Genomic DNA, 66,650 nt, shown 5'->3' on the forward strand with positions numbered 1-66,650 from the left:
GTGGCCGTCCTCCAGTTCACTCTCCATGCTGCAGTCAGTGGGGGACACTTTATCTGGCATTTGCCTACCAGCCAGCCTTAGCTTTTGCCGTAACTTGCCTTGTTCTCTATCCTCTGGCCAAATCGAACTGCTCTTACTTCCTCAAACCACCGTGTTCTCAGGCCCCAAGCTTTGGCTGACGGTGCCCTCTGCATGGAACAATCTTCCTTACCGCCTTCCTTTGTCCCTTGCTCATTCCAAACATCTCAGTTTAGGGGACCAACTCCAGGAAACCTTCCCTAGCCCTCCTCATTCAGGTTAGTGATCCTCATAAGTAATTTTTAGTACTAATCCCATTATAATGTAAATACTTAAATATTTTTCTTTTTCCTCACCCTGTTTGGGATTTCGATTGGGGTGGCTCTGCCCACAGTAATGTCCCATTTTCCGGGAGGAGGCCTGTGTGCGGGGTGGTGGTAGGTGATGGTAGTAGCAATGCCAGTGGTATGGGGCTAGTCCCCAGTGGGACCTTATGACCTATGTGTTGGTAAAAAACACGACATGAATGAATGATAGGATGAATTTAGATCAACACACAACTTCTCCCAGGATTGCATTTTAGTCCCTAATCTCCTCCCCCACACAAACAGGCTAGAAATTCCATTTTATACAGTTTAATAATAAATTTATATCAAAACTTTTAATGAATGCTTTTCATAGTTGAGGTGCTATGCTTGGAACCCAAGGGGCACATAAGGATGAATAATACACAGTCTTAGTCCTTAAGAAAGTTAAAAATCTATCACACTTAAGGTTAGAAATACCCTTTTTAAAAATAAACACACACATATGTCTTTACGAGGTTGAAAAGGTTAAAATGTTTTTTAAAATTTTGACTTAATCTTGTTTTTGAAAGCTGATGAATGTGGAGAGGAAACACCCTTAGCTTTTTAGCACCTACTATGTGCCAAGGACCATGTTTTATCATTTAATATCCAACATCTGACCCCTTCTTATTGTGAAATGAAAGCATCTGTCTCTTACTAAAGATATCTTGGAACCATTGTGTACCATGTTTCCCTGAAAATAAGACCCAACCCATAAAATAAGCCCTAGCAGGATTTCTAAGCATTTGTACAATATAAGCCCTACCCAGAAAATAAGACCTAGTGATGGGTGTGGCTACACAGCATAACTGCACAACCCATGCATTTCGTTGCAGAGCAGTAAAGAAGACGAGCAGCCCTTTTCATCTGCCCCATCATGACAGCTACTATCCCAGAGGTGACCTGAAAGGTGTGGGCAGCCCCACCAACAAGGTCAGCTCTTCCTGTCAGGTCCCGGCCATCCTGTGCATGCTGCAAGCTGAGGCTTTCAGGGGAAAATAACACATCCCCTGAAAATAAGCCTTAGGGTGTCTTCTTGAGGAAAAATAAATATAAGACCCTGTCTTATTTTCGGGGAAACACGGTAGCTGCAGGAAGTTGAAGTTTTTCCCCTGTACTTGAAACAATATCAGGTACTTTATTTCTTGACTTATCCACATACAAATAAATAACCTCAAATGAAAAACATTTGAATAAAGAATTACTCACTAGTTCAGTTGTAAACAGATACAAGACAACAGGTATTTATTAGGAACCTCTTACGTGGCCAGGACAATGCTAGGTACTACAACTTAGGGAACAAATGGAACTGTACAAATCACAGTGCACTTATATTTATGGGACTGTGATGTTGCCCACTTCCCAAGCCAAAAGAAAACACAATGACAAGTAGGGGTGATGGAGTAGGAGGGGGGCCACAGTGTTTTTCTGTGGTGTTTGGATAGAGTGGTTATTGTTTAAAAGTTTTCTGTCTTGATCACCCTTTCTTGGTCTTTTGTCTAGGAAAAGCAGGCTTTTGCTGGAGCTTTCTTTTTTGTTTGTGAGCATTGATGTTTCTGGGTCGCCAGCACCCAGTATGGGATACCCGGAGGCAAAAAGAAAAGCAGGGAATTCACTGCTGTGTCATTCTTGGGGTTGAGAGATCCATAAATGCTCTCTCATCTTCTCTCCACCTTTCAGAGTCCTCTTATTTATATATATAAATATATATAATACCCATATATATAATATCCATATATATATAATATCCATATATATATGTGTGTGTATATATATATATATATGATATCCAGAATTTTAGCTGTTCTTAGGAAGAATAGGAAAAAGTGTGTTTACTCCATGTCGTCTCTGCATCTCCTAATATTTGAAGCACCTAAGACAATAATATAGACTATTTAAGATGCTGCCACTTAAACTTTATAAAATGAGACAAATTAGAAAAGAAGAAAAGGACAGTTATTGTGGGAACAAAGCTGGTTGGTTTTCTCCAGGTCATAGCCTTAAGTTCAGATTATTGTTCTTTCTCTCTGTCTTCTTCAAATTTAAATTAAGGTTGGAGAAATAACTGGAGACAATGAACATTATCCTTGCTAATATTTCATGTTCATGTATGATTATACACATTATGATTAAAGAAATGAAAATGGAATCATTTGTTAGCTAGGAAATTAGCGAATCCTTATCAAGCCCCTATGAGAATGTTGAAAAAGTAGTGATGAGGAAAATTGTGTTTGAAGTCACATACTTTCCATGTGTTAATTATAATCAGTAACTTTCATATGTACACAATGTTTACATCTTTTGAATGTTAAAATATTTTGAAATAGGCAGTGATGTATGTGCTTACTAACAGTGTCCCACTGTGTGACAAGGTCACCAGTTGGCCGTAGCATTGTGCTGTATGGTCACTTTAACTGAAATCCTGTTGGGCTAGGGGGAAGGACTCATCACGGTAGAATAGAATCTGATGTTCGAATACAGTAGGTTAATTTTGGAGTTGTATTAGAAAATAGAATATGTTACAAAAGTGCAGATTATAAAATACATCAGAACTGCCAACATTGTAACTGTTTCAAAGTTACAGGGTGAGGCAGAGATTATCTGACTTTTCATTTCCTGGAAGATGTATAAAAGACGAAACAGAGGCAGAGAAACACAATGCTGGTGGGTTTAGTGCATTGGTTGCAAAATGTTTGGAAACTAATTATGAATATTTGCTGCGTCAAGCCATATGCTCAAAGACTAACTTGTATTTTTCATTACCAATAAATATATTATTTAGAGTCTATTATTGAAGTACCCTGTATTTGACTATAATGTTTAATAGGTAAAAGATGATAGGCTGTCTCTAAAATATTTTTTCTTTACATTTTTATCTAACAAAAGGACTTCATAAATACAGCCTTTTCTCACACAATAAGCAAAGTGAAATTGTTTCTTTACTTTTGGAATAATATGAGTAAAACCTCCAGGTAAAAGTAATTAGAACATATAGAATGCAAGGAAATTAATCTGATTATTAATATTTGCTTAATGTTACAAAAAATTGGTGTTGATTACCAATGATATATTAAATATATATTATAGTCCCTAAACAAAGCAGGAGAAAATGAAAATCTGATGGTCTAAACTGTGATGGGCAGTTGGGGAAGAGCTTTGGAACAGGTGTAATTTAAAAGAAATAAATACTCAAAGAAGGACAAAGGCTCAGCATTCCTTTTTTATTTTCTATTTGCTAACATAAAAAAATAATCACTGTTAAATTGCCTCACTGAGGCTTTGGGGTCTTGAAATTTCAACTGTAGCATCAAAAGTGCACTGTGTATGTAACACATTTCCCCTCTGAGTTTGAATAACTGACAAAAGAAATGTGAGCATTACATGACTTTAACAGATTGCTTGTTTCATGATAATCCTTGGTCAAAGCTATCACATTTCAGTTCATAAATATTCCTTTACACACTTTTCAAATGCTCTTGTGGCTGATGAAGGTATTCAAGAGATTACAATGAGGGAAAACCAAGTCTCTTTTAGTCACAGTCCAATCAGAGAATGGGTCCTGTGTTAGTTATCTCATGCTGTGTAACAAGTTACCCCAAAACTTAACTGCTTAAAATTACAAATATTTATTATCTCACACAGTTTTTGAAGATCCGGAATCATGATGATGCAGTCAAACTGTCGATCAGGGCTGCAATCAACTGATAGTTAAACCGGGGAAGGATCTATTTCCAAGCTTACTCATGTGATTGCTTGCAGGTTTTTAATACTTGCTGACTATGGACTTGAATCTCAGTTCCTTGCCACATGGACCTCTGCTCAGGCTACCTGAGTATCCTCATGACATGATGGTTGGCTTCACCAAAAGTGAGTGACCTGAGGGAAAGAGAGAGCCCAAGAAAGAATCTACAGCTATTTATAACCTAATCTCAGAAGTGATATGCCATCACTTCTGCTTTATTTTACTGGTAAACCAGACAAACCATGGTACAATATAGGAGGGGACAACACCACATTGTGAATACGTGGGGACCAACTTGGAAGCTGTATGCCACAGTTCTATAGCAAATGTGCAACGTGGATTTACTTAGAACTTGTCTTAAGGCATACCTCCTCTAATGGTCACGGTCTATTATTGGGAAGAAATTACTAGTGACTATTCACACAGATTGCAGGAGTCAAATGAAGAGTTGCTGACACTTTTCTCCCAATGTTGTACAACCTTTCCATAACCTGAGTATACTAAGTGTAGTAAGCAATAACAATTCAACTCTTAGTTACACTTTTTATGGGCACCAAGGTCCAAATTTAATTTAAAAAATATGCAGATCTACAGTATAGCCCTGAGACTGTATTATATATAATAAGGTAAAATAAAACAGTATGCTGTCACAGCAAGTTAGGTGATTACAAATCCTATGCATTTAGGAGTAAAGACTTAAAACCTGACTATGAAAAAGATGAGAAACAAGAGACCTTTACGCTTTCTTATTTCCCAGCTTGAATAATTTAATTGGATTTTATAATATCAATAGAAATCAATGACTTCTTTTAGCTTCTCTACTTTGGGTGAAAGATAAGTCACTTGGAATATTTCTGGTAGTAAATTGCCAGGTAGATAGATATAACCATTACAAATTACCATATAAACTTCTCAGATTTTTGTAAAAGAAATTTCTAATAGTTTTCAACTTAGGAAAGTTTTCTAAAGGGTGTCATATAAATCAGCTTCCTGAAACTCACAAACCATAAGGTACCAGACCCAGGCAAATCAAATACAGAGTGGTAGGGCATAAATAGCTCTACTGCACTTAGATGCACACATAAATAAATAAATTCACAGCCATTTGTAAACCTAATAGGATTTTTAATCATCAAATAACTTAACCATCTGGTTAGGTCAAAGACCTACTGCAAGCTAGAAAGGCTGTTTAAAAGGCAGAGTTGTGGCAATAGATGACTTCTTCCCTTTTCTAACCTCCAGGTAATCTGTGCTTACATCTACCCTCAGCCTTAGCTAGGTGAGGTATGCCCAAGATGCCCTATCCTTCAGGGAAGGGACGGAATTATTGCAGGCAAAGAGATGGTGATTTCTGCCTGAAGAGGAAAAGGAGCCTGGCTGGTATTGGCATGCTGACTTGACTTTAGCAGTAGTTTTTCCATCTTGGCTGCGTATTAGAATCATTCTCTGGAAGGGGATTTAGGCACCAAACTGTTTTGAAGCTCCCCAGGTGATTTTAATGTGCATCCAAAGCTGAGAATCCTTGTTTTAGGACAGCAGGTCTCATTTTAGCGCCCATCGGAATCACCTGGAGAGCATGTGAAAGTTACAAATGCTGGGACCCCTACTCCAGCTTCTGATTCTGGGGTGAGACCCAACATTTGCATGCTTAACAAGTTCCCAGATGACACTGATGCTGCCGTGCCACTCTTGGAGAACCAGTCTTAGAAGAGTCTCGCTCTTGTTGTATTTTTAGATAACAAAAAATGTAGCTCAGCTGTAAGTAAGGGGAGGAATGAAAATTGGTAAAGGGAGAAGACAGATACCTCTAGTCTACCTTCTTTCGTCTCCTCACCCCCTTCAGAGCTTAAGTGGGACTGGGAGCTACCACAGCATCGCCCCTCCCCTGCCTTCTCAGTCTTTATTTCACAGACTGAGGAAGTACAGGCCGGTCAAGGGACATGGGACCGGCCCAAAGCGGGTCTCTGTGCTCACGCAGGCCACCCCCTTCTCCGCCCTGGCACAGAGTCTTCCGTTAATCCCGCTCCATTCAGTAATCGTCCTCACCTGCCCTGACACGCCTCTGGCGCCCTCCGTGGCGGCGCGTGCAACGTGCATCGCCGTTCAAAACGCGCCCCACGCGTCCCCGCAGCGAGCGCCCCGCGAGCCGTGCGGGCGGAGGCCGGCGCTGGGAGCTGCTGTCATGGCCTGCGTGAACCCGGTGGTAAGGAGGACCGCAGGCTTTCCGTGGTGGGGGCGCTCTGGGACTCCACTTCGTGGCAGCGGAACCCTGGACACCCCTTGGTTCCCCCTGAGGCTTAAGGGACTTTCATAAAAACTGGGGCTCTTTCTCGCCTTTGTGTAGGAGAAAACCGAAAGGGGCCAGTAGTTCAGCCGGAAGTTGGGCCTGGCCCCACCGGAAGAAGAGGCGTCCTTTCTCCTCTACCTTGGGGTGTTTAGAGGCAGAGCCCACCCTTGGCACTGATAGTTTCCTGTGTGTTTAGAAAATTCTCGAGTTCACTTGTATTATTTAGTATGGGAATTGGTGATTGTAAGCTTTTTTTACTAACCTGAAATAACAAGTAACATATTTCATGTTGCCACACCACATATTTTTAGTGTCTTCTCCTACCCTTCCATTTCTTCATCCTTTAGCATCTTAATGCTTAAGTGTACAACCCACATACATTATCCTCATACTCCGAATGGGTTCCCGAACCTCACAGTGAGAATTTACAGGCTACATTGCACTTATGATCCCATCAATCTTAAAACTCGAATTAAAGAAAAATAATCAAGGATTTTTCTTATTATCAATTCATCTCAACAGACTTCACGTTTTGTGAAAGGCAGTGTGTTTGTCCAGATCTGTGTAATTTTATGGGTTCCATATGCAGCATAAAAAGGTCAATTTTTAGAGGCATACTACTGAAATGTATATCCATTTTATGATAATGTGTTAAGATATGTAAAATATGTATACTGTATTTGAATTTACATTTACCAGGTATACTGATTTACCTGATTGTAAATTCCAAGAAGGGGGTATATTTTCTCTTAAATGAGTTAAGATGAATTTCTGGACTATATATAGTTTTAATAAAGATACTAGAGGGCCGGGTGCTCACGCCTGTAATCCTAGCACTCTCGGAGGCAAGGCGGGTAGATTGATCAAGGTCCAGAGTTTGAAACTAGTCTGAGCAAGAGTGACACCCGTCTCTATTAAAAATTAATTGGCCAACTAAAAATACATAGAAAAAAAAAATTAGCCAGGCATGGTGGTGCATGCCTATAGTCCTAGCTACTCAGGAGGCTGAGGCAGGAGGATCGCTTGAGCCCAGGAGTTTGAGGTTGCTGTGAGCTAGGCTGACACCATGGCACTCTAGCCCAGGCAACAAAGCCAGACTGTCTCAAAAATAAATAAATAAATAAATAAAATAGAGAAAGCAGTATAAGGCCTGACTATAGTCCTAGAAGAGAAACTATGTTCAATACCTATTTTTATTTTGAAAAATTGTGCTTTAATGGGTTCTTTTTGACTACTGCTGTTTTATACTCTGAGGGCAGATCTTAAAGATGTTTTTAGCCCTAGGAGTTTTTTCCTCTAGCTTTAAGTGTGATCACACTAGCTGAGACTAACACTGAAGCATCAATTTAGTATTCCTTTATCAGGGTAAACTGAGAAGAAGCAACTAATTTAGGTGCACTTAGTTTTAATGCAGGTGCTTGTGAGTAACATTTAAATGTTACTGATTGGCCTATTCATAGGCATACTCTGGATCTTTACAAGGATTAGTTTAAAATGTAGCTACTCTTGGCAAGAGCAGGGGTATTTACTGGGTAGTGTGAAGAAGCAATTCTATAATAGAATGCCACAATTTTCATTCTGGCCTGATTAAACAATTTGAAATAAGAGGAACTCAACTAAATTCCTGTTTTGCCATTTCTTATTAGTGGAACTTCCACTAGGTCAGTATTGTCAGCACACTTAGGATTGCCATTTTGGACTGGGAGCTGGTGTGAAGCACAATTTACATAGATTCGAAGGACCGTGTGTGTGTGTGTGTGTATGACATGTTCATTGTTTTGTTGATATAGCCAATGTTTAATCTGGTAGAAATCTTAATTTTGTTATTATGACATGTTTTTACTAGGAAGCATTTTATTTTATTTTATTTATTTTATTTTTTTATTAGATTGGCTACATCTGTGGAATAGGAAGCATTTTAGAATGTTGTTTAGTCTCTGCAATGTGCACATTGTGGAAGGGAAAGGTTTGTTAGTGTCCTTCTTAGTTTCTGTAAGGAAATCCATTTTGCTACAGTTATACTTTTACTTGACAATGGTTCAGAATATTTTTCTGAACTTTGTGTATTTTGGAAGTGGATGGACTTTGGTTACTCTATTATAAGTGCTTACCCCAGTCTTATGGCTTGGAGTTTATTTACGTTTGTGGAAATAATATGGTGAACCCTAAAGGCTCTCTTGGCCACTTTGAGAAAAAGGTAAATTGAAAACAGCAGGTCTATTTCCAGCTGCCTTAAATTAATTTCCCTTTTAAAAAGGAGTAGAGAGGCTAAATACTGATACAAAAGCCAAGTAACATAACAATAGCCATACATCTTTATGAGATTGTTAGCTCACATGTTATTGTAGTTTTGTAATTCAGCCTTATAGATAGGCTGAGACTGTGGGTCTGAAGCTAACACAATTTATAGAAAGCTCAGACTATACTGGGAGTAGGATATACTTAGTAAAAATTTTATGGTGGTTTTCTTTAAACTACAAGATTATAATGTGTAAACCACGTATCTTCAAAGGCTAAATACATTCAAACTTGAGAAATTAAAACTTTAACAATTGTTTTATGTAGCCTAAACTCTATAGATCTGTAATTGAAGATGTAATCGAAGGAGTGCGAGACCTATTTGCTGAAGAAGGTATAGAGGAACAAGTTTTAAAAGACTTGAAGCAGGTTCGTAGACAATACAAGTTTCTCTTTCTGTCTTTTGTTGTTTTTTCATCATAAACTGATATAGTTCTAACCCCTCAATTATAGCTTAGTATTTACCCATTTATTGTGACATTAGCTGCCAATTTTTAAAAATTTTAAAAATTAGTAATAAATATCTTAACTTTTTTTTTTTTCTGTACAGCTCTGGGAGACCAAGGTTTTGCAGTCTAAAGCAACAGAAGACTTCTTTAGAAATAGTGTCCATCCACCTCTGTTCACCCTTCAGCTGCCACACAGCTTGCACCAAACATTGCAATCATCAACAGGTTGGATACAGTTAGAAAATTAGTAGTGATATTTGTATCTTCAGAACAAATTCTCATTTGGTGGTGTTTTTAAATTAGAACAGTGCTGTTAAGGTTGAGAAGGCTTGGACATCAAAATCATTTCCTTTAAATGAACACAGTAGAAATCATCACCATGTAATTATTGATTAAAAAAACTCAAGTTATTCAAACCAGTTTTTATGTTAAAGATTAAATTCCATAAAGGTGACAAAGCCTTACGTTAGAGGAACAAGTTATATAGTTTGAGGGATACTGGGAGCACCCATTGGTGGTTTCAGTGAATTTGATTGGGTTTAGTCAAGGATTAATCCAGCTGCCATTGCTGAAATTGTAGACAGAAAGGTGAGTGAGTGCTTGCATGTTCGTGCATTCTCTCTCTTACTTTCTGTGTATATTCTAAATCTGTTATTGTATTGGAAGCAAAATGGAGAGTTAACAAGAATATGGAGAATTATTCATGCTACCTCAGTGTTTTGGATATATAAAATGATGGCTAGAAATTGACTGTATGCATTTTATCTTTATTCTTAGATTTATTGAATCTAGACTTCTGCTTTTAAGGGAAATATTTGTCCATATTATGTGTTTCAATCTAAACTGGAAAGGACTAGCTTATAAAAGATAAAAATGATACTATTCTATATTTCAAGCCTCTGTTTCTCCTTTTCTCTGATTCTTACCTTTATGCTACTTATATATGTATATATGTGTGTACATGTATACACACAAGTAAGTTTTATGAGGTTTAGCTGAAATTCAATAGCATAGTGTCTGCCAGAAGTGAGGGTAGATTTTGGCTTAGATTGTCAATAATAACTAGATGGTTCTTTGCATGCTTGGGAAAATTCACATGAAAATTACATGGGCAGAGGTAAAGAGGAAATAGAAAGGATGCTTAGTACCTTTTCTATTACAAAATGGGAGAATTTGTATGGCAGCAATCATAACTTATAAAAATGAAATAAATTAACACTATTGAATTACCAAACAAGTTTTATTTGATACTGTGCTGCTGTGCTTATCTTACTTCATAAGACTTAGTCATGGCAGTTTTTATTGTTGACACATTAAAACATTTGTCATCAGTTATTGGGTTTTGGGCTATGCTTTAATTTTTAATTTTACTATTTATCAGATCATCCCTTTCTCTGTTTAAAGTTCTATTGGATTTATTTTATTTAAGACTGTTAAAAATTTTTTTCTTTTTTAACTTAGGGTTGGTGTGAGAGTGTGGTGGGTATGTGGGAAGAAAAGCATAATTAACACTTCTTAGGTTCTTTGTCATTCAAAATTGCAATACTTGATTTTGCCGCAAGATGGTATTATTACCAGTGATTTAAATCACAAAATAGTCTTGCAACTAATATATCTAGCTGGTTTTTACTTAGCACCTTATTCTTAGCCTGTGTCTTAGAAGTTAGAATAATAGAAATAATTATATTTAAGACAGTTTTTCTTCTTATTCTCTTCTGTGTCATTTATAATGAAGAGGATTAAGAAGTACATGTATCCTTTAAAAGTGCATTATAGACCTGTGCCTCTCTCCCTTCATTTCTAGGTACTGCACGATAAGATTCTTGAAATAAATAGCCTCATAAAATTGAAGTACTTCTTAATTATATCTTTTCATGGTATGCTTTTAAAAGCCTGATTAAAATAAACTTGTTTCTTCAACCTTTTTTAATCTTTTTTGATAACAAGTTCAAATTAAATCCACAATTGAATAAGTCATTTGCTTTTGTCTATTCCAACTTAAAACTTGTTTGCTCTACCATATTTTCTTTGTATTGTCCATTTGTTTAGTAAAATCAGTATCTTCAGTTCTCAACGTTTTTTGGTCTCAGGACCTCTTTATACTCTTAAAAATTAAGAACTCCAGCCTGTAGTCCCAGCTACTCGGGAGGCTGAGGCAGCAGGATCGCTTGAGCCCAGGAGTTTGAGGTTGCTGTGAGCTAGGCTGACGCCATGGCACTCACTCTAGCCTGGGCAACAAAATGAGACTCTGTCTCAAAAAATTAAGAATTCCAAAAAATTTTTTAAAAAAATGTAGGTTGTGAGTACTTACATTAGAAATTAAAACTGAGAAATTTTTACAAATGTTATTTTATTAATTTAAAATTTCAATTATACATTATTACCATTATGACATATTTATGGGAAATACCTGTTTTCTAGAACAAAAGATATTTAGTGAGAGGAGTGGCATCATTTTACTTTTTTGCAAATCTGTAGATTACTTTGGGCAGTATGGTCATTTGCTTAGGTATATTGCTAGATATTGTATTTCGTTTGCAGCTATTGTATATGGTACCCGGTTCTTGATTTGATTTTCAGCTTGGCTATTGTTGGTGTTTAGAGATGCTAATAAGTTGTATATGTTAATTTTGTAACCTGAGATTTTTCTGAATTTATTTATCAATTCTAGGAGTCTTTTAGAGGAGTCTTTAGGGTTTTCTAGATATAAGATATCATCAGAAAACAGGCATAGTTTGATCTCTTTTCCGATTTGGATGCCCTTTCTTTCTTTCTCTTACCTGATTGCTCTGACTAGGACTTCAAGTACAGTACATCAGGAAGTAGTGAAAGTGGGCATCCTTGTCTTGTTACAGTTTTTAGGGGGAATGCTTTCAACTTTTCCCTATTCAGTATGATGTTGGCTGTGGGTTTGTCACATAAGCATTCATTATTTTGAGTATGTTCCTTCTATGCCTGTTCATTGAGGATTTTTATCATGAAGGAATGCTGGATTTTGTCAAATGCTTTTTCTGTCTCTACTGAGGTGATCATATGGTTTTTGTTTTTAATTATGTTTATATGGTGACTTACATTTATTGATCTGTGTATGTTGAACCATCTTTGTGTCCCAGGGATGAAACCTACTTGATCATGGTGAATTGTTTTCTTTATGTGCTATTGGATTAGATTAGCTAATAGCTGTTCTTTTGTTGAGGATTTTTGCATGTATGTTCATGAGGGATATTAGTCTTTTTTTTTTTTTTTTTTTTTTTTTTTTTGAGACAGAGTCTCGCTTTGTTGCCCAGGCTAGAGTGAGTGCAGGGATATTAGTCTTTAGTTTTGTTTTTTTTGTTGTGTTCTTTCCTGGCTTTGGTATCAGGATGATACTGGCTTTGTAGAATGAGTTAAGGAGGATTCCCTCTTTCTCAGTGCTATGGAACAGTTTCAGTAGTAGGGTAGGTACCAGTTCTTTTTTGTAGGTCTGGTAGAATTTGGCTGTGAACTCATCTGGTCTAGAGCTTTTTTTTGTTGTTGTTGGGAGATTTTTTTATTACTGTTCAATCTTACTATTTGTTATTAGTCTGTTTAGAATTTCTACTTATTCCCAATTCAAGCTTGGGAGATTATGTGTTCCAAAAATGTATCCATTTCCTCTAGGTTTTCTAGTTTGTTGTGCATAGAGGTTTTCCTAGTAGTCTCAGATGATCTTTTGTATTTCTGTGGTATTAGTTGTAATGTCTCCTTTTAAATTTCTGATAGAACTTATTTGAATTCTCTCTTCTTTGACAATCTTGTTAGTGATCTATTGATTTTGTTTATCTTTTTAAAGAACCAACTTTTCCTTTCATTGAGGCTTTTTTTGTTTCTTTCTTTCAATTTCATTTAGTTCTGCCCTGGTTGTTGTTATTTCTTGTCTTCTGCTTGCTTTAAGTTTGTTCTTGTTTTTTGGGGAAAGATTTTATTTCTCCATCTATGAAACTTGGTTTTGCAGGGTAAAAAATTCTTGGCTGACAGTTATTCTGGTTAAGAATACTGATAAATGGGGCCCTAATCCCTTCTGGCTTGTAAGATTCCTGCTGGGAAGTCTGCAATTAGTCTGATAGGGCTGCTTTTGTAAGTTACTTGATGCTTTCATCTCACATCAGGTAAGATGGAAGATTTTTCCTTTACTTTGACTTTGGCCAGAGTGATGACTTTGTGCCTTGGTGATATCCTATTTGCAGTGAATCTTGCAGGAGTTTGATGATCTTGTATCTGGATGTTTAAATCTTTAGCAAGACCAGGGAAGTTTTCCTCTATTATTCCCACAAATAGGTTTTCTATGCTTTTTGCTTTTGCTTTTTCTCCCTCAGGAATACCTATGATTCTTATATTTGGCTGTTTTATATAATACCATATTTCTGAGAGACTTTGTTCATTCTGATTATGATTTATTTTCTTCATTTTTGACAGACTGGGTTAATTTGAAAGCCTTGTCTTCATGCTTTGAAATTCTTTCTTCTGCTTGGTGTAGTCTGTTGTTAAAACTTTCCACTGGGTTTTGAGACATTTTAAACCATCAGATTAGTTCTTGACAAGGTTAAATTATACTCTTTGCAGTCCGGGTTCCAGTTTCTCTGGGGCCAAGTTCAAATGCCAGCTCTGTAAGCAGAACAATTCTAAGCTGGTTGTACCTGGCGGTGGTGCTGGAGAACCACCATTTTGTGCTTGACAAAGTATTCCCAGGGCTTTAGAAAACAGCTTCAGGAAGCTGCAAGTGTAGGAGTCAAGAGAGTATGAACATTTAACAAAGATGTTTCTGTTAAGTGCTAGTGTAATTTTACTGTATTTGAGATTATGCTTTGTAGCTTTCAATAAAGGTCCTTAGTTAAAGCATAAAAAATAAACAAACAAAAAAACCAAAAAAACTTTCCACTGTATGTTGAAATTCCCTCAATGAATCTTTCATTTCCAGGAGTTCTGTTATGTTTTTATTTAAATATGTATTTCTTTAGTGAATTTTTCATTCAAGTCCTGAATTATTTTTTGGTTTCTTTGTGTTGGTTTTCAACTGTCTTATTGATCCCATTGAGTTTACTTGTAATCCATATTTTGAATTCCATATGTGGCATCTCAAGAATTTCCTTTTGGGTAGAGTTCATGTCTGGAGAGTTAGTTTGATTCTTTGAGAGTGTCAAAACAGCCTGCTTTTTCATATTGCCAGGGTTCTTATGCTGGCTCCTTCTCATCTCGAACCTCTTCTCTCAGCTCAAAACAGATAGCTTTGCAGTCCACTTGTTCCCCTCTGCTGGGAACTCTGCTTCTCACAGTAGAAAGGGAGAGGCACACTGCCTTCCAGTTTGTGTGCGTAGGTACCCACTGTGGTGCTGCTGGCAGTTTGGGTCAGTTGGACCTCAGACCCCTGGGAGAGTGGTCAGATACCAGCAGTGGTGGACTAAGTTAGGTGATCCTCAGTTCCCAGGACCCTGGATGGCGTGCTTGAATCCTAGGGGAATGAGACAAAGACTAGGCTGGCAAACTTGCCCTCAAGCCTCCTTGAGTTCAGACACTGACTGTGATAGTGAAGGCTGTGGTGATCTCCTGCTCCAGTAGATGTTTCAAGCAAGAGAAGAGCGAATGCACTGTTAGCTTGTGACTGACTGGAGGGGTGGGCTCCTCTTGACAGGATTAGCAGAGGCAGGCAGCTGTGGGTTGCACAAGCTGCTCATACCTCCTCCTCCTGGCAGTGACAGTGGTCTCTGTCCTTTGGGAACACAAAAGCGCCCAGATTCCCAGCTCCCACCCTGTCCAACCTGCAGCAGAGGTGGTGAAGGCAGCTCAACTCAGTGTGTGCAGGCTACCAGATTGGCTGTGGGCTGTGGCTGAATTGCTCCACTGGGGGAGGTGTTTGTGCCAAGGACTTGCTTCCAGGATGGGTGGGCTTCTCCCGGAAGGGATGGGTGGCTTGGGGAGAGAACTGCTAGCCCTGCCCTCCCTCAGTGGAGGCAGTAACTTCTGTCCTTGTGTTACTCAAAAGTGCCTCCTGCAGCTTTTTAGAGAGAAAGGATTGAACCCCAAGCTCTGGAGCCTGGGTGTAATAGACACTCTATCAGAGGCAGATCCCTGAATGTTGGGGAGCTGGTGCTCTGTCCCCTTTGTCCTAAGAGGTCTTTTGGCATGCTGCACTCTCCTATCAGCTAGAAGCAGCCCACTGTGAATGCTTAAGCTCTGAGAGATCCATAGTTCCCCTGGGATCCACTGGTTCCCTAAGGCTGCTGTGGTCTGAATAGGTGTTAGGGGGTGTTGGCTGTACATCCAGTGATGTAGAGACCAGGAGCTGAGACTCCCAGGTTGGGACAGCTACAAAAACACTGGCTGTGTGTGATGGGAGGAAAATGTGCTGCAGAACCTGGGCCTGGTGAGCAAAGTGCTGTTGGAGGGTGTACCCCCCTCTGCAGGCTTAGAACTGGCTGACCCACAGCTCACCCACACCAAAAGCTCGTGCTTGAGAGCAGAAGCCGCTGTGTCTGCAGCATTGGGTGATTGGAGGAGGGGAGGTTCTTGTCTCCATGTCCCTTCCCGGACTCTGCTGCTGCTTTTGCTCTGGGCTGGGAATACTCTCCTACCCTGTGGACTCTTCTCTGCACTACTCTCAGTGGAGACGCAACTTTGAGTCATAAGCCTGGGGCTTTCTGCTGCAGGACAGTGCACATTCTGCCTTCCTCTGTCCTAAAATCATTTGTTGCACTTCCCAGTCCCTTAGAGCAGCCTGCCCTGTGGGTCAGAACTTTGGGAATACTGCTGCTCTCCTGTGTCCCTGTGTTCCTTTGTGGTTTTCACAGTCACAGCCACAGGTCGTGGGGAATATTCATGTGGGATTCGGTGACAGGAAGACTGAGGGGCCATAATTTCCCCAGCAGGATAGAGGCACCCTGTGTGTATGCAGGCAATATGGCGTCCACCCTCTCAGCTCGGGTCTGTGGTGGGCGAAAGCAGCCCTTCCTGGGCCTGCAGCCTGTGCTGTGTGCCTCAGTTTGCCGATGGCAGCAGCACCTGGATTCGTCAGGGCAGAAAGGCTCTCCGACATCTTGGGAGCTGGCAGACTGCCACAGGTGTATAGAGAGGAAAAGTAAACACTTTCACCTATCCTTGCTACCAGGCTCCAAGTTCCTTGAGGATCTGTCCAAAATCTTGCTCCTCATTGTTCTGCTCTGCCACTTCTTTCCATGGAATCTCTTGTAAGGGTAGGTTTTAGCACCTTTCCCCCAGTATTTCACCTTAGCTGTGCTTTTTCATATGAAACCTTTTCTTTTATTTGGGACAGTCTGGAAATTGATATCTCTAGTTGGCCATCTTGCCCACTCCCCCTACAGCTTTGTACTATAATTTTAAATCAGAAAGTATGATTCCTCTTACTGTTTTTCTTTCTCAGAGTTGCTTTGGCTATTTGGTGTCTTTTGTGGTTCTATACAAATTCTAGAATTGTTTTTTCTATTTCTGTGAAGAATGCTATTGGAATTTTGATAGAGATTATGCCGAATCTTTATTTTGCCTTTGGTACTATGGACATTTTAACAATATTCATTCTTCCAATCCATGAATAGGGGATATATTTCCATTTATTAGTGTCTTCTTCAGTTTCTTTCAGCAGTGTTTTATAGTTTGCAGTGTATATATCTTTCATCTTCTAGGTTAAATTTATTAAGTATTTTATTTATTTTGCATGCTATTGTAAATGGGATTATATTCTAGATTTTTTTTTTCTGGATAGGTAGTTATTTGTGTACAGAAATGCCACTGATTTTTGTATTTTGCTTTTGTACCTGAAACTTTACTAAATTCATTTTTTTTTTTTAAATTTTGGAATGTTACTGGGGTACAGATGTTTTGGTTACATGGGTTGCTTTTGTCCTGCTTGAGACAAAGTTATAAGTGTGCCCATCACCCAGATAATATACCTTGTACCCATTAGGCATGATTTTCCCCATCCTCTCTTCCCCCCCTCCCACCTGCTTGATTTCCATTGAATTTTACTTCCATCTGCTCATGTGAGTGCTATTTGGTTAGTTCCAATTTAATAATGGCTACATGTGGTGTTTGTTTTTCCATTCTTGCCAAACTTCACTGAGGAGAATGGTCTCTAGTTTCATCCAGATTGTTACAAAAGGAATTAATTTATTTTTTATGGTCTCTAGTTTCATCCAGATTGTTACAAAAGGAATTAATTTAGTACTGAGTAGTACTCCATGGTAGGCATATACCACATTTTATTAATCTACTCATGAATTGATGGGACTTGGGTTGATTCCACATCTTTGTGATTGTGAATTGTGCTGCAATAAACATTTGAGTGCAAGTGTCTTTTTGATAAAATTACTTTTTTTTTTTTAGTAAATACCTAGTAGTGAGATTGCTAGGTCAAATGGTAGTTCCACTTTTAGTTCTTTGAGGAATCTCCATACTATTTTCCATAGAGGTTGTACTAGTTTGGAGTCCCACCAACAGTTTGTAAGTGTTCCTTTCTCTCTGTATCCATGCCAGCATCTATTGTTTTGGGAGTTTTTGATAACAGCCATTCTCGTTGGGGTTAGGTGATACCTCAATGTGGTTTTGATTTGCATTTCTCTGATGATTAGTGACACTGACCATTTTTTCATATGCTTATTGGCCATTAGTCTGTCTTCTTTTGAAAAGCTTCTCTTCATGTCTTTTGTAATGAGTGCGGGGATAGGCCGCAACACCTGGTCAGCTGGACACCTGAATGCCAGGTGCTTGTTTGCCATGGAACCCAGGGCAAGGCTATTCCTGTCTGAATGCCACACCCTTATCCAATATGGTGGTCCTGCAGTGGTGGGGATGGGCATATTCCCAGATCTCCATTCCTCAGCACTCCAGTACAGTCTCCTGTCAGGTATATCCACGTGGGCTTCCTTGCCACCTGAGTCCAGCTCCCAGACTTCTCCCCTGAGTTCCCCTGCTCCCCTTTCATGTCTGGGGTGCACTGGGACCAGCTTGCTTATCTGAGCTGCCATCATATCACCCCATGAAATGCTGGTGGGTTGGAAGTTCCCAAATTGTACAGCCATGTTCCACCACAAGTCTGTGAGGGGAGGAGGTATGAGTCCCATTCTGTGAGGAGACCTCAGCCTGGGATGCATGCCTGCTGGAGAGAAGCAGCCTTTTGTGAACTTTTCAGCTCAAACTACACTTGCAGTTGTAATGGGTACAGCTCCTGGTCAGCCTGAGTTCAAACTGCTTTCTCAGTTGCAGTACATGGGGAGGTGCTGAGGAGGAAGTGACTAGATGGGAGACAGCCAGCACTCCGGCCTCTCACGGCACTCTCCCAGGGGGTGCCCCTCACAGACCGTCTGAACTCCTGGGACTTGCTGGCTCACTCCACTAATCCTGTATTTGCCTTCATGTCTGGGGTTGCGGAAGGTGGAAAAGCCTTCAGTAAACTTACTGTCCTACGGTTCACCAAGGGCACTTATGAAAGGAAGGAGAATCTCCCTTTACCTTTTCGCTGAGCTCAGAGCCTCTCTTGGTTAGATCCTTGCCAATATCTTATTCTCTTTATCTTCTTTCTTCTGGGCTTCACAATTCTCTGTGAGGTCTCTAGCTGTCTCTGACTTCTCTGTGGTCCACACCTGAGTTGTGACTCTTCTCCCCTCTCCTCTCTCTGATATCCTACCTTCCGCCAGGACAGTTCAGTAAGTGATGTCTTCAGTTGGACATCTTCCACAACTTTTTTTTAGCAAATGAAAAGATGCTCAATTTCATGAGAAATGCCTTTTCAAATATTAATTTAAAAAATTTCAAGACAATTGAGCACAGTCTTGGTGAACATAAAGGAAGAATTCCATACATACACTGCTACTAGGAATGCAGTGTGTACCAAGCCTAGCCCAATGCTCATCAAACTGAAATATCTGAATTTATTTGTTTTAATTTTTTTTTTTTTGGTGGAGTCTTTGGTATTTTCTACATGTAGGATGATATCATCTGCAAATAGAGATAATTTTACTTCATCCTTTCCCATTTGTATGCCTTTTGTTTTTCTTGTCTGAATGCTCTTGCTAGTACTTTTAGTTTTATGTTGAACAGAAATGATTGAGAGGTGGGCATCCTTATCTTGTGCTGGATCTTAGAGGAAAAGATTTCAGTTCCTCCATTGATTATGATGTTAACTGTGGGCTTTTCATAGATGTCCTTTATTATTTTGAGAAAATTTCCTTCTGTTCCTAAACTTTTGAGGATTTTTAATCAAGAAAGGATATTGAACTTTGTCAAATGCTTTTTCTGCATCAATTGAGATTGATCATGTGGTTTTTATCTTTCATTCTTTTAATGTAATGTATCACATTGATTGATTTGCATATATTTAACCAGCCTCACATGCCAGGGATAATTCCCACTTGGTTATGATGTGTAATCTTTTTGATGTGTTTGTAGTTTGATAATATTTTGAGGGTTTTTTTTGCGATCAGTATTCAACATAAAAATTATCCTATAGTTTTTTTGTGATGTCCTTGTCTGACTCTGGTATCAAGGTGATGCTGGCTTTATCAAATGTGTTTAAAAGTATTCTTTTTAGTTTTCTTCTTTGGACAAGTTTAAGAAGAATTGGTATTATTCCTTCTTTGAAATTTGTTAGAATTCAGCCATGGAGCTATCTGGTTCTGGGCTTTTCTTTGTTGGGAGGTTTTTAATTACTACAATCCCTTTATTTCTTATATCTATTTCTAAATTCAATCTGTTGTGATGTGTTATTTTTGTTAAAGTATATGAAAAAATCTAACCTTTCATAGATTATATAATTGGAAAAAAGGGAAGTATCTTAATAATCTCAGATAAGTTGATACTATACTAAAACTCAACAAGTGATGGTTTCTGAGAGGTTAGCTACAAGGTAGGATCTGGAACCACAACAAGGAACTTTTCAGAATGTTACATTAGGTGTATCTTGCCCTTTGAATGGCTCCTAAACCTGTGTGTAATTTTGTAATATACATTGGTTATTTGGAAAATATTGGTTCACTGTGTTATGCAGTGAACCAATATAATCATTCATTATATAAGATTTAAAAAATCATATCGATATCATGTATCTCATCCACTGGTAGATATAAATTTCTCAAAGTTAAATTTTTGTTTGAAAGCATGAATTTTATCATTGGCAAACAAATACCATTAGTTTTTCTTGAAGTGATGGCATGCTTATTTCATTTTCAAAGTCTGTCAAATACCCAAATCTGAGCAATCATAGTTTCTATCATTATTCTTTCAAGTAAAAATGATGTTTATTGAAAAAAGAGCCCAGGTTAATTCCCACCTTAAACAATAGCGCAAATACTTTTCCTCATATTTTTTTTCAGTATGCTGCAGAAATGCTTTATCTGTTGTTCCCATTTCATATCATAAAATGTTAAAAGGAAGTATACTTGCTAGTTGAAATTTAGTATAATTAATATTAATAATTCTTAGGTTATACCAAGGACCTTGAAATGGTGGTGGTGTTGCTGCTGTTTTTGTACTTTTTTCTTTCTTTTTTCTTTTTTTTTTTTCTTTCCTTTTTTTCTGTGAGTTGTAATAGAGAATACAAGGACCACTAGCAAAGTTGGGTGCTACAACCTAAACTCATGCTAAGGTACCTGCATTTTTACTTATTATTGGTTTTGCAGAGTGTAAATGTCAAAACAAACCCAAAAAACAAAAAACAGAACAAAAATATTTAGTGGGCAATGAAAAACACATATACTGTGTTGGTATTATGAAAATAGTTTTCACCTCATGAACACCCTGAAAGTGTCTTAGGGACTCCCAGCGGTTTGCACATTACACTCGCAGAACTGTGGTTCTATACTTACGGTGATTATATATAATTTATCCACTTTTGAGAGAGAGAAATGGGATTCTATTAATAATTACCTCAGGATAATAGGTGTAAACTGGGACTGTCCTGGGAAAACTGGGATGTGTAGTCACCCTATAATTGCCTTATTTCCAGGGGACTTCCAATCAACTGTTGCTGTCTCCATGTTACATGATCTTTTTAATGATACTACTAGTAATTATGGGAGGAAGGAAAGGGCAGAACAGAAACAGTGAGAGGTTTGTGTGTAGTGGCTTTCATCTTTCAGCATTAAAACTCCTAAATATAGGTACAAACTAAATGCCCAGTTGTCTTTAACTTAGATCTGTTGAAAATTTTAGCAGTGTGGTTGGTTTTTTTAGGTGATGAGGTTAGAATATTCAGTTTGGTCATCAGGAGACATCCATATGCTCATGAGTAGTCACAAAGAAGAAATTGACCAGTCTTTGTATTTCTTGAGTCATGTGACTGGAATGTTAAGTTTTAGAATGGTTCAAAGCAGGACCAAGAACTGTGAAACTATTGATTACCACAGTGTTTCAAAGACTTTTTGATGGTGGGTAGGAAAAAATACACTTCCAAATGTGAATGTTGTGATGCCATATTATCATATCACAAAATTTCTGAAATTATGTTTGTGAGACTGAATTCATCCTGTGTCATAAATTTATTGTATTTAATATTTCTAGAACATATACATGAGCAAAAGTATGATACTTTTAGTTTGAGTAAAAATATATTTTTATAAAATATATTTTATATAAAACTTGGTTATTAAACTCATCTTGAATATTTAAAAATGTGTTTTAGGCACATTTAATGCTATATATAACTTGAGAATGTATATAAATGGTGCATATAACTTGTGAGTTTAGTATCAAAATTAAGTAGGAGCTGCCTGAAACTTCACTGTAAAACTGTTCAAAGCTTTTATTCTGATGTCTATGAAGAAATTTTAAAAACTCTTATAGTTCTATTTGATTTTTTTAAATATAGAGAATTATTCTTCAGGATTTATTGCAAAGTATTTAAAAGAAGATGATTTTGCTATTTTTCCTCAAAAAATTCATTTAATTGCTAGAGACAGCATGTTAACAGATTTTTGTTTTCTCTCAGGCTATGACTTAAGTGTAGCAGCTTAAGCTTTGCTCACTTTAGCTAATTAAGACTAATACCATTGTGTTCCTGCCACTCCAATTCTTTCTAATTTAGCTACTCTAAAAGAATGCCTGTTAATACAGAAAAACCATAGATGAACAGAGGATAAAAATAATTCTGTGCTTCATTAACCATCATTCTTCAGCCTTACTTCTGTTGTCTTAATGCGGAAGGAATCGTTAGTCTAAGAAACATTTGCTCTTCTGAGCTGTTGGTTGTATATGATGGAGCCATTCTGTTGTCAGAAACAGGTCTTTGGGGCAGTTTTCTTTAATACAGTATGTGAAAAACAGGCCATAATAAACATTACATTAATATATAAACATGCTAAAAAGTTCTTGATTTTATTAAAGGCACAATGACATTCTAACAGTCATGCTCATGTAGTTGAACTGAACCTTGAGCATTTAGAGTGTATAGTTACATTGATCAACTGAGATACTTCTGTTGTAATTACTATGTGTTCTTTACACTTATTTTTTTTTTTTTTTTTTTTTTTGAGACAGAGTCTCACTTTGTTGTCCAGGCTAGAGTGAGTGCCGTGGCGTCAGCCTAGCTCACAGCAACCTCAAACTCCTGGGCTTAAGCGATCCTCCTGCCTCAGCCTCCCGAGTAGCTGGGACTACAGGCATGCGCCACCATGCCCGGCTAATTTTTTTTATATATATATCAGTTGGCCAATTAATTTCTTTCTATTTATAGTAGAGACGGGGTCTCGCTCTTGCTCAGGCTGGTTTTGAACTCCTGACCTTGAGCAATCCGCCCGCCTCGGCCTCCCAAGAGCTAGGATTACAGGCGTGAGCCACAGCGCCCGGCCTACACTTATTTTTTAATGATAGATTATATTTACAACCAGTTGCTCAACCTTTTAGATGATAAACAGAGGGATGGTTAGCATAGAAAATTGGCAGATAATAAAGAAAAGATACATGGGATTATAGCTTTGCTGCAGGTTGAATTGGCATTCTCCTGAAAATTTCTTTTCGTGTATTTTTCTTAGCAGTTGCTCTTATTTCATTGCAAAGACTTCAGGAGACATATTCTTACTCATTGTTTCCTAAAACTACATAGCTGTTTGCTTACTTAACCAAAGTACTGCAAATCAGTCTCCAACCTTTTTTGGCACGAGGGACCCGTTTCATGGAAGACAGTTTTTCTACAGACTGGGGTGGGGGATAGTTTCGGGATGATTCAAGCGCCTTTCATTTATTGTGCAGTCAAACCTCTCTGCTAGTGATAACCTGTATTAGCAGCCAGTCCCCAGCACTAGCATCACCGCCTCAGCTCCATCTCAGATCATTAAGCTTTAGATTCCCATAAGCAACACACAACCTAGATCCCTCGCGTGCGCAGTTCACAGTAGGGTTTGTGCTCCTATGAGAATGTAATACTGCCGCTGATCTGACAGGAGGCAGAGCTCAGGTGGTGATGCAAGCAATGGGGAGTGGCTGTAAATACAGGTGAAGCTTCGCTGGCTCACCCCCTGCTCACCTCTTGCTGTGTGGTCCCATGCCTAACAGGCCTCGGACTGGTACTGGTCCATGGCCCAGAGTTAGGGGACCACAGCTATAAATAACTTTTGTGAAATGAATGAATTGAAATTTATTTTGAACCTATAAAATTTAGAATGAGTTTATGTTGGTTTACATATTTATGCTCAATAATATGGTCTCTTGGAAATGTGCTGGTTTAATAAATATTTTTCTCCCCAGTGAAAAGTTTTAATGGAGATTTAGTGCTACATTAACTTACTAAAGGCAATCTAGGTATTTTGTTATGGATTTCTAAGGTACAGTATAGTTGATTACAATGAGATATTTTCTTCTGGTACTTAAAGTAGTTTAGTTGTAAAATCTAAAGTTGTTGTAAAATATATAATTAAGTACTTTTTATCTCACTTGGAGTCAGGAAGTTTAGAATTCAACATAGTCCAACATGTTAACGATAGAAAATACTTTTTAAAAAATAAGCTATACTTAGCAATTTTATTAAATTGGTAAATTCTAATGAATGTATAATATTTATTTTGTTTTCTATGCAGCATCGCTAGTTATTCCTGCTGGTAGAACTCTTCCAAGTTTTACCACAGCAGAACTGGTATGTATAGCTTATTTAAAATATATTTTAAAAGATATGCCCCACTTTTAGTGAATGGTGGCAGAATGCTGGACATAGATATAATTTGTAATCTTCCATTTGAATGGGAAAAGATGTGGTAAGGAATGAGGAGACAGGAATAGCTTCTATAGATGTAGTAAAAATTCACGAGTTCCAGAATTGACATTTTCTCACCAATTTCCTATCTTCCAGAGCAGTTGTTAGCATCTGCTAGGAGTGTACCTACAAGGTTAGGAAAATTTTGAAGTTATGTTGTATAGGGTTTTAATACACTGTATAATGTTATATACTTGGTAGATCCTAAATAGATAACTTTGATATGGTATTTTTTCTGATTCCCCCCTTTCCCATCAGGGCTGAGTGACATCATAGTTTTTACTTCAATTAAACCAGAATATCTTGATCATCTTCTACCTTTGTAGAGTTTGTTTATATTTTTTCCCTTAGGACTTGGAGACATGAAATAAAATTACAAATTAATGTAGAAAATGAAGTAGTTTTTCAGGCTGGGAAGAATAGCAGTTTTTCACTTTTACCTTCCATGGTACTAATGGCATATAGTCTACTAATATTTTCATTTTATTTTAGCCCGTGGGTTACCTTTCCTAGGGTAAAAGGTTTAGTGAGCTAGTTATTTCCATTTTTTCATTAAGAACAGTCAAAACCACACTCCTCATCAGGATTTTTGGAAAGAATGGTGCTGCTTTTGACAGGAGACCAATGAAGAAATATCTCTGCCTTTGGAATTCATGGAAATATCTTTTTTTTCCTGTTTAAAGAAATAATATGCTTGTAAAAAATTAAATAAAATCCAAAAGAGCTCTGTAGTCTTATACCCCAAAGATAACTTTTAACTATTTGATGTTTATGCACCTAGATTTCTTTCATATTCCTTTCTTTTCAGGGTAAGAAGCAGCATCGCTTTCTTTACTATTTCTATAATTTATTTTTTTAAATGTAGTAATATAGATGGCTCCTTTCAATGCCAGTAAATATACATAGGTCTTAGTGAATGTACCACAGTTTAATTAATGAACTTTTGTTGGTGGATAATTATTTTCAGTATTTTTCTAATGTAGCATTCCATTGATTGATTATACTTGGACATATGTCTTTGTGTATTTGTGTGATAATCAGGATAAATTCTTAGAATTTGAGTCAAAGGTCATACATTTTCAATTCGGGTATATATTGCAGAATTATCCTTTAAAAGGATTGTACCCATTAGTGATCAACTTAGAGACTACAGGACTCTCATAAACAGTTGTGGTTCTTCACCTTGAGAATAAATGGCCCAGCAAAGCTATGAATTGGGCAGGTTTTATGAGTCAGTGTACATACTATTTATTAAGACTTACTGGCTTCATTGCTAATAAGTTTAGAATTCATTTTGATCCTTAATGGGATAAACGAAATCAAATATTAAAAGGCTGTTTTATTCAAAGAACTCAGCCCTATGTTAAATGTTGTCAAAATATTGTCCTGTTGTCAAGAATCAGACTTTTTTATCCCCCATGAAATCAGGGTAGAAAGATACAAGTTCTTTTCTAACTTTCTAATATAAATTTCTTATGTCTAGGGCACCTCAAACTCCAGCGCAAACTTTACTTTTCCCGGTTATTCTGTTCACGTACCAGCAGGTGTGACACTACAGACTGCGTCTGGTGAGAGGATATTCTAAGAATATTTTGTTTAGCATTGGTGCTATTTTTTGGACATTAAGTTTCATGATTTTTAATCAACTATATACCAGAAGTTATAGGAACTTTTAATAAAACCTTTTTTAAAAGTAATAATAAATGGTTGTTAATAATGTTATGGAGGCAATCTACCACAAAAGATACAGGCCTGTGCTGTATTTCATTTCGATTCTCTTTCCAAACATTGTATTCATATAAGATGCTTAGTATATATTTTCTCTAATTCGAATCAGTTTTGTTATCTAAATTTTAATAAATACAAGATAAACTAACATATCTGCATCCCTGTTACCTCTAATCAAGGAAAACTAAAGATTAGGTGGCTGGACCTTTGCCTCCTTTCATAGTCTAATAGAAAGGACATCCAAAAGTTTGGGAGTTAACCAACCTCTGCTTTTCAGAGCACTGTATCTTGATTTGAAGGAGAATTATACCTATTCTTTGGGTTGTTGTAAAGTTTAAGTAAAATACCTAACTCAGTGCTCAAATATTCCTTTTTTCCTCCTTTTTAGTACTATTTTAAAGAAAAGGAGAAGAAATTTCACTTGGTCTAGCCAAAAGGCCGAAAAGTAATAGAAGAAGAAATTTGATAACTTTTGAAATTATTAAATGCTTGTTTGGATAACCTTGTCCTGTTGTTGTTATATGGTTATCTTAAATATATGAAATAAATTTTATACGATTATGTTTGTTGAAATCCCATTTTGAGTTCATAGCATCAATTTATGAAATAGTGGAAGAGGTTCATGGATTAAATATTGGTGGCTTATATGAATCTCAAAATGTGCCAGATAAGCAATAGTGGGAAAAGGCTCGAGTTAAAGCAGAACAGATATAATTTTAAGAAAGTAAGAGTATTACATATTTATTGTAGAAAATACAAAAAAGTCTGAAGAATAAAAGAGAGAAACTCCTGGTATATGTTTCCTTCTAGCCTGTTGTGGGTGAGATTTTCTTTCTTTCTTTCTTTTTTTTTTTTTTAAGGAAATTAGAATTCTATTGTACTTACAATTTTGTTTTCTCCTTTTCTAGGTCATCTTTATAAAGTCAATGTACCAATTATGGTGACACAGTCTTCTGGAAGAGCAAATATTCTTCATCCAATTCAACAAGTATTTCAGCAGCTCGGGCAGCCTTCAATAATACAGACTAGTATTCCACGATTGAACCCCTGTTCTCTTCAAGCGACTACTGAAAAATCACCAAGAGTTGAAACTGTGCTACAACAACCCACAATTCTACATTCTGGGCCAGTAGATAGGAAACACTTGGAAAATGCCACCGGCGATATAGTTGTACCTCCTGGAAATGAGCATAAAATCATGTCTGAAGCTTTGTTGAGTCAGCAAGAAAGCTCTCAGTATATCGGTCTCGCAGGTGTTGCATTTCCTCTGCAGGTCTCGCAAACAAATTCTAACGTGGAGCCAGCGCTCAGCGTTTCGGCTAGCATGACTCAAAATTTGCATGGCAGGCCCCTCTCCACGGGCCCTCAGGGGGCTCTCCACCAGCACATGACTGATACTCAGCTTCATGTTCTTAAAAATAGGGTGTATGGATGTGATTCTGTGAAGCAGCCAAGAAAGATAGAGGATTCCAGCAGCCTACCTGTATCAGAGAAGGTATAGTGCTATGTTCAACTTCTTGGTATTAGGGGACGGATGGGGCCAGTGATTAGATATCCAGAGTGTTCTTAAATTGTAAGATTAATGAAAATTGTGCATATTTTGTTTTTTCCTTTAGAAGGTTGTTTCTTTATTGTTTTTAGTTTAACCATCAGTTCTTAAAGTATTCAGGCTTGGCATTTCTTTTTCTTAATTTGTATGAATTTAAGGGGTACAAGTGTAGTTTTGTTTCATGGATATATTACTTAGTGGTGGAGTCTGGGCTTTTAGTGTAACCATCACTCAAAGAGTGTACATTGTACCCATTACGTAATTTCTCATCTTTCATCATGCTCGGCATTTCTAAATTTTTTATTTCAATCGATGAATTAGAATACTTTTTAAAAGAAATTGCATTTGTTTTAAGGTAATCTATCTTACTACTCCCTTACATTTGTTTTCTGTCTGCAGGTAAAATTTAAAAGACCCAGAAAATCCATCCCAGTAATTTAATGAATATTTTGAGATAATTCATTGTGGCACTTAATATACAAAAGAAGTCCACAAAGTATTTTTTCTTGTTCAACCTAATTTTCCTGAACTCCCGTATGAAAATTTCTCCTACATGAAGAATTATCTTGCTAGTAATTTTGTTTCTCCCTGCCTACTAAAATACTAGTTTTATGTAATTTCTTTTGGAATTCAAACCACTATAAAATAGCCTCTAATTAACTTTCCACACTGAAAATATATCTGAGTTATTGATTTCCAAAGAATTCATAGTGATGGTAGAAAGATTCATGGAAAAATTTGGAGTGTAAAAATTTAAAAAATTGTATTGTCTTTTTATAAATGTAAAATATGTCATATGGCTAATTCCATTTAAACAATTTAGTGATGTTTCAAATAGTCAAAGGTTTATGCTCCAGCATAAACCATCAGACCCACTGTACAAATCTGTAGCAATGGACAGTTAAGTGCCTCCTTAACATTTTATTTTCAGAATATTTACAACTTCCTAGGGTAGGAGGAAGTTAGGGAATAGTTAAGGACCAATGAACAAAGAAAACAACTATCAGAAATTATTTGACCTATTTTAGAATGTTTCAGATAATTGATGAAACCTATTAGGATGAAATTTCAAAGATGAAATCTTTTAGCAAATCTGTTTAGTTTCGGTACAAAGTATTAAGATTAAAATGTGTTTTTTTAGTACTTTTCATGATATTTTTCACATAAAATTTTGGAAGTAAAGGTAGGCTAAATGTTTATAAAAATTTTGTTTTGAGCTTAAAATAACTATAAATTTAAAATGTTCTTATCACTTACTACTTTTGGAGGCATTTTTCTTCTGGATTCTATATAAACTTTGCTGATTTTTGGTGTGGTCCAGTCAAGGACTTATTCTGTTGTTACACATTGGATGTCATCATGTACTTTTTCTGATATGGGGAAATAGATTAGTTAAAGCAGCGATCCCCAACCTTTTTGATACCAGGGATCAGTTTCATGGAAGACAGTTTTCCCATGGACCAGGGTGGGGGGATTGTTTCAGAATGATTCAAGCGCATTACATTTATTGTGCAGTCAGTCCTCTCTGCGAATGATAATCTGTATTTGTAGCTGCTCCCCAGAGCTAGTATCACTGCCTCAGCTCCACCTCTGATCATCAGGCTTTAGACTTAGGTGTCCTCATACTACGGCCCGAGGGCCACATGCAGGCCGCCTAGCACATTTATCTGGCCCTCCGGGTGTTTTTGCCACCGTTTCCTGTCCTGTGTAGCAGCCAACTCATCCCGGGCCCACGGTGCACACTCTCCAACGGTCTGAGAGACAGTGAACTGGCCCCCAGTTTAAAAAGTTTGAGGACCCCTGCTTTAGAGTCTCATAAGGAATGTGCCACCTGGATGACTCGCATGCGCAGTTTACAGTAGGGTTTTTGCTCCTATGAGAATCTGATGCTGCCGCTGGCCTGACAGGAGGCGGAGCTCATGTGGTGATGCCAGCAATACGGAGCAGCTGTAAATACAGATGAAGCTTTGCTGGCTCATCCTCTGCTCATTTCCTGTGCCGCTGGTTCCTAACAGGCCATGGACTGGTCTGCTGCCTGGAGGTTGAGGATTGCAGAGTTAAAGGATATTAATCAAGGATTGTTTAGTGAGGGGGTAGTGGTTGAGAACTTGAGATTTGAAGCCACAGTAGATTTAAATTCTGGGTTCACTACTTACAAGGAAGCTATGTAATAGTATTCTCTAAAATTCATTTATATTCTGGACACTGGGCACCTCATAATTTTAGAATTATCAGAGATGTATATATAGGGTATTGAAGACTTCTGGTACCATAGTAAACTTTAGATTAGTACTGTTATGCTTTATGGGCCTGTTATATATATTGGGTAACTCTTCATATAACTTGTCTGTTAGTTTTAAAATAGATATATACTTAAAACACAAAATTCCAAACATACAAGAGTAATTTATAAAATGGTTTTTTATTTACTGTAGAATACCTTTAAAATAGTTAGCAATTTGGTAAATATATGCTAATCTAATTTTCAACAAATTTATAAGTAGTTTTTTCTTTTTTATAAGTAGCTTAAAGAAAATTACAATTATATTTGTTTACTTTTTCTGTTTTGTAGACTATCAGAAATCTTAGGCATCTATTATGTAGGTTTAAGAGGTAAGGATCTATGTAGGTTTAACATTCTGTTTCATAAAATATATTATAACTTTTGATTCAGCCTCTGGTAACTTATATTTTCTGCTCCGAATTTGACTATTCTAGGTACCTTATAAATGGAGTCATACACTGTCCTTTTGCGATCATCTTATTTTACTTAGCATAATGTTTTCAAGGTTCTTTCATATTGTAGCATGTGTCAGAATTTTGTTCTTGTTTTAATGCAGAATCGTGATTTTGATAATTTTTTTTTTTTTTTTTTGAGACAGAGTCTCACTTTCTTGCCTAGGCTAGAGTGAGTGCCGTGGTGTCAGCCTAGCTCACAGCAACCTCAAACTCCTGGGCTCAAGCCATCCTCCTGCCTCAGCCTCCCGAGTAGCTGGGACTACAGGCACGAGCCACCATGCCCGGCTGATTTATATATATATATATATTAGTTGGCCAATTAATTTCTTTCTATTTTTATGGTAGAGAAGGGGTCTCTCTCAGGCTGGTTTTGAACTCCTGATCTTGAGCAATCCGCCTGCCTAGGCCTCCCAGAGTGCTAGGATTACAGGCGTGAGCCACCATGCCCGGCCTTGATAATTTTTAATTTTTTTTTGAGACAGAATCTCACTCTGTTGTCCTGGCTAGAGTGCCATGGCATCAGCTTAGCTCACATCAACCTCAAACTCCTGGACTCAACCAATCCTTCTGCCTCAGCCTCCCAAGTAGCTGGGACTATAGGCATGTGCCACCATGCCCGGCTAATTTTTTTTCTATATATTTTTAGTTGTCCGGCTAATTTCTATTATTATTATTATTATTTTTTTAGTAGAGACAGGGTCTCACTCTTGCTCTGGCTGGTCTCGAACTCCTGAGCTCAAATGATTCACCCGCCTTGGCCTTCCAGAGTGCTAGGATTACAGGTGTGAGCCACCGCACCTGGCAGATTTTGATAATTTTTTTTTTAACATTACTCACAAAATTTTAATATGTTTGAGGATTTTCAAGGATCAAGATTATATATAAGACAAAAATTGGGAGAGTAAGCACACAAACAAAAAAATTATATCAGAGGAAGAAGAAAATTAGTGCATAGCCAAAATATTCGACCTCACAAAGTATTTTTAAAATGTCGACTAAAACAGCAATGAAGTACCATTTTATAGCTATTAAATCATAAATATTAAAATTAGCAGCCAGTACTGAATAGTTTGTGGTCAAATGGTATACTGTACTTTATTAGTGACGGTGTGAATTTATGCAACTGTTTTGGCAAAGTGTAATACCTTTAAATGGAAACAAACTTTGTATGTCTATGATACTGGACTTCCTGCAACTCAGTATTGATAGCATTTTCCCTCCAACAGTGGACACAACTAATTCCAGATTCAATCCTTTCCACTGTGTCCCATAATATTAGTTCCTTGGGTATGTCCTGACATCTCAGATAGGTATGGAGAATGCCAGGGCTAAGGAGTATGAGCATCTATCTGGTAAAGTATGGTAATAACACTCAGGAACTAAGACTCAAATATCAGGAAGAGATGTGGGGACAAAATAAAAACACTGAAAGTCAGATTAGATCATGTCAGAGCTTTTAGGATTCAGTTTGGAGACAATGTTTTCTTAGTGTATCAGAGATACTAATATAAATAGTATTCTTATGGTGTTAGTTCTCTATCTTTCATGTTCTAAAGGAATTTCAACCCTCTGAACTGAAAGGCAGAAGACACTAAGAATTACAGTTATCATCAAACTTTTGAGTTATTTTGGTGGAAAAGATAGATCTATTTATATATTTACCAGGCTCAAGGAAAAAGATAAATTTGATTTAGTCTTCTGGCTCCTACATTCTCACTCACCAATGGGTTGTTGCTGATTGGATTATGAAAAGGCTGGCAAGAACCTTTGAAAATATTAGACTTCAGATAAACTTGTAGCAGATAAGCACGATACAACACACCTCCTCCCAAGCTTCAATTAAAATATTTGTAAGGCTTAAAACAAAAAACTTAAGGTTGCAAAGACCAATTAAGCATATAGAAACATGATATTCAAACATTAAAATGAAAAAAATCTTTCAAGATCTGTTTTCCATCTCAGTCTAAATCAGGGATCTGGAGTTATATCCTCAAGGAAGTAGCCTCAAATAGCTCAGTGCCTGCCTAACAGCTTTCTTTGTGTTTCCATTGCTGGTCCACTTGCTTGCTTTATAATAGATTTTGATAATTTTTAAAACTAGTAAATATTTCTCAAATATATTTTCTCTTCTCCATTCTTACTGCCATTGCCCTAATTGCTTCTCATATGGGATAATATCATAGTTTCCTAACTAATTTATCAGCCTGTACTCTGTGCTACTTCTCCACTCTTCCCAATCCATCCATCCTTCCTAGAAATTAAAGGCCTAGATTTCCAGGGTCAGAATTTTTTTTTTTTAATTATTTTTTTTATTTTGGCATATTATGGGGGTACAGATTTTAAGGTTTCAATAAATGCCCATTTCCCCCCCTCCCCCCAAAAGTCTGAGTCTCCATCATGACCATCCCCCAGATGGTGCACATCTCACTCACTATGTATGTATATACCCGCCCCCCTCCCCCCTCCCACCTGCCCAATACCCTATTACTGTAGCACCTATGTGTCCACTTAGGTGCTACTCAGTTAATACCAGTTTGCTGGAGAATATATCTGGTGCTTGTTTTTCCATTCTTGGGATACTTCACTTAGTAGTATGGGTTCCAGCTCTAACCAGGAAAATATAAGGTGTGCTATATCACCATTGTTTCTTAGAGCTGAATAGTACTCCATGGTGTACATATACCACATTTTATTAATCCATTCTTGGATTGATGGGCACTTGGGCTGTTTCCACAGCCTTGCAATTATGAATTGTGCTGCTATAAACATTCGAGTACAGGTGTCTTTTTTGTAGAGTGTCACTGGATCGTTTGGGTAGATGCCCAGCAATGGGATTGCTGGATCAAATGGTAGATTCACTTGTATCACTTTAAGGTATCTCCATATTGCTTTCCACAGAGGTTGAACTAGTTTGCAGTCCCACCAGCAGTGTAGGAGTGTTCCTCTCTCTCCGCAACCACGCCAGCATTTATTGTTTGGAGATTTTTTGATAAAGGCCTGATCAATGAATTTAGTAAAGTCTCAGGATACAAAATCAATACACAGAAATCAGAGGCATTCATATACGCCAACAACAATCTAATTGAGAACCAAATCAAAGACTCAATTCCCTTCACAATAGCAGCAAAGAAATTAAAGTACCTAGGAATATATTTAACCAAAGAGGTAAAAGACCTCTACAGGGAGAACTATGAAACACTGAGGAAGGAAATAGCAGAGGATGTAAACAGATGGAAATCCATACCATGCTCGTGGATCGGCAGACTCAATATCATCAAAATGTCTATACTACCCAAACTGATCTACAGATTCAATGCAATACCTATTAAAATCCCATCAGCATTCTTCACAGATATAGAAAAAATAATTTTACGCTTCGTATGGAACCAAAGAAGACCCCGAATATCAAGAGCAATTCTAGTCAACAAAAACAAAATGGGAGGCATTAATATGCCAGAATTTTTTTTAAATTTTTTTTTTATTTCAGCATATTATAGGGGCACAAATATTTAGGTTACATATATTGCCTTTGCCCCATCCGAGTCAGAGCTTCAAGTGTGTCCATCCCCCAGACCAGGGGTCCTCAAACTTTTTAAATGGGGGTGGGTGGGGGGGTTGGAGGGGTGGGGGGGCAGTACACTGTCCCTCGGACTGTTGGAGAGTGCGGTGCACATTCCACACATGCGCACTGTGGGCCCAGGACGAGTTGGCTGCTAAGCAGGACAGGCAGTGTCGGCAAAAACACCCGGGGGGCCGGGTAAATGTCCTCAGTGGGCCACATGTAGCCCGAGGGCTGTAGTTAGAGGACACCTGCCCCAGACGGTGCACACTGCACCCATTACCTGTGTATATACCCATACAGATCCTCCTCTCCATCTGCCCGACACCTGATGATTGTTACTACTATATGTGCACTTAAGTGTTGATCAGTTAATCAATTTGATGAGTATGTGCAGCGCTTGTTTTTCCATTCTTGTGATACTTAGTAGGAGCGGCTCCAGCTCTATTCAGGATAATATGGGAGGTGCTATATAAACATTGTTTTTTGTGGCTGAGTAGAACTCCATGGTAAACATATACCACATTTTATTAATCCACTCATGTATTGATGGGCACTTGGGTTGTTTCCACATCTTTGCAATAGTGAATTGTGCTGCTATAAACATTTTAGTGCAGATGTTGTTTTTATAGAACGTGTTTTTTTTTTTCCTTTGGGTAGATGCCCAGTAATGGGATTGCTGGATCAAATGGTAGTTGTACTTGTAGCTCTTTGAGGTATCTACATACTACTCTCCACAGAGGTTGTACTAGTTTACAGTCCCACTAGCAGCGTAGGAGTGTTCCTCTCTCTCCACGTCCATGACAACTTTTATTGTTTTGGGACTTTCTGATAAAGGCCATTCTGACTGGGGACAAGTGATATCTCATTGTGGTTTTGATTTGCATTTCCCTGATGATTAGAGATGTTGAGCATTTTTTCATGTTTGTTAGCTATTAGTCTATCTTCTATTGAAAAGTTTCTGTTCATATCCTTTGCACACTTTTTGGATAGGTCAGAATTGTTTTGATTCCCTTCTGTATGCCTTACTAACTATGACTTGGGTAAGACAGTCATTTGTGAAATAAAGATAATGGTATCTACCATAGAGCTGTGGTGGTAGGAAGATTAGTCAAGACAATATGAGTAAGTACATTGCCTGGCACATGATAAGTAAGGGCTCAGTGCACGTTAACTATCATCTCTCTTCCTCATGGCATGCAGAGGTTTGTCTCAAAGCTTGACCATGTCTTTTCCCTGCTTAAGACATCACTGACTGCCCATCACCTACAGGATAAATAAAGTTCAAACTCCTGAATATGGCATACTAGGACCTCTATGTTCTTTTCTTGCCAAAGTTTATTTACTTTTCCATCCTTTCATGCTTAACACTGTATTGGGAACACCAAACTGTTCGCAGTCTTCTGTCTTAACCCTGTGTCTCTTTGCTTCTGTTATCCCCTTTGTTTGGTGCCTGGATTTTTCTCCCCACCATCTTTTCCTCTGGTTAATTCATACTTATTCCTCTAGAAATCTTTAATACCTTTCTACTTGACTCCCCCCCCCCTTTATTAGATTGGCTGTCATTCTTCTGTGTTGTCATAGCACACTAAGCATGTGTCTGTCATAATGTAGCACAAAGATACATTAAAATGTTCTGTTTGTGGTGAGAGATACATTTTATTTCTGGTATCTTTGTATAATCATTATGTAAGGATATATACACACTCATGTATACTAGAGTATAAGCTTTTAAAGGACAGGATCTATAATTAGTTTATTTAGCTCAGTGGTTCTCAACTCTCAACAGTATTATAATTAATATTAAAAAGTTCATGTCTACCCCAAGGATTTAGATCTAATTGGTCTGGGGTTGGGTCCAGTTATCAGTATTTAAGAGCTTCTGAGGTAATCATAATAAACAGTTAAGGTTAAGAACCACTGATGTAACTCAAAATCAATGTATGAGTCAAAAATGGATGGAGTGAGGGGATAAAGGAATGTATAACTTAAGGCAAGAGTTTTCATTTTTCTTCTGAATCCATACAGATATTCCTCTAGAAGATAAAATGTCATATCAGTAGTTATTTGAATTAGAATTCAGTTAAATGGAGCAAACACTTTTTGAGTCTCTATAGCTCAGGTAATCTATAATCATATTGTCACTATATTATGATAGATATCTGGATTTAATTCCTGTTAATAATTAAAGAAGATATGCCCTGCCATTATGATTATAGGTCATGCGATTTGATGTAGTTTGGTTGAAAATGTGAAAAGAATATGTTAGAGCTTAGGTTTCTCTTGTTTTATATTTATCCTCACCTATAGGTGTGAAGTTCTACCAGTCTTAATTAATCATTGGAAAAATAATGGTTCTTTCATTGGAGGAAAGCTTAAATCCAAAATGCCGGAAGCTGGATTTGGCAAACAAAGCTTTATCTTGAGGCATCCTATTTGTTTGCTTATTGTATTACTAGACTCAGAAGCCACATACAATTGAAGACACCCTGCTTAAGCTGAGAATCTTGGACATTATTGAGCTGGTTTGTTTTAGAGCAAGAAAGAAAATCGCAGCAGTGCCTCTGTCAGTTGACATCATCTACATTAGAAATGTTGACATTTCTTCACATTTGAGTAGAATTCATAGAAGAATCAGCAGTGACTTTCTTTTAACATTCAACAGGGTGAAAATACCAGTGCTTCTTAGGGCAGCCAGCATCGGGTTTTAATCATTATTCGCACACTGATACTATAAAGAATTCCTATGTTATGAGCCCCCTTTTTTGAAAACTGGAAACTGACATCTTTGTACTAATGAAAAGTTTGATAGCAAAAGTTAGTACTCTTTACACTGATGGAGCTCCTGAGCTGCTTGGCAAGACATGGTTTTGCTGCTTTAGTAAAGAAAGCATTCCTGTCTATTTTAGCACATGGCATGCATTAATGCTGAGACACAGCCAATAATTCTAAAAGAAGTCTGGTCTGCTGACATAGTACTCAAATACATTAGAGCTAAGGTTTTGAATTATTGTCTTTCCCAAGACATTTATCAAAAAATGTGGGTAAATTGTCAAATTTTTCTCCAGGCACAATTTTTCTGGCTTTCCAAAGGACAATGCTTTTGAAGCCCTTGTTTGATCCTTGGGGAGATATTTACTTTTTTTTTGTGAGGAACAAAAGTCCCCCATAATAATTTGATCCAGAGGAGTGCATTGATGATCTATGTGGTGGATGTTTGGCTATGTGAAAGATTTGAATCTTTCTATTCATGGTCCTGCAGCTTCAATAATGGATGTTGCTGCAAAACTGCTGGCTATTTTGATCAAATTACCAGAGACTGGACTTAGATAATCATGTGAACTTTCCATTGCTTCGTGAAAGTGCTTCTAAAGAAGGAAGTTGAGAATGATAAAACTCTTTTGCAGTTATTGAAATTAAATTTGAATTTTGTAATCTTAGTCCTCTCTCAGAGTAAGGAGGACCTCACTGATTCAAGGAGAATAAGATGATGATACATGAATTCAATTAGAAGAGTCCTAGAATCTTTAATATTCCTTTGTAAGCTTATACTCATCTGGAAAAGTATCATGGGAGCTTTGATTCATTATTCAGTAAAAGATCTTATGGCTTAAGGTTTTCAGTACTTGTTGCTATTAAAATGAAAAGACAGTTTCAACATGTGATTTAGGCCTAGGACTAACTTTATAATAATTTACTTTTTTAAAAAACAGATTTATAGAGGTATATATACAATAAAATTCATCTTTTTTATGTGTATAGTTTTTAGATACACAGTAGGAATTTTAACAAACATGAGTTATATAACCACAGCTTAGATAGGGAAAGAAAGAATTCCCTTATGTCCCTTTATAGTCAGTATTTTCCTTCTACCCCCAGTCCCTGGCAGACACTCACTAATCTGTTTTTTGTGTGTGTAGGTTTATCTTTTCCAGAATATCAAACAAACACCATTATATAATATGTAGCTTTAACATAATGTGTTTGGGATTTATCCATGTTGTTGCATGTATCATTATATTCCATTGTATGGATGTACCACAAGTTTGTTTACCAGTTGGACATTTAGATTGTTTCCGGTTTTTGGTACTTTGTGAATAAAGCCCCTGAAAACATTTTTTTGTGCAGGCTCTGTGTGTCTGTGTGCATGCACACTTTACTTTTGAGTAACTACCTAGGATTGGGATTGCTAGGTCATATGATAGTTGTATGCTTATAAGAAGCTGTGAAACTAATTTCCAAAGTGGCTGTTTTTCCACCAGCAGTGTATGGTGAAATTTTGCATTTTTATCAGCAATGTGTAAGATTTGTAGTTGATTCACATTCTTGCATTTTAACACTTTTTTTGGAGGAGAGAAGTTTGTGATTTTGATGAAGTCCAGTTTATTATATTTTTCTTTTGATTTCTGCTTCCTGTGTCTTATCTAATTAAAGGTTGCAAAGATTTTCTCATGTTTTCTTAATATTTTATAGATTTTACATTTATACCTATGATTCATTCAGGGTTAGTTTTTGTATATGGTGTAAGATAGAATTGAGGCTCACATGCGTGAGCCACCGCGCCTGGCCTTAATTCTTTTTTTTTTTTGAGGCAGAGTCTCACTCTGTTGCCTGGGCTAGAGTGCCGTGGCATCAGCCTAGCTCACAGCAACCTCAAATTCCTGGGCTTGAGCAATCCTTCTACCTCAGCCTCCCAAGTAGCTGGGACTACAGTCATGCACCACCACACCCGGCTAATTTTTTTCTATGTATTTTTAGTTGGCTGATTAATTTCTTTCTATTTTAGTAGAGATGGGGTCTCACTCTTGCTCAGGCTGATTTCGAACTCCTGACCTTGAGTGATCCTCCCACCTCGGCCTCCCAGAGTGGTAGGATTACAGGCGTGAGCCACCATTTTTTAATTCTAATAGTTTTTTTTTTAATTCTAATAGTTTTTTTAATTCTAATAGTTTTTTTTTCCAATGTGTGTGGAAACTTTAGGGTTTTCTATGTATAAAAGCATATCATCTGTGAATAGAGATGATTTTACTTCTTGATTTCCAATTTGATGTCTTTCATTTCTTTTTCTTGCCTAATTGTCTTAACTAATACTTTTAGTATATGTTGAATAGAAGTGGTAAAACATCCTTATCTTCTTCCTAATCTTAGTGAAAAACTTTTGGGCTTTCACCATTGGGTATAATAATTTTGTGTGTTGAACCATCCTTGCTTCCCAGGGTTAAACCCACTTGGTAATGGTGTAGGATTCTTTTAATATGCTATTAAACATGTTTGCTAGTATTTTGTTGAGGATTTTTGCTTGTATATTCATCAGGAATATTGGTCTATAGTTTTCTTGTAGTGTCTTTAGAGTTAGTATCAAAGGTAATGCTGGCCTCATAAAATAAGTTTGGAAGTATGTCCTCCTCTTCAATATTTTGTAAGAGTTTGAGGAGGATTGGTATTAATTCTTTAAATATCTGATACAGTTTGCCAGTGAAGCCATCTGATCCTGGGCTTTTCTTTGTAAGGAGGCTTTTGATTACTTATTCAATCTCCTTTAGTTAATAAACCTGTTATTACATTTTCTGTTTCTTCTTGATTTAGTCTTGGTAGTTTATTTCTAGGGATTTGTCCATTTTATGTAGGTTATATAGTTTATTGGTATATAAGTATTCATAGTACTCTCTTAAAGTCTTTTGTAGTTCTGTAAAATTGGTAGTAATGTCCCCTCATTTATGATTTTAGTTATTTGAGTCTTTTTGTTTATCAATCTAGCTATAAAGCTGTGTTAATTTTGTTGATCTTTTTATGAAGAACCAAACTTCTTACCAGTTTCATTAAATTTTTTGTTTCTCTGTTTGTTTTTATTTTGTTCATCTCTATTCTAATCATTATTTCTTTCCTTCTGCTACCTTTAGATTTGATTTGCTCTTCTTTCTCTAGTTCCTTAAGGTATAAAGTTGTTAATTTGAAGTTGATCTTTTTTTAATGTTAACATTTACAGCTATAAATTTCTCTCTTAGCATTGCTCTTATTCTATCCCATAAATTTTGGTATGTGTGTTTTCATTTTCATTTGTCTCAAGATATTTTATAATTTTCCTTGTGATTTCTTTTTTGACCCAATGGGTTTTTAAGAGTGTGTTGTTTAATTTCCATGTATTTGTAGATTTTCCAGGTTTCCTCCTATCATTATTTTCAGTTATTTTATATTTTTCTTTTTTAAAATTTATTACTTTGTTACTTTATTTTTAATATTTCAATTATTAATTTCTAGTTTCATTCCATTATATTTAGAAAAGATACTAAGTTCACCCCATATTAACATAATGTTGTAAAAAAAAAAAGATACTTAGTATGATTTCTACAATTTTAAAAGTAGTAGTAGATTATAAAATTTATTAAGACACATTTTGTTCCCTAATGTGTAGTCAGTGCTGGAGAATATTACTTGTGCACTTAAGGAAAAATGTGTATTCTGCTTTTGTTGGTGGTTGGAGAGTTCTATATATGTCTGTTAGGTCCAACTGGTCTGTAGTGTTCTTTACATTATTTATTTCCTTATTGATCTTCTGTCTGATTGTTCTATATATTATTAACAGTGGGATATTGAAGTCTTCTATTTATAGAGCTGTGTATTTCTCCCTTCAATTCTGTCAATGTTTGTTGCATATATTCAGGAGTTCTGCTGTTTGGTTCACATGTGTTTTTAATTGTTATGTCTTCTCAGTGAATTGAATCTTTTATCATTATATGTTTTTCTTTGTTTCTTATAACAGTTTTTGACTTAAAGTCTATTTTGTCTGCTAGTAGCATAGCTGCCACAGCTCTCTTTTGTTGACTATTGGCATGAAATTTATTTTTCTATCCTCTCACTCTCTACTATGAATGTCCTTAGATCTAAAGTTGGTCTGTTGCAGAGGATGTATAGTTGGATCCTGGTTTTTTTTAAATCCTTTCTGCTAATCTGTGTCTTTTGATTAGGGAGTTTAATCCATTTATTAGGTTATTAAGTATGAAATATAGTATATAGTTTGGATCCTGTTTTTTTAATCCTTTTTGCTAATCTGTGTGTTTTGATTAGGGATTTTAATCTATTTATTAGGTTATTAAGTATGAAATATCTGATTTCCTTATGTACTAAATTTGACAGTTGATATCTATAACATTTCACTTTGACACTTCTTGTTTTATTTTTATTGTGAAGGCACGTCCTTATTCTTTTAAATGCACAGTTTGGCTTATGATTATCTGTCAGATTTTTTTTAGAGCAATTTTCATGAAACCACGGGTAAGTAAAAAACTTGTGTTATCTTCAAATATGAGTTCTGTCTTGGAACCAATGCAGTGCAAATAGCTCGAAATATCAATGAAATGTTTGGGAAGGATGTGACTAATGAATGCACAGTACGTAGATGGTTTGAGAAGTTCTGTTGTGGTTATTTTAATCTTGAAAGTGAGCCCCACATGGGCAATCTGACACCAACATGGACAATGATGAGCTGAAAGCTGTAGTGGAAGCCAATCCATCTAACCTAGATGTGAATTAGCAAGGTTTGACGTTACTATTCCAACAATATTGGACCATTTGAAACAAATTGGCAGGATAAAGGCACTGTATAGATGGGTACTGCATGAATTAAACGAGTGTAAGAATAGAAATCATCTCAAAACTTGCCTTTCTTTGCTGTCACAACATAAAGGCGGCAAACCATTTCTACACCATATTGTTATGTGTGATGAAAAATGAATTTTTTTTTTTACAATCTCAAGCATTTGGCACAATGGTTGGATAATGATGAAGTGCTGAAACACAGTCCAAAATGGAATATTCATCAAGAAAAGCTAATGGTGTCTGTTTGGTAGTCCAGTGCTGGTATTATCCACTAAAGCTTTGTTAAACCTGCTCTGTTGATTACAGCAGATGTCTACTACAACCAGTTGGATGAAATGATGAGGATGCATGTGATTAAGCATCTGAGATTAGTCACTAGAGGCAGGCCAACCCTTTTGCAAGACAATGTTTGACTACATGTTGCACAAACAACACTGTTCAAATTACAGAAGCTGGACTTGGAAACTCTCTGTCATCCACCATATTCACCACTCCTTGCATCAACTGACTACCACTTCTTCCAGGCTTTGGACCACTTCTTGCAAAGAAAAATATTCACTTCTCAACAAGCTGTGGAAAACGCCTTTCATGATTTCATCGACACTTGCTCTCCTGGCTTCTTCACTGCTGGCATAAACAAGCTACCATTAAGATGGCAAAACTATCGATAGTTTAGGCACATACTTTGATCAATTGTACTGCTACTTATTAGAGATATAAACTAAATTTTTGATTCAAAATCAGATATTTCATATTTAGTGACCTAATACATTTAAAGTAACTACTGAGAGGAAAGAATTTACTCTTGCCACTTTTGTTGTTTTCTGTAAATCTTTGGCTTTTTTGTCAGCCATTTCCTCCTTTATTGCCTTTCTTTGTGTTTAATTGATTTTTTTGTAATGACACATTTTGATTCCCTTCTCATTTTCTCTGTGTACATCCTATAGATATTTTCTTTGTGGTTACTGCGGTATTACATACAATATTATAAAGTTATAACAATCCATTTTAATCAGATACCAGCTTAAGTTCAATCACATATGGAAAGCTTACTCCTTTACAGTTCTGCCTTCCCTTATTTTATCTTGTTGTTACAGATTATACATTGTGTGCCCATTAACATAGATTTATCATTACTTTTATGTTTCTGTCTTTTAAATTGTGTAGAAGAATAAAAAATTATGAACTAATATTATAATACTGGTTTTTATATTTGTCCATGTATTTAATATTTACCTTTACTAAAGAACTTTATGTTCTGTGTAGCTTCAAGTTACTATCTAGCATCCTTTCATTTCAATTGAAAGGATTTCCTTTAGTATTTCTTGTACGGAAGGTCTAGTGGTAATGAATTCCTTCAGCTTTTATCTTGGAATGTCTTAATTTCTCCTTCATATTTGTTTTTTTTTAAGATGGTAAGGCAAACTTTATTCTAGGGGGGCCATGTGAATAGGTATATGCACCACTTGCAGCAGAGTTTTGCAGTGGGAGAGAGATTGATCTCAACTCTCCCCTTCATTTTTGAAAGACAGTTTTGCCAGATATAGAATTCTTGGTTGAAAGTTTTTTTTTTTTCTTAAACACTTTAAATATATCATCCCACTGCCTTCTAGTCTTCAGAGTTCTATTGAGAAATCTAATAATACTCTTATTGAGCAGCCCTTGTACATGACAAATTTTTTCTTGATGCTTTAAGTGGTGCTATTTTAAAATTTCAGTATCCAATTTTTTATTGCTACCATACATACATACAGTTGATTTTTGTAAATTGACCTTATATCCTATGACCTTGTTAAACCCACTGATTAATATTTTGTAGATCCCTTAGAATTGTTTTATGTAGGCAATCTCTTTTTTGAATAGAAAAAGTTTATATTTTTAGTTTTTTAAATTTTTAATTATTATGGGTACATAATAGTTGTATGTCTTTATAGGGTACATGTGATGTTTTGATACAGGCACACAATGTGAATTAATCAAAACGGTAATTGAGGTATCTGTCACCTCGGGTATTTAACATTTCTTTGTGTTAGGGAACATTCCAGTTCTACTCTTTTTGTTATTTTAAAGTATACTCTGACTTACTATTGATTATAGTCACTTTATATTTTGTACCCGTTAACCATCCCTACTTTATCCCCTTCTCCCTGCTACCCTTCCTAGCCTCTGGTATTCTACACTCTGTCCTCATGAGATCAGTTGTTTCTGATATTTAGCTCACATATATGAGTGAGAACATGTGAGATTTGTCTTTTTGTGCTTGGTTTATTTCACTTAAAATAATGTTCTCCAGTTCCATCCATGTTGCTGTAAAAGCAGGATTTCATTCTTTTTGGAGGGCTATAGAATATTCTATTGTGTATATGTACCACGGTTTCTTTATTAGTTCATCCATTGATGGATCCTTAGGTTGACTCCATATCTTGACTCCATATCTTGACTATTGTGAACAGTACTGCAATAAATATTTGAGTGCCAATATCTTTTCTATGTACTGAATTCTCATCCTTTAGATGTATAACCCAGCAGTGCAATTGCCAGGTCATATGATAGTTGTTTTCAGGTTTTTGAGGAACCTCCATACTGTTGACAAAGTTTAATTTATTCCTTTCCAATCAATATGTTATTTTTTTCTTATTGTACTGACTAGGACTTCTAGTACAAAATTAAATAGGAGCGGTGAAAGTAGACATGTTCCTGATATTAAGAGAAAAGCATTCAGGCTTTCATCATTAAGTACTATGTTAGCTGTAAAGTGTGTTGTTTTGTTTTGTAGATGCCCTTTATTAGGTGGAGAAAGTTTCCTTTAACCTAGTTTGCTGAGAGTATTTTTTTTTTTAAATCATTAATTGATGTTGAATTTTTAACATGCCTTTTTCCCCCTGCATCTATTGAAACCAAATGGGTTTCTTTCTTTCATTTTTTTGATATGCTGAAGTACATTGATTGACTTTTAAATGTTCAACTTTCAAATGTATTGCTAGGATAAACTTAGTTATGTTGTGTTATGCTTTTTATATATTGCTGGATTCAATTTGCTTAAATTTCACTGAGAATTTTTGCCTCTTTGTTTATAAAGAATATTGGTCTGTAGTTTTTTTGTAATGAGTATTAGGGTAATGCTAGTTTCATAAAATGAGTTGAAAAATATCTTTACCTCTTCTGTTTTCTGGAAAGAGTTTGTAGACTTCTGGATCCAGAATTTTTCATTGTGAGAGTATTTTTAACTATGAGTTAAACTTCTTTAATTGATATGTCTCTTTAGGTTATCTGTTTCTTTAGTAAATCTTGGTAGTTTCTTTCAATGAATTTATCCATTTAAGCTGTAAAATTTTTTGAAATAAATTTCATAATATTTCCTTATCCTTTTAATGTCTTTAGAATTTGTGGTGATAACCTTTCTTTAATTCCTAATATTGTTTAATTGTGTTTTCTCTCTCTCTCTCTCTTTGCTGTCTGGATAGAGGTTTTCTAATTTTATTGGTCTTTTCAAAAAATGAATTTTTTGTCTTACTGTTTTTTTTCTTCTTTTTGATCTCAATTTCATTTATTTCTCTTTTTATTTTTATTATTTCCTTCCTTCTGTTTGCTTTAGGCTTAATTTTGTTTTTCCTGTCTGGTTTCTTAAGGTGGAATATTAGGCCATTGATTTGAGACTTTCTTCTTTTCTAATATAATCATTTAATGCAATAAATTTCCCTCTAGGCATTGCTTTAGCTGTAGCTCACAAGTATTGACATGTTATGTTTTCATTTCTATTCAATTAAAATTACTTTCTAATTTCCTTTGTGATTTACTATTTGACCTATGGGTATTTAGAATCATGTTGTTTAATTTCTAAATATTTAGGGATTTTCCAGATATCTTTTTGTTATTGATTTCTAGTTTTATTCCTATGTGGTTAGAGAACATATTCTGTATGTTTTAAATTTTTCAAGCCTTGTTCTATGGCTCAGAATATGGTCTGTCTTAGTGAACATTCTGTGTGCTCTTGAAAAGAAGCTATTTGGCTGTTTTTGAGTAGAATATTCTATGCATATCAGTTAGGTCAAGCTCGTTCATTTCATTGCTCAGGTCTTCCATATCTTTACTGAATTTCATTCTACTTTTTCTGTTGATTACTAAGAGAAGGATATAGAAGTCTCCCACTGTAATTGTGTATTTGTCTATTTCTCTTGTTACTTTTTGGTTCATGTATTTTTGAAGCTATGTTGATAGGTACATTAGTATTTAGGCTGCTCATCTTCTTGAATTGATCCTATTATGAAATGTTCTTATTTAACTCTGGTAACAGTTCTTGTTCTATAGCTTGCTTTTTCTGATATTAATAAAGCAATTTTAGCTTTGATTAGTGTTTGCATGGTACACATTTTTTCTATTCATTTACTTTTAACTTATCTATGTCATTATATTTAAAGTGGATTTCTTATAGACAGAACATGTTTGGGGTTTGCTAATTTAACCCAACCTGATAATCTCTATCTTTTACCTGGGGTGTTTAGATCATTTATGTTTAATGTATTTATTAAACAACTTGTTGGTTTTTTCTTTTTTTCCTGCATGCTTTTGATTCTTTCCTTGGCTATGTCACCTTTACGGATTAACCCTTCAGATGAATTTTTTTACTCTGATATTATGGTTTTTATTTTTGGCACTTATAGTTTCCATCTCTCTGCTGAAATTCTCCATTTGTTCATGCATGTTAGATCATCTAACACATGGATCATAGTCTGAGAATTCTAACATCTCTGAGATTCTCTTGTTTGCTTTGCTGTTGATGGTTGGTTTTTGTTGCTTTTTTTGTTTGTCTCATTATTTTTGATTGACTGTCAGACATCTTATATAGCAAAGGAGAGACTGAGATAAATAGTACTTATACTTGGAAATGGGCATTGCTCTTCTTATAGAGAGAAATGTCTGTATGTCCCATCTCAAAGGGCTGTCCCTTTTTGGACTTCAGTCTGCTTCAAGAATAGTTGTGATTTTGTAGTTTATTCAGCTTTTGCTCATTGTCAGTGTGGGAGTGGCATTCTTTTCAGAATGCCTTTCATCATGGCAGCAGTGGACCCTCCAAGATTTCTCTAATTTATTTTTGAGCAGAATAAAAATTATTTTATTTCTATAATTTGGACTTATTTCCATTTTTGAGCACATAGCTATTAATTTTTACATAAGTGTGGTATTCCTTATATTTCATCTGTGAAGGAAATCTGTATCCAGTGTAGTAAAACTTACATGTAAGCTTACATAGTTTTAGTCTATTAATCTGAATTTTTCTACATAGGATTATTGCAGATACTTTATGAGAGTTCATTGTAGAGAATTCATATGGGTATGAATCTCAAAAGGGCAGTCATCCGCTCAAAAAATAAATTGAGTACATTCAGATATTAGTGTTAAATTGATGTATTGAGATGGGTATTATTGGATTAAGCCTTATCTATGTCTTGTAAGCTCAGTAGGAATATAAAGAAAGAGCATCTGTTCAAACCTTAGTAAAGCTTTTTGAGCCATGTTAGGGATCTTTATCTTCTGTGACCCTGCAAATTTCTAAGACTTCTCAGGCTGATGTAATGAAGGCTCTGTGGGTGATGATAGCCATCCTTTCCATATCCTTGAGCTACACTTCTGTACCTCATCCTTAAAGTAACCTGCTGTATATGTAGTGTGTGTGTGTCAACTATATGTGTGCTTCCAAGACAACCAGTGATATTGTATGATTTTCTTATTAGATCTGGAGCTTTTAACACCAGGTTTTCAAGGGATCTCTGACTTCTCCAAAAAAAGGTTAAGGACTACTGCTATAAATTCTATGGCCAATGTGATCATATAAAACAGCTGCTACTCTTAAAGAACTTGGAAGTTTGTTGATATTTGTCCTGTTGTCCTGTGACAAACTACCGTGTTTCCCTGAAAATAAAACTTACCCATAAAATAAGCTCTAGCAGGATTTCTAAGCATTTCTAAGCCCTACGCCGAAAATAAGACCTGGTGATGGGTGTGGCTACAAAGCGTATCTGTACAACCCATGGTATTCGTCCCGGAGTGGTAAAGAAGAGGAGCAGCCCTTCTTGTCTGCCTCATGAGAGCTCTATTGCTTGACATGAGAGATTGGGGCTAATGGTTCTAAAGGAAATAGAGTCGCAAGAAATTCAGGATGGAATTTGGGGGTTGGTGAGTTAGGATGATGTTCCAGAAGAAGACAACTTAGCTATATTTGAATAAATGTAGATTTTGTACCGTACTTAAAAAAAATAACACATCCCCTGAAAATAAGCCCTAGGGTGTCTTCTTGAGGAAAAATAAACATAAGACCCTGTCTTATTTTCAGAGGAACATGGTATTAGTGGGGCAGTATCGTGTGGTAGTGAAGAATGTAGTCTCCACAATTAAACTTGGGTTTTAAATCTGCTTCATCTCTTTCTATCTTGGTAAGCCATAATATCTCATTTCTCAATGTGTTACTTTTAGGTTTAAATTAGAAAATGCCTATAAAATACTTAAGATTTTCATTTGTTAGCTTGTGCTGGATAAAGATAAAAATAAGAGCTATCTATGTACCTAGAGGTGATTACTAAATTCCCTTTACATTTTTTCTAATTTTTTAATTTTTTATAGTGAAATACACATAACAAAATTTGCCATTTTAACCATTTTTAAGTTCAGTGGCATTAAACATCTGTCTCAATGAATTTGTTTATTCCAGGTAATTCACATAAATGGAATCATACAAGGTTTGTCCTTCTGTGTCTGCCTTATTTCACTTAGTAAAATCCTTTATATTTTTTTGTTTATCCATTAAGCATGATGCCAGTTGTCTTTTTTATTTCATTGAATTATTGTTTTAAATCAAATGAAATAGTTAAAATCTACAAGTACTGTGTAAATTTTAGGTAATATACATAAAAACTGGTAAATGTTATCTGAAAACAATGAACTCATTTGCTGTCTTTGATTGTAAGTGGGTTTACTTTATAATTAAATTATTCCTGGCCAGGCGCAGTGGCTCACGCCTGTAATCCTAGCACTCTGGGAGGCCGAGGTGGGCGGATTGCTCGAGGTTGGGAGTTTGAAACCAGCCTGAGAGAGACCCTGTCTCTACTAAAAATAGAAAGAAATTAATTGACCAACTAAAAATATATATACAAAAAATTAGCTGAGCATGGTGGCACATGCCTGTAGTCCCACCTACTCGGGAGGCTGAGGCAGTAGGATGGCTTGAGCCCAGGAGATTGAGGTTGCTGTGAGCTAGGCTGACGCCACGGCACTCACTCTAGCCTGGGCAACAAAGGGAGACTCTGTCTCAAAAAAATAAATAAATAAAAAATTATTCCTATGTTACATAGAAATGTGGTATTACAAAATTCAAAATTAGAAAGTAACACCATCTTATAAGGTAGAAATTTATTTTAAATAACCACTTATGGAATGTTTGTTAATGTAATTTTAAGTTCTAATTCATTATTTTATATACTTAGTTTGACTTGAGGAACTTTATTGCACTTCTTTCTCTTTTTAGGATTCTAATTCTCAGATTGATTCAAACATTCAAGTAACTGATGATGATATTAATGAAATAATTCAAATAGATGGAACCAGTGATACATCTTCCAGCAAAGAAATAGGAAGTAGAAGAGATGTAGATGAAAATGAATTTCTAGGGATTATTGATGCAGGAGATCTGAAGGTACTTGAAGAAGAAGCTGACAGTATATCAAATGAAGATTCAACTGCAAACAGTAGTGATAATGAAGACTCTCAAGTAGACATTGTGGAAGAGGTAAGGATCACTTTTGAGCTGAAACTGTCTTTATTAGTCTATAACACTTTAGTATATTTTGGAATCAAAAGGAATAACAAGATTAATCTGGTCTTTAGTCTTTTAAAATGAGACTTATTTGTATTCTAGTGTTTAAACTTTGAATCTTGAAGTGCAACTGAAACCAGTATTAAGTATTTAGGAATTGGCTTCTGTATTCGTTAGTCTTAACTAGAGAGAGGTTTACAGAATGGGAATGGAGGTTAAAGAAGGCAGCCTGGGTAGAATCATAGTTTTTTCTCTAATTCTAATAAATGCAGTAAAATCTGGGTGGAGTGTGGTAATTAAAAAGTATATAAGTAGTATTAGCTATCATTAATGGTACATATAGTTTTACATGTGTACTAGGTAGTCATACTAAGTCTTATCTGCCTTATTTAATAGTCTCAGAGTCCTATGGATCTTATTACTATTCTCATTTTACAGATGAGAAAACAGATACGGAGAGTTTTAGTAACTTACGCAAAGATGGTCATATAATTATTAAGTGGCCAAGCTGGGATTCAAACCCAGGCTATTTAATTTTTAGGACAATTCTATTCTGTTTCAAGTTCCTTTATTTCTATATGTCTTTCTGTCTTTAAAAAATTTGAAGTGTCATGAAATTTCTTAATGTGATCATCTTTCATCTTTAGGACCCTTTAAATTCTGGAGATGATGTCAGTGAGCAGGATGTGCCAGACCTGTTTGACACGGATAATGTAATCGTCTGTCAGTATGATAAGGTACTGTCTTCACCTTTTGAACTTCGGGTTTATTAACTGCATTTATAGTAGAAAGGTTTGTAAAATGATGGGAAATATGATGGTGAGTTACAGTTCACAGTTAAATTAATCTCGAGATAGCAATTTAGGTTTTGAAGGGTGTATTTTGGGTCTAGCACTGTGCTGTGTGGTCCTTGTCTGATAGTCCTTGTCTGAAGGAGGTGATAATTTTATTGAAACAAGATGTTTCTTATGGAGTACTAGAACGACATACAATAAGATGGCAGGTAAATCAACAGCTAAAATATGTGACACGTAAATCAAATGCTGAGTGGCACATAAATCAAATGCTAAGATATGCAGCACAGGTAGTAAGTCCTAAAAGTGGATAGGAAATAGGAGATATCATTTGTAGATGGAGTTCTCCACAAACCCTTCATGGTTGATGTGGGGCTTTGAAATGGGCCTTGAATGATTTGTAGGATGTAGGTAAGTATGGAGTAGGCATCCAGAGTCGAATAGCCTGATAAAAGGCAGAGAAATGAATGGATGTAGTGTGTTCAAGGGACAGTGAAAAGTCAGCTCTGCTTGAACAAAATGTTCTCTTACTGGGTGTGCAGTACGAGGAAATGAAGCTGGGTTGGGGGACCGAGTAGAGAGAAGATTCGGATATCTTGAATGCTAGTGGGAAAAATCCACACTTGGTCAGGAGTATATTAGCCTTCTGAGAAAGTTAGTGAGAAAACCGTCATTGGGTTTAACAACTATTTGATTTGGAAAAAGCAAATGGTGAGAAAAGCAGAGGTAGGGCAGACGTGAAGTAACCGGAGCCCAGACTGATGATGGCAGTGTAAGAACATGGAAAGTCAGAGGTTATGATAGAAGAATCAGTGGGACTTGGTGCTTAGTTGAAAGTGTCTCTGTCAGGTTTCAAGCCTAGAGATTAAGTTAGTAGCAATTTAGCAACTAAAAAAATACTGCTTTTGTTCTATTTTTAAAACACTATGGCTGTGATTATATAGTAATATGGGCAATTTTAGTCCTTAATTCATGAATATTTATGTCTTTTTTAAAACAGCTTTAAGATATACTATACAGGGCCGGGCGCGGTGGCTCACGCCTGTAATCCTAGCACTTTGGGAGGCCGAGGCGGGCGGATTGCTCAAGGTCAGAAGTTCGAAACCAGCCTGAGCGAGACCCCGTCTCTACCAAAAATAGAAATAAATTAATTGACCAACTAAAAATATATATACAAAAAATTAGCCGGGCATGGTGGTGCATGCCTGTAGTCCCAGCTACTCGGGAGGCTGAGGCAGGAGGATCGCTGAGCCCTGGAGATTGAGGTTGCTGTGAGCCAGGCTGACGCCACGGTACTCACTCTAGCCTGGGCAATAAAGTGAGACTCTGTCTCAAAAAAAAAAAAAAAAAAAAAAAAGATATACTATACAATTCACCTATTTAAAGTGTACAGTTCAGTTTTTTGAGCACATTCATGGATATGTATGTGTAGCCATTATTATAGTAAATTTTGGAACATGTTCATCACTTCATTACCCTTAAGTTCTCACTGCAGTATCTACCCATTTTCCCCACCCCAAACTCCTTGGCATAGGGAACCACTAATCTACTTTGTTTCAATGGATTTCCATATTCTAGGGTTTCAAATAAAAGCAATCATATGATATGTGGTTTTTTTATTACTGGTTTGTTTTTTTTTCACTTAGCACAATGTTTTCAGACTTCATCTATGTCATAACAGGTATCAGGACTAAATTCATTTTTCTTGCTGAATAATGGTCTGTTGAATGGATATACCACATTTCATTTTTCCATTTGTCTGTTGGGCATTTGAGTTGTATCCACTGTAGGAAAGAAAAAGTAATATCTTTTCCTCACCTATTGCTAGTTTCATGGCTGAGGCACCTATAATATGACAGATTAACAAGAGAAAAGCATACAAATTTATTTAATATACATCTTACTACCACAGGAACCTTGAAAAATGGAGACCCAAAGAAACAGGGAAAATTCTACTTCAGTGGATAGTTGTGCTAAAGTATTAATATGATTGGAGGAAAAAAGGGTGTGACTTAATGAGAATAAACTGAGGGGGACTTAGTAAGGCCTGTTTGTTAAAATTCTTCTCCGTGTCACTGTGTCTTCAGAAATAAGGACGTTCCTTTCCTATAGGGTAGGCACATCTGGAATAAAGGTTTTATGACTGACTTTAGTGGAAGGTCAGGGAATTCTTTTATGGCTTGTTTCAGGAGAAAAGGACAAAGGGGAAGGTCAGAAAGACCTTCCTGCTTCTACTGTTTTTTCAAATGCCATATTTTGGGGTAGTGTGTTCTGAACCCCATCACTATCTTTTGGCTATTATGAATAATGCCATTATGAACATTTTCTTTTACAAGTTTTTGGGTGGGAATATGTTTTCATTTCCACGCCACCCAGGAGTTTGATCCCTGGGTCATGTTAATAGTTTAAGGAACTACCAAACTGTTTTCCAAAGTGGTTTTACTGTTTTACATTCTTAGCAGCAGTGTTTGAGGGTTTCAGTTTCTCAACATCCTCGCCAACACTTGTTATTTTACTTTCTGATTCTAATCATTTTAATGTTTGAGAAGTGGTATTTCATTGTAGTTTTGATCTGTGTTTCTCTGATGACTAATGCATATTTACATCTTTGGTCCTTTTTTGGTCACAATTTGAATATACTTGGGAGAAACAAAGGATAGCATTTTGAAATGTTGTAAAAATAAATCTTTTTCTTTAAAAATAAGATCACTTTCTCCCCTGTAACATTTTATTCAGATAGAAATGTCAATTTAAAGCCGGGCGCGGTGGCTCACGCCTGTAATCCTAGCTCTCTGGGAGGCTGAGGCGGGCGGATTGCTCGAGGTCAGGAGTTCGAAATCAGCCTGAGCAAGAGCGAGACCCCGTCTCTATTATAAATACAAAGAAATTAATTGGCCAACTAATATATATAGAAAAAATTAGCCGGGCATGGTGGTGCATGCCTGTAGTCCCAGCTACTTGGGGAGGCTGAGGCAGGAGGATCGCTTGAGCCCAGGAGTTTGAGGTTGCTGTGAGCTAGGCTGACACCATGGCACTCACTCTAGCCTGGGCAACAAAGCGAGACTCTGTCTCAAAAAAAAAAAAAAAAAGAAATGTCAATTTAGATGCTGGTAAATATAACCATAAGAAGGAATAAGGGCTAGAAAAGAGATAGTTTTTAGTTTGAAACCTATTTTAGTTTATTTATGAACAATGTATTGCCTTCTATTGAGAAAACATTATAAGTTACTTATGCATTCCATAAAGTCTCACAAAGAATTTTCTAGACCATTATGGGTATAGTATCCTTTGTTTTCTACATTGTGAGAGAGAGCTTGTAATTAATTATATAATGCTTTGTATTTTTTCAAAGTGTTTTCTCATACATTGACTTTTGCTTCTTAAAATAATCTTATGGGATAGATAGAAGTGATATTAAATGTATAGTGCTAACAAATCTATTATAGTATCTGCGAGTACTCTTAGTATTAGCGAGTACTAATTAGTGAATAATTTAAGAATAGTACTAAAAAATTAATGGAAACCAGGGCATTGGGGTGCCATTGAAACTTTTAATAAAGGGAGTGATGAAATCAGAAGATAGCTAGCTAAAAGAATGTGTCTATAGGGTCGAAGTGGGTGGGAACACTGTTACAGTGAATCCTTAGAAAAACTTCTCAGTTTTGGTTATTGGTTGATTTATTTCAAACACTATTGAAAGTAACCAAACATAAGTATAAGTTTCAGTGGTCTTTTTAAAGCTTTACTACTCTGTGTTTTAAAGGCCAATAGTATCAGTTCCCACTGGAAAGTGTTAACAAATGCAGAATCTTGAGTCCCACCCCAGAGTACTGGGTAAGAATGTGCATTTTAACAAAACTCCCCAATGATTTGCATGCCTATTAAACTTTGAAGTGCTGGGTTTTTTTTAGTATATTTTATTTGGGTTTATTATCAGAAGGAATTTATCTTTAAACTTTATAGGTTAACAATTGGGGGAAAATTTTGAAAATATTAACATGTACAATGAAAAATGGCTAAGTATCTGTTCAGTAGAGAATATGAATATAAAAAAAAAAAGAGAAAAAAAAAAAGAAAAATGGCTAAGTGAAGTTCACTGGTTTAAAGAGTGGGTAAGAATTAGTTAAATGGTATGGATGTGTTTCAGAGGCCTAAAGAATATGAAATTCATATCAAGATTAAAGTAATACAGGGAAAAATTAATGGTGAAATTAAACCTTTTACCTTAGATGCGAGAGTTCTGTGCTATATAAATGTGACACTGTAGTGGAATGTGAGTGAAACCATTTAAATATCCTATATCTTCATGTAACAATTTAGCAAGTTTGCTTATATCTGACTTTGTCCCTTAGATACTAGTACAGTAGTTAATTGCTATGTGTGTAGCACAGTCTTGTCTCTCTCTCTATATATATTTTTCTTTTTGAACAGATAATGCATACACATGGTCAGAAGATCAAAACACTATAAAAAAGTATAGAGTGAGAAATCTGTTTCACACTCCTTCACCATTTGTACTTTCTACTAGTAGCTCCTTGTCCCTGTCTTGAGTGTAAATAACTAGTTACATTAGTTTTTATAGATTTTCTTTATTCACGTACAAGTACAAAAGGTAGCATGGACAAAACTATATTGTTTACTTGGCCTTTTTTCTTACAATATATCTTTCAGATCTTTCCTTATAAGGAGAATGTCTTTGTGCTGATATTTTAATAGCTGTATAATATTACATTGTAAGACTATTAAAATTTATTAAACCAAATCCTCAATAGATGAATATTTGTGATTTATCAGTCTTTTGCTTTGAATTACCATTTCACATGTATGCAGATTTATCTATTAAATAAATCCCAGAAATGGGGGATTGCTAGGTAAAATGGCAAGTGTATTTGGTTAGATAACGTCAAAATGCTCTTTAGTGTTCCAATATATACTCCAACTACAGTATTTGAGAGTGCCTCTTTTTCTATACCCTCACCAATAGAGTATGATAAAAACTTTGGAACTTTGCCATCATAAAAAATGAAAAAAGACACTTTAGTGGAATTTTTAACTTTCCATGTGTTTAAGAGCCAATTGTATTTACTTTTTGTGAATTGCTCATTCATAATATTTGTCTTTTAAAAAAATTGAATTATTGTTCTTCTAGTTAGTGATTTCTAAGAGCTCCATATTATTTTGGGGGAGATAAGCCTTTTGTTATACACAGAAGTACTTTTTCCTCAGTCCTTTTGTTTTGAGTGCATTTTCTTTATTATGTGCAGATGTTGAATTTGCCAATCTTTAATTTTTATGGCTTCTGAATTTGAGTCATGAATAGAAAGTTCTTCAAGGTTTTAAAGGGATTCACTGCTGTTTTCTTGTAGTATTTCTTTGGTTGCTTTTTTTAATATTCAAGTCTTGGTTCTTTTGGTGTTAATCTTGGTGTATGATGTGACATGGTTTCAACTTTATTTTTTTCTAGGTGGTGACCCAATTTTCCTAATGTAATTTATTGAAAAGTTCATTTTGTCTCTACTAATAAGTTATTTCTTTATCGTCTACTAAATTTCTGTATGTGTTTGGGTCTACCTGATTTTCTGTTTTGTTCCATTGGTTTGTCTGTCTATAGGCCTATACTACATGATTTGATTATTGAGATTTTTAATATTTGGTAGAGCTAGTAATTCTTCACTGATACTCTCATCCAGAGGTTTCCTGGATATTCTTTATTTTTTTATATTAACTTCAGAATCAGCTTGTCTGGTTCCAAATAAAACCCTGTTGGTATTTTCATTGAGATCACATTGAATTAATAAAATTTGATATTTTATTGATGAGGAGGAATAGGTTGCAATTTTAGATGGAGTGTTCAGGGGAGGTCTTACTGAGAATATAATAGGGATAAGATCAGAAGAAGAGGATAAGGGAATAAACTGTTAGGCTATTTAGGTATAAGGATTTCAGACAGAAAACAGCCAATACAAAAGTCCTGATGTAGGATAATGCTTATGTCTTCAGGGAATAGGAGGCCAAGCAGTGAGTAAGGGGAAGTGAAGGATCTTGTATTCCATTATAAGGACTTTAGTTTTTGGATGGGAAGTCATTGGAGAGTTTTGAGCAGACAAATGGCATGTGATTTATGTTTATAACAGACCACTCTGGCTATCATGTTATAGTGGACTGAAGGTTGGGGGATGTGGACAAGATTGAAAATAGGGAAACTAGTTATGAGACTGTTAATCTAGTCAAGAGAAGAGGGTAGCTTAGACAAGAATAATAGTGGTAGGAGTGTTTGGAATATGAAAATGTTTTTTAGGTAGAACTAACATTTACTGATGGATCTGGATACATTGGGTATGAGAGTAGGAGGCATAAAGAATATATCTAAGATTTTTGACCTTGAGTACTTTGAAGAATAAGTGGCCATTTTCCATTGAGAGGGAGAAGGCTGTGAGGCTTGGAGAAGAGGGTATCGATGTCCTAGTTAAACTTGCTTCATATATCCATTTGATATTCAGGGGGAGATGCTGAAGCAGTTGAAGGAGAATCTGGCATTTAGGGGAGAGGTGTGAGCTGGAAATATAAATATTGGGAGTCATCAGCATATAGTTGGTGTTTAAAGTCATGAGACTGGGATTGCCAAGAGTGAATATAAGCAAAAATTAGAGTCCTTGTGTACTCTAAAATTGAGAGGTAAGAGAGAGAAGGAAGAATCTGTTAAGGCAGCTAAGGTGTGGCCAGAGAATTAGGTAGAAAACCAGGGGATTTTAGAAGCCAAGTGATGAAAATATTTTAAACAGGACAGAGTGTTGAATGCTGCCAATAGGTCAAGTATTTCTTCAGTTTATTCCTAGCTATTTTATCTCTGGTTACTGTGGGAAATGGGCTCTTCCTCTGTATCTTCTGTTGCTTGTATGCATGAAGGGTATGAATTTCTGTATATTAATTTTGCATCAATATTGAATTCTTATTTTTCATTGATTATTTTGGAGTGTTGAGACATGAAATAATTATAAATTTATTTCATCATTTCAGATTTTTGTATTTCTACATCTTTTATCTAATTGCATTGGCTTCTACTAATTGTACTTTTCTCTTGTCTAGTTGTATTGGCTAGTACTTTTGGAGTGTTTAAGAGGTTGGGTAATAGGTATTCTTGTCCTGACTTTAGTACGAATGATTTTTCAAGGTTTTCCTTACTGACCCTGTTATTGGCTTTTGGACTGAGATGGGTGTGTGTGTAGGGGGCTGTGTGTGTTTATGGAGGACATAGTATTTGATTTTTACTTGTTTTTTTAGTTTAAAAAAAATCTGTTAATAAAATGCATGAGTTTTATCAAATGCTTTTTTTTTTTTTTTTTTTTTTTTTGAGACAGAGTCTCGGTTTGTTGTCCAGGCTAGAGTGAGTGCCGTGGCGTCAGCCTAGCTCACAGCAACCTCAAACTCCTGGGCTCGAGCGATCCTTCTGCCTCAGCCTCCCGAGTAGCTGGGACTACAGGCATGCGCCACCATGCCCAGCTAATTTATATATATATATATCAGTTGGCCAATTAATTTCTTTCTATTTATAGTAGAGACGGGGTCTCGCTCTTGCTCAGGCTGGTTTTGAACTCCTGACCTTGAGCAATCTGCCCGCCTCGGCCTCCCAAGAGCTAGGATTACAGGCGTGAGCCACCGCGCCCGGCCTCAAATGCTTTTTTTAACATCATTGGAGATGAGCATATGATTTGTCTCCTTAGGTTAAATAATATGGTTATTATATTAATAAATTCCTAATACTGAACTATTATATTTCTAGAAAAAAATGTAGTCACTTGATAAAGCTGCCACAGTGAGTTGTGGTGGCTGTTGTTCTCCTAATTCTGGTCGTATTTCATCACTTGTGCTGAGTTTGGGATTCTTTTGTCACTCTTGTATTGCCAGGGGCTTTTTAAGATGTGCCAGTGAAAATTTGAGAATAAAAGTCAGAAAAAAATTTCCATTATTAGACCTTTTTTTTTTTTTCTTTTTTTAAACACACACAAATAGGGGTTTATTCTTTGTCTTTTCTTGTGCTTCACAAAATGCATCTGAATACCAGTCATAGTGTTTCTTCCTGGGTTTGACTACTTTTAGATAACTACTTGGTTTAAATTTTACCCTTGAGAGATCATATATTTCTAAGGTTTTTAAACAGTCACTTGCATTTTACCAAGAGGTAGCAACAACTTCATGGTTTCTTACCTCTTGAAGTAGTAGGATTTTCTTTTTTTATTATGTCTATGCCTAGGCTGGTTTATTGAATTGGAAGAACAGCCAGCAGGATCTAACAGATTATAAGCTGTATCTCCTGACCTTGCTAAGTGAGTTATTATGACTTTCTTCCTTGCAATGAAATACTACTTTTTCATTCCTGATAATATTAGCTATACATATTCCCTGATTATTCCTTTGTAGACATACTGGACTCTTTGCTGTTCTTGAACAATCTAAGCATGCTCCTCCTCAGGACCTTTCATTCCTATCCCCTTTGCCTGGAATGCTTTTGAGTCAGTTTCTGCCTGGCTTTATTCCTCACTTTCTTCAAGTCTTTGCTCAAATATCACCTCGAAAGTCAAGTCTATCATGACTTTCCTATTTGAAATTGCAACCCCACCTCTATATTTGTGGTCTTCCTTTTCCTTTCTATTTTTTTTCATAGCACTTGTCGCTTTTTGATATTCAATATAATGTACTTACTAGGTTTCTGTCCCTCACCTCTCACCCTATATTAAAATGTAAATCCTTCAAAGTCGGAGAGATTCCTTTTCTTTTTTTTTTTTTGAGACAGAGTCTTGTTCTGTCACCTCAGATAGAGTGCAGTGGCATCATCATAGCTCACAGCAACCTCAAACTCCTGGGCTCAAGGAAACCTCCTGCCTCAGCCTCTTGAGTAGCTGGGACTACAGGTGTGCACCACCACGCCTGGCTAATTTTTATATTTTTGGTAGAGACCAAGTGTCTTGTGCTTGCCCAGGCTGGTCGAATTCCTGACCTTAAGCGATCTTCCCGCCTAAGCCTCCCGGAGTGCTAGGATTATAGGTGTGAGCCACAACACCCAGCTCTTTTCGGATTTTTATTTTTTTGCATATATAATATATGTTCTTTTCATATATAATATACAGTATATAAACAGATATCTATTACATATATATATATCTTAAACTGATATAGCTCCAGTGCTTAAAACAGTATCTGACACATAGAAACTCAAATATTTGTTGAATGAATGAATAAAATATTTTGAGGAGGTCTTACTTGATCAGAACTCACTTTTAGGGTCAGAATTATCCCTTTTGCTATAACAAAGAAATGTTAATGATCTTTAACTTGTGAAATTAATTAATTTAGACTGTTTTTCTCCCTCTAGATTCATCGAAGCAAGAACAAATGGAAATTCTATTTGAAAGATGGTGTTATGTGTTTTGGAGGGAGAGACTATGTATTTGCAAAAGCCATTGGTGATGCAGAGTGGTAAACCTTATGAGCTTAGTACATCAATTTTGTAAACATCAATGGGACTATATTACATATTGCGAACTTATTTTTATTTTAAATATAGCCCAGCACAGAGCTGCTCAAATTTTTAGTTCACTGTATGGAATTTAATAAAAGTATAATTCAGATGCATATACAATATACAATTTTTTATTTATTTTGTTTTATGTTTTAACAGGTTTTTGGTTTTTTTTTTTAACCCTCATTGTCTATACCATTAGAAAGCATAGAGGCATCATTATAATGGAGCATGAAGAAATGTCAGATTTCTTTATTCTTGAAGAAAATTTAAATCACATTCCAATTTCCCTTCACTATTAGATTGGGGTGGGTATTCCTTCTACCTCTCACCAAGCCATGTTACAGAAGGTCCTGGGGAGTGTTTTAAGTAGTGAGATGTTCAGGAAGGCTTCCTGGGTCTTCAGTCTACACCGGCCACTGGTGATACGCTGATGTGTAAGCCCAGCTGGTCCCCTTGGAAGCAGATGCCTGCGCTATTATTTTAACATGAAAATCTTTGCTGAGGCCAGGATTCTTGTAGCTAAGGGTCAGCCTCCCTGGGTTTATCCTTTGGCTAGGCCATTCTTCTTCCTATCCCTGGGAAACAGTGAGGGAGTGGGTTAGGTTCCTGTTCTACTTCTTAGAATTTCAGGCTTCTTTCTCTTTCCAAATCATGGTGGGTTTTCCCTCTCTCTCTACATTTTTCTGTTTTTCTTACAGTGGAAGACCCCTTTGCAAACTCCCCTTCAAAGGTAATCTCTCTCTCTCTCTTTCTTTTTTGCAAACGGGAATCCCATCATTAAGTTTAGGTACTCTAAAACAAAAGTCAAGAAGAGATGTTCTCTTCAGGAACCTTATGCTTTGGCAGGCTCATTTGAGACAAGGAGGCCTGGATAACTGTCTTGAAATCAAGGACATTTTAACACATAAAGCAAATAGCTCTCATTTTCCTGTAGCAATAAAAACAAAAGTGACTTATCCCAGTAAGCTATTCTGTAACATTCTCTTCATTAGTAGATTCAAATCCCTCAAAGGAATATTTTCCTCATCACTCTGCTTCTCTTAATGGAGGGGGCACACGTGGTCTCTAAGTCTAGGAGCTCTAGTTTTGGCCCCAGCTGGTGTATTTCAGGACAGTAACTCTCCCATAAAAAGCAGTGTAGGGATGACTAGGTGATGGTCTGTGAAAGCTCCCTAAGGATTAGATACTCAGATCTGACTGGGTATTGGGAAAATTCCTCAGTTCTCTTTGGAAAGCAACCCTATTTGGAGAGTTTAATTTATTCCACCACTTGTTCTATCCTACCTGGGGGCTCAGCAAGTGGTATCTTTTCAAAATCTGGATCAATCTCTTCTGGGCCCTGGACAACATGGATGGGGTGTTGTCTTTGATCTAAAGTTGGCAGCTGCATGAGGACTCAGTTATTACTAGTGAGTGGGATGGTTCCCTGACTGTATTCTCCTACTGTGCCCACTTCATCCTCAGAGTGTTCTTTTTCTTACTACCACTGCTATTCCAAATCCTTATCTAGTTTTTTTTTTTTTTTTTCTGAGACAGAGTCTCGCTTTGTTGCCCAGGCTAGAGTGAGTGCCGTGGCATCAGCCTAGCTCACAGCAACCTCAAACTCCTGGGCTCAAGCAATCCTGCTGCCTCAGCCTCCCGAGTAGTGGGACTACAGGCATGTGCCACCATGCCCGGCTAATTTTTTCTATATATATATTAGTTGGCCAATTAATTTCTTTCTATTTATAGTAGAGATGGGGGTCTCGCTCTTGCTCAGGCTGGTGTCGAACTCCTGACCTCTAGCAATCCGCCCGCCTCGGCCTCCCAGAGTGCTAGGATTATAGGTGTGAGCCACCGCACCTGGCCTATGAGTTCTTTTTAAGAGTGCTGCCTACCATGGAATGTTCATCTTCTCTGCATGGAAGGCAAAAAGGCATTTATTCTTTAAAAAAATTCTTTTTTTAAAGACAGGATTCTTGCTCTGTTGCCCAGGCTGGAGTACAGTGGCATGACCGTAAGCTCATTGCAGCCTTGAATTCATGTATTCAAGTGATCTTTCTGCATCAGCCTCCCAAGTAGCTAGGACTGCAGGCATGTGCCACCATAGCTAGATAATTAAAACTTTTTTTTTTTTTTTTTTTTGTAGAGACAGTGTATTTCTGTGTTGCTATATACTGGGATTTCAGACGTGAGCCACTGCGTCCAGCTGGTGTTTATTCTTTATGTCTCTTTTCAAAATGTACTCCCTCCAGGCTGAGGAGTATACTTTCTAGTCGTCTTCCTGTTTTCTTCCACCCAGGCCCACCCAGTAACTGTATTTGCTCTATGCAAACCTTATTGCAAATTGAGGGCTGAATTTATTGACAAGGTATGCTCACCTGGGGATTGGAATTTAATATATTGGTTGAAGTGCCTGGGTGGAAGCAATCATATTTGTTTCTAAAACTCCTGTCCTCTTTTTTCCTGTCAACTTAAAAATCTTACTTTGGGTTGGGTGCAACAGCTCAAGTCTATAATTTCAGCACTTTGGGAGTCTGTGATGGGAGAATTGCTTGAGTTTGAGACCAAGCCTGGGCAACATAGTGAGACCCTGTATCTATGAAAAAAAACTTTGCTTCAGAGATTTTTTAAAAATGATATATTAAAAATATTAATACTATATGAAATAATAAAAGAAAAAATATTAATACTATTATTATATTGGTCCTCTTGGTATAGTACATTTTATCATTAGAAAAAAAAGTCATGGTAGTCCTATTTGTGTTTCTACCATGCCTATTTCCCCTTACCTGTTAAAAATGCAAAAAATCAATTTAAAAGGGTAACCACAAAACAATAATTTTCCTTGCATGTTAATATAACTGATAGTTTTTATGGTGACTACAGAGAGAACTAAGATATCACCAAATTATTTTGGATCTGTGCCTTTTTATTAATTTCAGATAATGCTAGGAAAAAAATCCTAGTTCTTGAGAAGTTTCTGAACCAGTGATTTTCAAAATTTTCTGGCCAGGATCGCCACTAAGAAATACACTTTAATAACGCAGTATGTGTTTGTATGCACATTGACACACATAACACAAATGAAAATTTCAGAAAATTATACTTGTCTTCTATAGTATCTAGTTGATTTTTTTTTTTTTATGTCTGATTAAAAAAATTGATGGTGTGGCCCACTAAATTGATTTCACTACTTGAACAGTTAAATATTTTTAACCTGGGTGGTAAAGATGCAGTGAGACAAATCTTAGTCCATTCTAAAAGAGAAAACTATTCTTGAAGCTCTGTAAGTCGGAAGAGTTACCTGAGATTTGGCTTTGCTGTCATATTACTTTGACTTTCAGGAACCTTTTCATCATGTCCAAGGTAAACATTTCCCATTATAACAAAATGCCATAAAGTAAGTTTCTAAGTTCTTATGAAGACAGTATCTTAGCAAATGTCATCCTACATCCTTTTATAGGTGGAGAAAGTATCTTTGTAGAGGTTACAGCTTGCTGTGTTAAAGGAAATTTGTGAAAGTGTCATGTATCCTAATTTCTATGCTGGTACACTGCGAGAATGTCTCAATCTTTTTCTCGGCGCTTTCTTACATGCTTTCTCCCTCTCCCTGTAGATCGCAGTAAGATCTTACTGAGTGGGCACCGAGTTAGTCTCTTGACTGACAAACTGACCTTGCCTGGCAGGTTTACCTGTTTTATTCAATGTGCAGAATATCTCAGTCGTGGCTATCATGTATGTAAATAATCACCTGTGCAGTTCAGACTCTATAGAGCCACAAGACATTCTAATGGACATACTCAGTTTCAGTCATTTAAGTTGTGTAGGAAAACTAATAACTTTTGAATGAATAGTAACAGTTATTGGTGGTGGGGTGGTGAGCAGGGATTTAGTGGAAGATTTTATTGTGACTTATGTTAGTAGGTTGATATTATCCTGGTTTTCATGTAAATATACTCTAAGCCAGGTGGGAACTTTGTGATTTATAACTAGGAAGCTAACTTATAAGTAGGAAGCCCATGGTAATAACTCTTAAGGGGGAAAAAAGATAATAAAAATATTGCACATTTTGAGGAAAAGATTATTTCTAATTATGAACACATTTATTGAAATCTTTGTGACAGAGACTCTACATGTGGAGTTAATATATTTTTGAGGAAACTAAAACTAAACTCTTTATAGCAAATGGTATAAATGTAGAACAAAATATCAATGCCTTTTAAAATTGTTTTGTAAATTTAGATGAACTGTTCTAGATTAACCCTTTGTAGCCATTTTGCAACCTACCAGTGATAATATCAAACATAGTAAAAAAACCAAGATAGAAATATAAATTCATTGAGCATATGATTTTTTAATGATTTGGATATGAGAGATTATATAGAATAAGAATACTCATGCTTTCTATCAGACTGTCTTTTGCAGGAAATGCTTCTTAAGGACAATTTCATATTTCAGTTATAAAAATGACTCAGCTTAAACAATTATTAATTACCCTACCATGTGTAAGACTCTAGGATAGATATAGTGGGAGAAATAAGTAAACCACTAAAAAAAAATTCATAACATAGGTGAAAAATTAGGAAGATAAGGTAGTAGTTCAGGAGTGAGGGGAAAATGGCCTGACATGTGGACATGGCAATAGGAATACAAAATAAAGAACTGGTGTGGAAGACAATTCAAAAGAATGACTGGTAGGCCTTAGTGATGGAAAGGATATGGCCATGGGAATGAGGGAGATAGTAAACTATGACTCTATAGTTTAAATTAAAAATTGATTTATAATGTAGAAAATAGAGACCACTATTTGTGCAAAAGGTCATGAAAGTTATTTTCAGAGTATGTGTATTAGTACCTTGAGCTCAAACTGTATTTAAGAGTAATTTAAATAAAGTTCTCTAGAAGAGTAGATTTTATTTTTTCCTTTGTTTTCCTTTCTGCTTTTCTGCTTAGTTGTTTTTTTTCCTGGGATTTATATTTGAATCAAAGTTTATTGTGTTAGGTATATAATAGCAGCATGACTAATTACTATTATATCACTGAGAAAAATTCTAGAACCATAGCTTATAAGAGACAGGACTGCATATGAATAAAGACAAGTAACTGGTTTACACAGTAGAAAAGTCAAATGTGAAAAATGAAGAGATTTTGTAAAGTTTATAATCTTTACAATCTCTTTGAATCACTTTGCACAATGGTATAAAGGTTGAAAACAGACTGGAGGTGTAAAATGTCTAGTTATATCTACACATTTATTTAATAAAATGTCAAAGGAGAGCTAAAAACAGGAAATAACACAGATAAACATCAATAGAAGAATAGAAACAGTGTTATATTCATACAATGGGACATGAATCAATGACAAAAAGGAATGAACTGATTGAAGCAATAACATGGATGAGTAGCAAAAACATTGGGTTTAGTCAAAGAAGACTTATACAAAAGAGTATATAGTGTGTGATTCCATTTATATGAACTTCTAAAACAGGTAAAACTAATCTATGGGAGAAAAAATTGGAACCATTATTACCTCTGGGGGGGGGGTGAGGAATTCACTGGGATGGGGCTTGAGGGAACTGAGGGTGGGGGTCACATGGGTATATGCATTTCTCAAAACTCATTAAATGGTACGTTTAAGATTTGTCCATTTCACCATATATAAATTTTACTTGAAAAATGTAAATAAATATTACCTTGGTTAATAAGAGTGCTGAAGTGTTTATGGCTAAGTACTGATACCTGCAAATTACTTTGAAATGCATAAAAAACATGAATTGATGGATAAATAATGGATAGATAATTATATAGATATGTAATGAAACGAATATAGTAAAGCATTGTTTAAGTGGTGATATGTGGATACTTACTATACAATTCTTTCAACTTTTCGGTACATTTGAAAACCTTTATAATATTGGGGAAAGTTTAAGGAACTCTGAATGCATATAAAACCCCTGGATGACTATGGTTTACCAGTATGGGAGTCAGTAAAACACAGTGATTAAGAGGCTGGGGTCCTGAATCAGAGCTTTGAGTTTGAACTCTATTAGTTGGATCTTTTATTATAATTTGCCAAAGTTCTCAAAACTAACAGTTTTGCTCTTAAAAATGTGAATATCTTCATCATAGTTTTATGAAAATTAAATGGGTTAAATTATATAGCATATTAAGATGTTTGGAGTATAATTAGCTTTCAATAAAAGTTACTTTAAAAAAGTCAAAGGAGTGTACAAAAGCACTGCAAAACACCACAGTTCCATTTTCCTGTAAGAGCCAATTCTAATAAGTAAAGACACGTTCTAGCAAATATTGGATATATTTTTCTATACCCTTCAAAGGATAGAAGTGATGAAAGTTAATTATTTTTAAATATTTAAATATTTTCTTTCACTTAAATAAATATAGGCTCCAGAAAAATTTTTTTTTCCTGATTTCATCGCTTCAGAGTAATTCTAATTCAGTACATTGTTTGTGCACCTTTGTCAAGATCCTGAGGTAGGAGACAGTAAAACAAAATGGATTGAGACAAAGTTCTTTCTCATGAAAAGTTTATAATCTACAATTGAATGTTTCATTGTTCTATAGAGGCAAAACATTACACTAGGCTGAAATTTGCCTTTAGATGTTTACCTAAATTCTAAATAAGTAGAATCTAGATAGGGGATAGATAAAAGCCTCTAGAATGGCACTAATAGAACATGCTGTTGTTGGTGAAATGTTTTGTACCTGTGCTGTCCAGCATGGTAATCACTAGTCACATACGGTTATTTAGAACCTGAAATACGGCTAGTGCAATAGAGAAACTACATTTTATTTAATTTTAATTTAGCCACACGTGGCTAGTGGATACCAGATTGGACAGTGCATCTCTAGAGTGTGTTTCTCAAATTATTGGAGGGACAAAGCCTAATTTAAAATTTTCAATCTGTTATCAACTAGTGTTTTTGTAGAATGCAATAAAAATCACTATAAAGATGAAGTGAAAAAACTCAGACATGCAAAATACCACCTCAGTTTTTCTTAATATTAG

General features: G+C 36.1%; 1 protein-coding gene across 1 annotated transcript; it reads left to right on the plus strand.

Annotated features, from left to right (window-relative positions):
* Positions 1–6,215: 6,215 nt before the first annotated feature.
* On the plus strand, positions 6,216–59,660 carry GTF2A1L (general transcription factor IIA subunit 1 like). Its single transcript, XM_012755420.3, has 9 exons — positions 6,216–6,310; positions 8,960–9,061; positions 9,243–9,366; positions 24,174–24,229; positions 25,830–25,914; positions 26,983–27,569; positions 49,037–49,297; positions 49,972–50,061; positions 59,489–59,660. The coding sequence occupies exons 1-9, from the start codon at positions 6,290–6,292 to the stop codon at positions 59,594–59,596; spliced, it is 1,434 nt and encodes a 477-aa protein (XP_012610874.1). The 5' UTR covers positions 6,216–6,289; the 3' UTR covers positions 59,597–59,660.
* The last annotated feature ends 6,990 nt before the right edge of the window (positions 59,661–66,650 follow it).

This window comes from Microcebus murinus, chromosome 3 (assembly GCF_040939455.1).
Source record: "Microcebus murinus isolate Inina chromosome 3, M.murinus_Inina_mat1.0, whole genome shotgun sequence".
In the NCBI taxonomy this organism is placed as follows: Eukaryota; Metazoa; Chordata; class Mammalia; order Primates; family Cheirogaleidae; genus Microcebus; species Microcebus murinus.

What these genes read in the sequence shown, in the direction of transcription:
- GTF2A1L (XM_012755420.3), top strand. Translation starts at nt 6,290, where the DNA reads ATGGCCTGCGTGAACCCGGTG. An exon ending in TTTTAAAAGACTTGAAGCAG is followed by an intron (nt 9,062 to 9,242) that starts GTTCGTAGACAA and finishes TTTTCTGTACAG; the next exon opens with CTCTGGGAGACCAAGGTTTT. An exon ending in TCGTCTGTCAGTATGATAAG is followed by an intron (nt 50,062 to 59,488) that starts GTACTGTCTTCA and finishes TTCTCCCTCTAG; the next exon opens with ATTCATCGAAGCAAGAACAA.